Here is a 54,949-nt window from a genome sequence, read left to right on the forward strand (position 1 = left end):
TCTCTCCTCCATCATTGCATTCAACTGTACCAGCATCATAGACACTGGTATAGTTGAATGCGGCGGCACTGGCTGGGGGAGGGGGGGAGCGTGCAGGGGCCCAATACTGGCACCGGCCCTTCTGGCATTTGCCAGAAGTGCCCGATGGCCAGTCCGGCCCTGGTCTGCCCCTACTTTAAACTGTTTTGGCAGCTTTTTCCCCTTCCCCCTGAAGGTGTGGTCTATGCATTCGGTTTTGCTTCCCATTGAATTCGGGATCTGGATAAGTTCGGAGCACATTGGAAAGTTTGCTGAGCTGAACCTTAAAAAGGTTTGCTCATCTCTAGCGATGAGGTTCAATCACTTACAGAAAACGGGCAAAACCAAATTGATCAGCATTGTCAATATGACAAGTCTGTCTTCAAGGAAGTGTCCATAACTGAACATTGTTTTTTTAAGAGGCTCATAATCGTGTGTTAATACATTTCAAATATATTTCTAGAGTGCTCGGAGCTTTATTTTATTGATACAGAGCTAAAAATCCCCTGCTTAGCCATAGAGTTGTGTCTACCTGCAGCCTCCAGTAGAGGGAGATAGGAGTGCACTGTATATTATTTAGACATTTTTTTTCAGGTAAACAGTATGCAAAAACCCATTTACTTGTTATTAGTGTTCTTAGCGCTGACCCGTACAACTATACATTAGAAAATGAATATGCACAGAGATAGGAACCATCTTCTACATAGATACGTAGACTCTCACATTTGAGCTTAAGGTCCCAAAAAATGCTGAGCTTATGTAGAAACAAATCATCTTTTTAATACAGAGAATTCAGAAATCTGGATGAGAATTGGGCTCCGAAATGATTCATTTACTATATCTGGCAGTCCCAATGACAATGGATAGAGCAACGGAAAGTATTCGCAACCACTAATACTTTCTAGATAATTTCATAGTCCCAATCTCAGGATTGGTGGGGGTCCAAGCGGTCAGACCCCCATCTAGCAGCACATTATCACCTATCCACATGATCCTTCATGTACGTTGCCAGAACTGCTACTCCAGTCTAAACGCCGTTATTTTCAATTAATCGGATGGGTGGGCGAGGTGTAACCACACGTCGTACAGCCCTGGCTCATCCCCAGTTTTGCCTATTTCTGCAGAGCTGCTTTAAACTGGTGTAAAAATGCCAAAAATGTATACATTTTTTAACAAATCCTCATCGTGCTAAAATTTTGCAAACTTTTCACAGTTTAAGCTGGAATAAAAACTTTGAAGAATCGGCCTCATAGACTTATCAGCTATCACAGTCTTCTAGACTCAAGATGGTCTTAGAAATGGGGAGTTCACAGTCGTACTTGTACATTAAATATATTTCACTTTTATTTTGAGGACATTTATTATTGTGCTAGAAATCCTTTGTATGCCGCAAAATCATTGATCTGCAATTTTTGGCTCAGATTTTGGCTGGTTCAAATATGATCGGAGACCTCTCTGTCCTTGTTAAGGAAATGGGCGATCTTCATGTAGAACATTATCTGCTGTTTGATCCCTCGTGGACAGTCTTTTGGTTTATTCAGATGGATTTCAGTGCTGGAAAACATTTCCAATGTCCGAGTTTCATAGAAGTGGGTAGATTTCCGGTTGCCACATTGTAGAAAAAAAAGGTGCAACTTTTTGATTCAACTACAAGTTCTAAGAGACCCACGGCTCAAAACCACAGCTCTGGATTTACAGATGTGTCCACTATTTCCTTGAAAATTCTGATTTTTCTCATGATCCAAAGTCAGTACATTTTTGCAACATGCTACCGAACACCCCCCCAAAATTTATATCGTACCCACTGGGAAACGCACACAGACACACATTACATAAACTACTCCCAACATTTTTTTTTTCAAAGCTGGTCATCTTGTGTCACTGATCTCTGGATAAATCCTGCCAAGAGGAACCGTAAAGGACACAGCTGTAGTCTTCCAAAGCTGTGAAAGCTCCGACCACAAACTTTACAAACGTGGGTTTTCCTTGTATTTTATCCAAAATAACCCCAGAGAAAAACATTAATGGCGAGAAGAATGACAGCATTGACATTGCACACGATCCTCCACAACGGCTTTTCTTCAATGCTGGTCATCTTCATCTGCAACTTCAACTCTTCTTCTTTGGACATTTTGGCTTCAGGTTGCATGGATAGACCACAAAACCAAAAATACAACTTTTTCCAGCAGGAATATGTTACACCTGTAAGAAAGCAGCAGACAATCATTATAAATCAATCACAAGAATGTACCAGAATATAGAGAAACATATGGCACACATCACGTGTCATGCCAGAGCAGCCACAAGTCAACTGTCATCAGTCGACACAATCCATCCCCCGAGCCGCCCCAGTTTGCTACATCATACATAGATAAAAAAAAGAAAAGGAAGATGGTATATCGATAACGCTCCCAAGAGGACAAAAGGCCCAAGAACACGAACAAGGTCCCTTAAATCAAATTGACTCATGCCAAGGATTCCACAACCTGTGGAAGAGGTCCATCTTGTTTCTCGCAAATTATGTTTAAGTGCTTTGGGTGGGATGGAGCACTTTCCAAGCCTTTGCCTATCTTGCTCCATTCCTTTGCAGCCCCACCTTCTTCTACTTGATTGGCAGCTCAATGGCAGTGTATCTAAGCCAGTGAAGTCAAGTCAGTCAACAAGTAGGGTGCCCATTTTTGTCGGCCAGCCAAGCTAAAGCAGACAGCTGGGGGCTGGAATTCTCTTTTTGTGTCTTAAGCTGTGTCTTTCGTCATCTTACTATGGGGTTAGTAATTGGGTCATCTTATAGACGCCTCATCTTTACTAACCTGAGGGCTTGATGTCAGCTGACACTACAAAGCTGATATCAACCCCACAAATATTACCCCACTTGCCAAAGCAGCAAGGCAAGAGGGAATAGACCTGGGGAAGCTGGGGGCTGCTATTTTTTAGGGGGGATCAATATCCATGGCCCTTAACCAGTCTGAGCTGGTTGTTTAAAATGGGGGAACCCTATGCAGTTTTTTTAAAATTATTTATATTAATTATTTTAAGAAATGGCATGGGGACCGCACATCATTTTTAAAACGTATTTATTTTTTGCACAGGCGCCAGCTTGTGAATACTCTCATCATCGTACACCTGCCCTCACTGCTATCAGTAACGAACTTACCGCCGAACAGAGGCAGTGTTTCTCGCACTGTCACACCCTATGTTTGGGCTGCGAACCTGAATGATAACGGGGACTTTCTGGAGAAGTCCGTGTTCAGGAACCGTATGTGGACACAAGGCGTTCGGTATGGGTTCGCCCATCACTAGACTTGACAGTTGAGTAATATTTTTTTTTACTCTAAAGTTTAGCAAAATGGTGGACAGCTGGCTACTGTTAAACTGAATTAGTGTCGAGCAAAGTGAAAGAAATATGTATCTTTGAGAATATGATTTTTTTGAAAATTCGAAGAGATTTGAATTAACATAGTAACATAGTAACATAGTAACATAGCTAGTAAGGCCGAAAAAAGACATTTGTCCATCCAGTTCAGCCTATATTCCGTCATAATAAATCCCCAGATCTACGTCCTTTTACAGAACCTAATAAATAGTAACATAGTTAGTAAGGCCGAAAAAAGACAAGTAAGGCCGAAAAAAGACAAGTAAGGCCGAAATTACGCCCAAATACATTTGCTAATCTCTATTAAAAGCTGAAAATTGTTGTAACTTTTGTAAGATCTTACAGCAGGGGTGTCAAACCGCATTCCTCGAGGGCTGCAAACAGGTCATGTTTTCAGGATTTCTTTGTACTGCACAGGTGATAATTTAATCACCTACACAGATAATGACTTGGTGATTAAATTATCACCTGTGCAGTACAAGGAAATCCTTAAAACATGATCTGTTTGCAGCCCTCGAGGAATGCAGTTTGACACCCCTGTCTTACAGGCATCTTAACTAAAAGCAGGTATAAGGTAGATGGTGTAAAGTAAAATATTGGTGTTCGCATGGAATTTCATAATTTATATTTGCAACTTAGAAGTCAGGTAATATTTTTGTTCTTACTGTAACTGTTTGCTTCTTGCTCCTCTACAGACGAACTACCATCCAGAATCTTAACTTGCGGGATTGAACTTTCGTCTGTAAATATAAACAGAAGTGAACATTAAAGGAAATCTGTCAACAGGTTCTTGCTACCTCACCTGAGAGCAGCGTTATGTAGGCAAAGAAGAGCTGAATCCAACGATGTATCACTTAGATTACTGGGTGCAACCATTCTGACGCAATCAGAGCTTTTAGATTTAGCAATGCAGCAGAGCTGAGAAAGCTAACCCCGCCCCCACCACATCTAACTCTGCCCACACCACAGCTGCCCCACCCCCAACAGGCTTCAGTGTGCATAGATATAGAAAGTAAGATGCTTATCACAGGAGGGGCGGAGTCGCACTAGCACATCCTGCTGTAGCTGCTGTAGTCCAGCAATGATAACCACCTGTTGATAAAACCTTCAGTGTAAGTAAACAGCATCACACAGTTGACAATTGTGACACATCATTGAAATCTGAGTTTTAACCCCTACCTCAAGATGTCCTCAGGTTACATAGCAAAAACCTGATGACAGATTCCCTTTAGGTTACACGAACAAAGATAATGAGCAGTGACTATGCCAACTTAGCCAACTAGGCTCTTAACATATTAGGTCACCTTAGTTCGCCACCTGAATTTCTTAACCCCTTTGACTATGAGGGAACAGACTATGGATAAGACAACATTAGCATAAATTTTCAGGCTTAGTGCGGGCAGAAGGCAGATGCAAGGCAGGCAGGGCTCTTGGACAAAGCTGTTGGAATGGAAAGTGTGAGAAGCAAGAAAGAAAGGAAGAGGGGAGACACAACCTGGAAAAGGGCTCCGTGGAGGAAGGTAAAGACAGTAGATGGAAACTGGGAACACAACAGTAGGTAGCAGCTATCTTTAATTGAATATCCCACAATAGAAATGTATCAGCGAGACACAGGATGGGTGATAAATGCCTGATCACGGGGGAGACACTTATTAATAGAAAAGGTCTTTTAATCCCTCATCTCTATACTGCATGACCAATGTGAGGACAACTTTGGGTGGAGCAGCAGTTGGGCATACATGGTGGTTCTGCTCCATTCACGGCCTGTGGGACTGGTGGAGAAAGTCAAATAGAGTTATCTGCTCTTTCCATTGGCCAGTACACATTGAACGTACGTTGAATGTAGGGTGTGCGCTCGACCAGTGATTCGTTAAGACTCTTTTTCCCTTCTGTTGTATAATGAGAATGAATGGGGAATGAGGTACCATATTTTCTGCCTGATCGTCTGGTAGGCTTACAGATGTCCCACTAGAGTTGGTCTGCACCTCCTCCCTACTTGCAGGACACATTGTGTGGATGCGGTGTTGGCCCGCTCACAAGCTCCAACTTCAGGATGTTTTGTGCAACTTTGTGGGAAGTCTCTTTGGAGAAAGGAATGGACCCTATTAATTCCAAGGTCTTGATCCAGCCTCCAAAGTTCTTCCAGCTTGACCCTCCTCCTTTTATGTGAAGTTACTAAGCGACTTTTTTCATCTTTGTGGCTGAGATCCTGATGGCAGTAACACCTATACTGTATTGATGGTGGCCCTGGTCCACCTAGCCACATAACAGAGAAGAAGAATAATAAGAATCTAGTCCAAACAAGGAGGAAGGAACAAGATGATTTTGGATTTTTTGGCAATTGTAAGAAAAATGGAAAAATGATAAGTGCAATTTAATGCATTTTATGTATTAGGTCTGTAAAGTTGATAAAGGGTCCATGATATTTAATGCCATGGAGCCTAGATAACCCTCATTCTGCCCCGGTAGGCATAGAATTACATTTTATTTTGTTCTTAAATTCCTAATATTGCATTGCATTATTGGTCACAATGTCATTAGTGGTTCAGTACAAAGCTCGACTAGAAGTCTTCAAATCCTAAGATTACAGAGAGAAAAGTCTCCTTCACCTGGCTCTTTCTCAATAGTTGAAGATATCACAGGAACATCTGATGAAAGATCCATTTCATCTTTCAGGGAAAGAGTTTGATCAACTTTATGTCGAGTCCACCAAGTCATACGACCAAGCTAGGAACAATAAAAAGTGTTCAAAGAAGTAATCAGTCCACGACAAGGTCCTAAAATATGAAGGCTATGCATATAACTCCCAAAATATAATAATCATACAATTTTTGTTTTTCAAGAATGAAAGGGTTACAGAGATAGAAGAATCCATCATGTAGTTCCTTGGAAATATTTTAAAGCGGACATTCTCTTACAGTTGAGTTTCATATTTTGAGGTTAGTAATGATTCATAAAGTATCACGTACTATAAGAAGACCCCACTGTATCCTTACCTCATCGTCAGGTATAGCTTTAGTGCACAAACTGATAACAATGCAGATGAGTGATGTCAATCCAAACAGAAGCATGGCAAAATACAAGTAGTGGACGTTCTTGAGTACTGAAGGTCTTGTGTCCTCCTCCCCACAGTTTGGAGCAATATACACAAAGTCCATAATCATTCGAGTCAAGCCCACCAACAGGCCAATGAGCAAACCCCAAAAAGCAGCCTGCAAATACATACAAGTCAAGTGTAAGAATCACTTGTACGCAACGGATACAATAGAGACTTTGTCGTAGGCACTTACTGGTTCAGTGAGTCTCTTGACAAAAATTCCCAAAATAAATATTGCAGTGACCGGCGGGGAGAGGTAGCTAGTGACAGATTGCATATAGTCAAAGAGCAGACCACTGTTTGCTGCTTGAATTATAGGGATCCACAAAATGCTGATAACCACAAGTACCACAATGAAGACTCTGTGACGGAAAATATAAGATTTCCATGAGTTCTTAGATAAAGAAACATTACAAAATATCTTTGACTCACTGACTTTTTAGCGTGGAGGGCATGTTCTGTAACCTGTGCAGAGAGGCGGAGGAGGTGAGCTGTGACCATCAACTAGTCTGAATGGCGGAACCTGTATTATCTATATATTACTGTTACCATGTGAATATCTAAAAAAAATACCCAACTGCTTACTAAGATAGTGTCTTTGACATCTCAACAAAATTTTACAAATAAAAATGTCCTTTCATCACCTCCTTTCTTGATAATTCATCCTGACCCAATCCAACTACTTGTTGACAATCTGACATTCAGCCTCTTCTTTTCCTACTGGTACCACTGGCAATTTAAAAAAGATTCCACAGGCTGCCTGCTATGTACTGGCTATTGGGCACGCTGCAGCGACACGATTAACTACTCCCACTCAGGCAGGAACAATAATTATCAACGCCGCAGTCGCTACAACGACACCCAAAGACCTGCACACGGTAAGCTGCCACCAGCTTCGATTAAATGGGTCCGAAGCTAACCCAAAACAGTAGCGTAATTCCCTTCAGAAGACTTAGGGTACGTTTTAGAACAGGAAGAACGAATCTAGTATTAAATATTATACTCCGTCAAAGGTTTCAGGCAGTGTTTATAAACAGTATTAAAAGGTATCAACCACTGAGGACTCTCAATTCTAGAAAGATTCCTAGCAGTTTCAATCTCAACTATGCCAGGTCATCTGGAAGAAAAGAATGAGGTTACCTTGGGCACATACCAAGGTCCCTAAAAACTGTTGAGACTGAAAGGGTCATTACTGTATGGTGGTGGAACTGAAATTTGGATTGGGAGTTCGATATGACTTTAAAGGACAAGTGTTTTTTTTACAATATCATAGAAATAAAACTTTAATACATTTGTTCAAATATAATATTTCTCTTACATTCTGTAATCACATTCTGTAAGTGTTCAGCTCTTGCTTTGTTGCTAATTTTTATTGTTTTTACCCAAGGAGTTTGGTTCCAAGGATCCTCTGGGGCGTGTCTTTAGGCTGCTCTGTGTAATTACCCTGTGATTATACCCTCCTGGGAAAGACCATAAAAAGTAACACTAAATAAAAAGGCCCATCTCTCCGTAACCCGTATGATGGATTTAGTAAAAAACAAAAAACTGAACACTCAGATGAGCAGCGGGAGTAAAATGACAAAAACTGGACACTTTGGCCTTATATCAGGGTCTCTGTAAGTAACTCCATACAAGGGCAGAATTATATAAACCAGACCATCCGAAGGTCAGGGATGCCTACTGGACACCTCGCAATAGCTCAACAAGTTTTTTACTCCAATTGTTTTTTTATTTTTCTATTTGTTCATTGTTATACCTGTCACCATTCCATTTCATTATTTTCCCTCTATTTATCAGAATCGTGGTTGCCCGGACTGTACCTGCCGACAATCATCAGCTCTCTTTCCTTAGCATTCTTTCGTATACGTATCCAGATGTCAAGGGTGAATATAGTACTGGCACTATTGAAGATGGACGTGAGAGAACTCATGAGAGCCGCCATGATTACTGCTATCATTAAACCCTTCAGTCCTGGGGAGAGAAAAATCAATAAAAATTAGCGGTCATTAATTGAAAGGTTGCATGGTCTGTTGTAGATTAGAAACATGACAGCAAACATAATATCATTTACGGGGATGAATTTGGTCATGGCGGAGGCATTGTATCAGGCTTTACAAGTCATCACATGATTGGCTAGTGGCTACCAATCCACTAACACATGTTTTATCTCAAGTTATATCTGCAGTGTCAATATCCTACTTTCTGCCACAAGACTCATGTACTACAGAACCGTACAACCATTGGGTGGTGCAGAATCATAATATGGTGCTCATATTAGCGTTTGCCTCCAAATTCATGTGGATATTTACGGAGATGTTCAATATCAGATTTGGCATTGCTCCTAAGGGAGAATAGCCATATGCAATGGGGCAAAAAAGTATTTGACACACCGCCGATTTTGCAAGTTTTCCCACCTAAAAAGAATGGAGAGGTCCATAATTTTTATCATAGATACACTTCACTTGTGAGAGGCAGAGTCTGAAAACAAATCCAGAAAATCCCATTGTTGGATTTTTAAATAATTAAATTGCATTTTATTGCATGAAATAAGTATTTGATCACCGACCAACCAGCAAGACTTCTGGCTCTCACAGACCTGTTAGCTTTTCTTTAAGAAGCCTCCTACTCTGCACTCATTACGTTTATTAATTGCACCTGTTATAACTCATTACCAGTATAAAGGACACCTGTTCACACATGCGATCAATCACACTCTAACCTCTCCACTATGGCCAAGACCGAAGAGCTGTCTAAGGACACCAGGGACCAAACTGTAGACTTGTACAAGGCTGGGATGGGCTACAGGACAGTAGACAAGCAGCTTGGCAAGAAGGAAACAACTTTTGGCACAATTATTAGGAAATGGAAGTAACACAAGATGTCATTCTTCTTCAGTCTGGGACTCCATGCCAGATCTTGCCTTGTGGGGTAAGTATGATTCTGAGAAAGGTCAGGAATCAGCCCAGAACTACATGGGAGTACTTGGTCAATGACCTGAAGAAAGCTGGGACAACAGTCTCCAACATTACTGTTAGTAACACACTATGGTGTCATGGATTAAAATTCTGCAGGGCACGGAAGGTCCCCCTACTCACTGTACAAGCCGGTTTGAAGTTCACCAATGACCATCTGGATGATGCAGAGGAGGTACTGGAGAAGGTCTTGTGGTCAGATGAGACCAAAATAGAATTCCAGGAAGCCAAAGTTTGAGTACAATCCCAAGAACACCGTCCCAACCATGAAGCATGATGGGGTAAACATCATACTTTGGGGATGCTTTTCTGTAAAGGGGTCAGGATGACTGCACCATATAGAAGAGAGGATGAATGGGGCCATGTCTCGTGAGATTTTAGCCAAGATGGTCCATAGCTGGGTCTTCCAGCATGGCAAAGACCCGAAACACACCGCCAGGACAACTAAGGAGTGGCTCCATAAGAAGAATTTCAAGGTCCTGGAGTGGCCTCGCCAGTCTCCAGACCTGAAACCAGTAGAAAATCTTTGAAGGGAGCTGAAACTCAATGTTGCCCAGCGACAGCCCCGGTAACCTGAAAAATCTGGAGAAGATCTATATGGAGGAGTGGGCCAAAATCCCTGCTGCAGTGTGTGCAAACTTGGTCAAGAACTACAGGAAACGTCTGATCTCTGTAATTGCAAACAAAGGTTTCTGTATCAAATATTAAGTTCTGTTTTTCTATTGTATCAAATACTTATTTCATGCATAAAATGCAAATTATTTATGTAACAATCATACAATTTGATTTTCTGGAATTTTGTTTATTCTGTCTCTCACAGTTGAAGTGTACTTATAATAAAAATTACTCCATTTTTTGTAGGTGGCAAAATCGGCAGTACTGTATATCAAAAACTTATTTTCCCCACTGTTTATAACGTCTTCCACTTATATAGCAGCAGTCAGAGGCCATGCCACTCCATGGACAGCCATTAAAGCATTAGTGCACATGGCTCTGCCATAAATCTAACACTTTCTAGAAGAGTTTAGTGGATATCAGTGGCCTACCCATAATGGTGGCAGACCATGCAACTGCTATAAGGCAGAGAGCTGGAGAGGTCTGGTGCCAAATAGCCTGGGATCCGACTACTTCACTAAACATCTGCCATATTGGTACATCAGAAGTTGCGAGGATTTGTATGGAGTGGACTCACTTGCCAAGTCCAATTGATACCCAGAGGGTGCCGGCTGTTTTATACAGCAGACACCCACCGGTAACTGTTGCAATTGGATCTAGCTTTGATCACAGCAGTTTCACCCCTTAGATGTTGTGGTGAGAAGCGACCATTGCATCTAAGTGGGAAGATGGAAGGGCATTCTGTCCCCACTCCCCACCCTTGGGCAATCACGGGAACCCGTTAGATTATTTATTGGCAGCTGTTGGCCAATTTGGTCCCATATTTGGACAATCACTGTGGGGTTTCCTGATGAAGAAGTTTGGAAGTTCGAAACGCGTTGACTAATATACCGCACTCCTGGATACCGTCCTATTAGAACGTCGCCGGCACGGGAGGTGAGTATAGGCTTTAGTATTTTATCGGGGCTCAACATTTAGTTTAAGAGTAGTGGACAAACCCTTTAATACCAGCAGCACAGGATTAATCCATTTATTTCAATTCTGATGACATCTCTCACTGTGACCTTTTTTTCAGACATACGGAAAAGTTTTATGGAGTTTTTAAAAGTTTTTCAGTTTAGCCCATTTCCCCAAAACTAGATAATAAATGAGCATCTCACCAACAGGCATGAGTCTAATTACCAGCATGGGATACGCAACATTTGAGCAGCTCACATTGATGCCACAGAAGTTATGGCATTCGTTAGGGTCAACGCAGCCAATCTCATCTGCAAAGGGAACATAAAGGAAGAGTGTCACTGCAAAATGACTTCAAGCTTTCAAGTTACATATATTTTTTTAACATTTCAAATTTTTTGTTTAATTTTTCATATGACTATCTTGATTAAAAAAAAATCTTGCAGTTTTTACAGAGCCTCATAAGGGACTGATACTTCCTGTGTTGTAGAGATCACTTCTCGGCAGTCATTTTATTATTATCAGACAGGATTAAAGTGACAAGTAACACCTACATGTGGATAACACAGGATCGATTATTCACAGCAGGTGATGGTCACAGCTAACCTTCTCCCCATCCCTGCGCAGTCACCTCTGCGCAGGTCACTGAGCATGCTCACAACGCTCCCATTGAAACCAATAAGTTAGTCCTAGACTATTACTGTAGATGGTCAATGTGGCTGCTGTAAAGTACATCTGTAATTGCTCACGCAAAACGACCGCCCTCATAATCATGTACAGAAAAAAAATCTAAAAATAGAAAACAAGGAAAAAAAATAGGAAAAAAAAAATATTAACCTCTAGTTTTAATTACGGTATTTAAAATATAGGTGATACATTCCCTTTAAAAAAAAGCTGGTGAACTTATCCACTTTTTTTTATAAGACATGTTTCCGTCCCTTTAGCTTCCGAACAGTAATTATACATTATTAGTCCAACTTTGTTGTGTCTTTGCGGGAATAGAAAAAAAAGGGTACAAAGTGATCAAAACATCACACTGTGTGTACCCCAACACAAAAAGAAACTTTCACACAGGTTCATTAACCAAAACAATAAAAAAAAAAAGTTATTGGTCTTGAAAAACTTTTTAAAAAATTCAGAAATTGGTTAAGCCAATAAAATTAAAATAAAAACTCTAAAAAGTTTGGTATTGCTATTTTTCTAACCATTTCACCCAACTTTTTTTTCCCCGTTTTTCACTACATTATATGGTAAAGTGAAAGATATCAAACAAAGCTACAACTTGTCCCACAAAAAAATACAAAAATAAAACAAAACAGGCTTTGTCAATGAAAAGTGAAAAAAAAAGTTATAGCTCTTGGAAAAGAGGAGGAAAGTGCAAAAATGAGAATTGGTCGTGTCCTGAAGGGTTAACAAGATATCAAATAATGAAAAACTTATATAAGGTCTGTAAAGACAAAGGATGGTAACAGTAACCTCACCTGGATATAATGCCCTGCTGATCATTCCAGGAAGTACCACGAAAAACGTGGGCAGGATTTTCAAGTATCCCCCAACAATAGAGCCCCCTTTGGCATGCGATAAATTCTTGGCGGACAGAGACCTCTGCACAATAACCTGAAAATATATTTCCCGTAGTCATTAATAGGGATCCATCCTGTAAACTGTGATCAATAAAGTAGATCCATCACCTGGTTTTACAATATAAACTTTGCACACTAGTAAACAGATCTTTTAGACTTGACGAGACTGGTGTACTCTCCTATCAGCACTTTAAGTGCTGGAACTTCCCTTTCATTTCACTTCCCAGCATGCATGGATCCTACCAATGTCTATTAGCTTGCCAGACCTGCAATAATTGACCATATCCAAGGCGATGCACAGAAAATCAGGAGGAGAGAGACAAAAACTCTCCTCCGTTTGCTGAATTTGCCTCGGCTTCTCTGCTGCTAGATACTGATTACACTCGACAACAGGCAGTGGACAGCAAGTTCCACCAAAGTGAGGCACCTAGTGGCCGGCGTTTTGCAGTGCGATTTCAGAGACAACGACATAATTTATAATTAATCTGATATGCAAATTGTCTATCATATAATCTATTACATGGAAGAAAATTGGATGAAAATAGAGGGAGTATAAATTCACCAAGAATTTTTTTTCCTTATTCTAAAAAGTCATAAACTCTTATGGTGTAATAATCGCAAAGTTACATTTTTAATTTCAGATATTTTTTTTTTGGGGGGGGGAAGCTGTGCTTTTTGACTCACCTGGTCTGTACACCAAACCCAAGTGGCCAATATTGTCAGGCCAAATATGAGTCCGGGCCAGGGCAAGTCTCCAGTGAGCGGGTCACGAAACATGTGGAAGGCGTCACTGCGGGGCAGGTGACATGTCGTGTTGGGTACTATTACTTTTGGAATGGCTTGCATGTATTTCTCTTCCAGTCCTGGGTACCAGCCAATTTCATTAAAAGCTGTAAAATTAATGCAAATATAAGGCATGAGGCCTGTGGTCAGTATGTACTCACCATAATTTAGCCCTTTTAGGCCAAGTTCACATGTTCAGTGTTCGGTCAGTATTTTACATCAATATTTCTGAGCTAAAACCAGGAGTGGGTGATAAATACAGAAGTGGTGACGTGTTTCTATTATACTTTTCCTCCTGATTTTGACTTATAAATACCGATGTAAAAGACTGACCAAATACTGAACGTGTGAACGCGGCCTTAAAATAATGCTTAGAATACGAAGACAGAAAATGATGGAAGACTTACATATAAACATGAGGATGAAGGCTCCCACCACCATGATGACAGTTTGCAGGGTGTCAGTGTAGATGACGGCGGCGAGTCCACCTATTGAATGTAACATAGCATATTTCACCTTAAGGCTATGTTCACATGCAGCATTTCTTTCTGTACGATTTTTTTGCAAATTAAAATTACCTTAAATGCTGCTTTTTTTACAGTACCTGAAAAAGCAAAAAATTTCATGCACACGATTCTTTTTGCATTTTTTAAAACTTTTTTCAGCTTTTCTGTAGAGTTTTTTTTTCACACCCAAAAAGAAACGAGAAAGTGAAAACATGCAACAAACATTTTTCGCACCCAGCGGGGGTGCCGGTTGGAGTGCAGAGGGGCTTTCTCCCTCCGCATGCCTGCTGTAGGCTGCAATCATTAGCGAGTGCAGTATTTAGGGGGTTAAAGTGCCAGGAGCGGCGCAGGCCCCTCTCCTGCACTGTGTTCCAGAGTGTCTGCAGACGTATCTATTTGGACCAGACAACCCCTTTAATTACATTAGTTCTATTCACCAAAAAAGCGGCAAAAACGTGCGGTTGCATTTTTTTTTTTTTGCAGCGTTTTTTTACATTCTATCATTGCTTCCTATGAGTAAAAAAAAAATGCTGCAAAAACGCTGAGAGAATTGACATACTGCATATTTTTTTAAAAAGCATGTTTTCCAAAAATATACCAGATTTCGGAAATCTCGCAGCTTTTACTGTAAAAAGCAGCTTTGATTTGAATAAAAAACGCAACGCGTAAACAAAGCTATAGACTATATAAAAGCTATAGAATAATCAAATTTTTTTTTTAAATTATTCTTGTGGTTTTTCTTATGGTCTGTTAGACCCGTGCACGTGACGACTTGATTCCACATCATTGGCGCTGACTGTCCCCGTATTGTGACGTCCTCAGTGCAAACATCACGTTTTTCGATCATCAGAGCAGGAATCACGGCACCATCCCTGTCCGTGATGTGAGACATTGTTTGTCTGCGCCTCCGCTCCTATCATGACAGTTTGGACAAAGTGCATTTGTCTGATTATTACGCCATGATAAAACGCCAACACTCCACAGGTTGCCTGTGGTTTCCTTTTTTTTTTTATTAACCCTTTGAATACACTATAGTTATTTTTTATGACCTGATATAACCTGTTTTGTTTTGTTTTGTTTTTATAATGAAAAAAAGTTACCGTATATCCATTGTTAACACCACTACTATAAAACTTTTTTACTTTCTTGCAGGGTAAAGCAATAAAAAACATAAAGTTTGCCATTATTTTTTAGTTTTATGGTGTGATAATAATGATATGTTAATGTTATACTGCTGCTTCGTATGGATATGGCAATGTAAAATTTAGGTATTTTACCACTTTTTACAAAATAAAACCCTTAAAAAAACTTTTATTTTTGTGCCTCAATGTGTTAAGAGACACAACTTTTGTATTTTTTTCATCAGCTGAGCTATGTACTGTATTTATTGTATTGCTGAACAAGACGTGATTTTTTTTTTTTTGCAGTGATTTTGGAGGAGCGCATGCAACTCTCTGATTGCTTTTTATTCCTTTTTTCGTTTGAAGCAGGGTGAACAAAAACAGCAATTCTACCATCATTTTTTTTTTCCGACCGTAAACCCAGTAGTGATATAGAAAAGATCCATAATGAACGTAGTTACCGGCGACCGTGTAAATGGCTGTGACTACTAGTAATATAACTGTGGCTAGGTAAATGTTCCAACCCAGAGAGACCTGGATGAAAAGAGCTCCGGAATAAATATCTGTCTGAAACAAAAAAAAAAAAAGAGAAAAACAGAAAAAAAGAAACATTAACGTTGCCATCAATTAATAAAGGCGCAATACAAAATGTATCCTGCATTTCTTATACTACAGGACAGTGTCACAATATTTCACTTGTAGAAGTAGGAAATCATTATTGACTTTAAAAAAAGGCAGATTTATTACTTGATGGGGTTTTCCCATTAATATTACTCAGTTTAAAAGTAAATTCATGGAGTTCCTAATATAAAATAATAAAAAAATATATTCGACCCTGACGCCCCATGGCTTCCAGCAGATCACGTAAGTTGATTGGCTGCATCAGTTACGTTCTGTCCAAACTGGACGGAAGTGCTAGAGACTATTCATTCCTCCGTTAATGAGAAATCAGCATTTGAATTAATATGCAAATGAGATATAAAAATGATATGCAGATAAATATATGTAGATCTGAAGCCTCCGTCACTCCAGTTCTATTTCCCGCTCATTTCGGTCTCCTGCTTCACCTACAGCCTCTATGCTGTGTGACTTCAGGCAAAAAAGCCAACAGTTAAGTAGGAGGAGGGTGAACAATAGAGCTGGAGTGACAGAGGCTTCAGAACTACCTAGTCGTTTGGATCGGAAAGGGTTAATTAATGGTATTATTAATATTTCTGAAAATAATACCAGAATAAGAAATTAAAGAGCAAGGCTATATATATACGCAGTGTTTTTGCTGTGCTTTATTCTGGAGTTAAAGTTAATTTTAGTCACCAAAAACGCTTTAAAAATGTAGGGAAAATAGTGCGTAAAACGTGGCTGCGTTTTTTTTGCAGCAGCAGCATTTTTACGTTTTTCACAACTTTCTGTTGGTGAAAAAAAATGCTGCAAAAATGCTTTAAGAATTGACATGCTGCAGATTTTTTTTTAAATACCGCAGTTTTCCAATTCAGTCAAGGGTGCGCATGAGATTTCTGAAGTCTCATAGATTTTGCTGGCATTTTGCATTAAAAAAACTGTAAAAAAAAAAAACTGTAAAAAAATGCAATGTATGAACAGAGTCTTAGTTTCACCAATCAAAAGGGATCTTTCCAGGAAGCAGTAAACTTACCGATATTTTAGTGACGATATAGAGGATGAGTGATAGGACGGACATGTAAATCCGAATTCGGCGACCACCAAAACGTTTTTCCAAGTACTCAGGCATAGTGACTACTCCAGCGGCAAGGTATACAGGTACAAAGATCCATCCAAGGGCCACCAGCACCCAAGATGCCTTACACAAAATAGTAGCATTAAAACACTATGAATGATTTATTGCATATTGTTTGCAAATCACATGGAGTTTCCTAATATTCCTAAAGGGCCTTTGCCATTCATTTTATGATTGACCACCTAAGATAGCCCATGTGATGATTTATTAATTAGATGTTGTCTGTGTGTCGGCAGTGGATTAATCTCTGCACTGTCCAGCCATTCAACAGTGAATATATATTTATTCAGGAACAAACACAGCTTACAACTGGTAGATCTTATAGCTTAGGATCTTAGGGTACCGTCACACTATACGATTTACCTACGATCACGACCAGCGATACGACCTGGCCGTGATCGTAGGTAAATCGTAGTGTGGTCGCTGGGGAGCTGTCACACAGACCGCTCTCCAGCGACCAACGATGCCGAGGTCCCCAAGTAACCAGGGTAAACATCGGGTTACTAAGCGCAGGACCGCGCTTAGTAACCCGATGTTTACCCTGGTTACCAGCGTAAAAAAAATCAAACAGCACATACTTACATTCTGGTGTCCGTCAGGTCCCTTGCCGTCTGCTTCCCTCTGCTTCCCGCACTCACTGACTGCCGGCCGTAAAGTGAAAGCACAGCACACGTCACCGCTGTGCTCTGCTTTCACTTTACGGCCGGCAGTCAGTGAGTGCGGGAAGCAGAGGGAAGCAGACGGCAAGGGACCTGACGGACACCAGAATGTAAGTATGTGCTGTTTTTTTTTTTTTACATTTACGCTTGTAACCAGGGTAAACATCGGGTTACTAAGCGCGGCCCTGCGCTTAGTAACCCGATGTTTACCCTGGTTACAAGCGAACGCATCGCTAGATCGGTGTCACACACACCGATCTAGCGATGACAGCGGGAGATCCAGAGACAAAAGAATGTTCCATACGATCTGCTACGACGTACGATTCTCAGCAGGATCCCTGATCGCTGCTGCGTGTCAGACACAGCGATATCGTATGGATATCGCTGGAACGTCACGAATCGTACCGTCGTAGCGATCGAAATGGGACTGTGTGACGGTACCCTTAGGATCTTGTCTGTCAGTTTGCAAAGTGATAGTAAACTGTACTCCATCTACACACTCAGTGAACAGGAACTTCCTGAGTTTTTTTTTAAACAATGCTTTACTGGCAATATAACACATTTGCTGGAGACAGAAACTCATGCACTATTAAATAGTGGTAAACAGTAAATAATAAGCATTATTTCAACACCCCCACTCAACAACTAATTATCATGTTTGTCCCATAAAGGTTCTGAATTCTTCATACTTGGCTCTTGGGAGTGGCTTTGTCATAACATCAGCTATCAGTCTTGTAATAAATAATTTCAATAGTGTCACATTCTATCAAATCACACAGATTATGATGTCTAACATGAATGTGTTCTCTTCTCACTTTGATCTTCTCACTGCATGAAAGTTTAATGCATTCTTGGTTGTGGATCGCCCCCATGGGGCTGTGGGGTACTCGTACGGGGTCCTGCGGTTCACAGGGGGATGTCACGGTGGCTGACCTGGTCCGTGGCCCTGGAACGTCCGTGTAAAAGGGAAAGGTATTTAAAGGGATAGAGTTTGTGTTTGTGACGCCACCTGTGGTATTCGGTCAGGGTAACCAACGCTGCTTTAAGGTGTCCGCTTGGGTGAAGTTATGGCAGCTAGATAGTATACCTTCCCACAGGTGAAGTGTATCCTCAGGGCTTCCCGGTGTGTAGATGGTGGATGGTGAGAGGCGCAGAGAAGAACGAGAACACCAGGTTGCAGTCTCTTTACCTTTACTGAAGACTACAGCATCCACAGTCCAGGGAACCAGATCACAGGGCAGGCAGAGTCCGGCCGGTTTGGAGGCAAGTCCAGAGTCCCCTTGTCCAGGTGGAAATCAGTAGCCTTCCCTTTTGCTATAGTGTTGTAGTCTCTTACTGCCTATGGCTTCACATAAGGGTCTCACAGATGTGGTGTCTCTCTCTCTCTGTCCCCCGTAGTCGGATAGGACAAAACCCATATGACTTGTGGCTTGAGGCTGTTTGTAGGGACTCTAGCATACCCTGGCCTCTGAGGGATGCCACCGTGCCTCCTGGGTGTAGGTGCGGACAGTTAACTTGCAATTAGCTGTCCTGCCGGTCTCTGGAGTAAAGCATAAAGGTCCTTACTCCCTCGGTGTTCCAGCTACCGGGATTCTGCACCTCAGAAGGAGGCAGCCTGTGCAGCGCTGGTCCCCTTCTGGTATACTCTGCTTTGCTTCGACTTCCCTTGCACGCTCGCTGCAATACAGTTCTGCCTTTCAATGTCTCTTCCCAGGAGCTGTAGCACTTCAGGCTACACGGCTCCTCTGCTCCCTTTCCCTCTGTCTTTCTGACAGGAACTGAACCCTTTCCCTCCAGATCAGGATGCTCTCATAGGGGAGTTCACCTAAAACAGGCGTAGAGCTCCCCCTTCTGGTCTGGAGTGTGAACTTGTTGCATGTTTGTGATACCTGGATGCAGTTATCCTTCTTTGACTCCAAAAGCAGCATCTCTCTCCCCGAGTGGAAAGCAATACCACTGCGATGACCAGGACCCTGGGGCGCTGCAGTTATCTTCATAAATCTCTGTCAGTTGAGTTAATGGCTTCCCAACATCGCCTAACAATTGGTTTAAACAAATGAAGTCTTAACTTGCGTGGGCTGCAGACACATACTCTGCTTCTGTAGATGACAAGGCTACAGACACCTGCTTTCTGCTAGACCAAGAAATTTAACTTTTTCCAAGCTTGAACAAATAGCCGCTTGTCGATTTATGAGTTTATTTATAAGTCACCAGCCCAGTATGCATCCACATAGCCTGTGAGTTTCAGATCTCCTGTTGCAGATATTCTTTTGTGACTAATCTTGCTTTACATCTGTGAAGCTTGCCTTCAGAGTCATACTTGGTCTTAAAAATCCATTTATATTTGATTGCTTTCTTGCCTCCTAAGTCAGCCTTTAGTTTTTTAGGAACACATTGTTCCACAGCCTCCTGGCTTCCTCCTTTGCTGGGAGCGGTGTGCTCCAGCTTGATTGATAGTTTGGACCTGCGACAGTCTCATGCTGCCGGGCTGATCTGCGCACCCCCTGATAGTGCTCTGATAATGCTCTGTGATGCAGCTTTTCCTCTGTAGCTTCTGAAAACTGAAGTTGCACTGAAGCTGGCCGACAATTCCCTCTAGTGAGCTGCTCATCTTCAGAGCATCACTTACAAGCTCTATTGCAAGGAGTTTGTAAGCACTGCACATGTTTGACTACCACTTCTAGACTGCAGAGGTGACCAATTGCACCGAGCTGTTAACAATAAAATTTAAAATTCCTTGAAAAGTGGATTTTCAATTACAAGTAACTTGCAAAGTTCTCTTTGTTTTTACAAGCATTAATATTAACTTTGGAATAACCCTTTAAATTAGAAAAACAAATCCCAAACTTAAAGTGGATCTGTCAGCACGTTTCACAATTCATACTGCATACATTGCATACATTTCCTAGACCCAATAAAGTCTGTGTGCATTTCAGAATAACTGTATAGTCCTGATATGAAATTGAGCATCTTAAAGGGGATATCTGGGACTTTGTGAAAAACAAAAATGTGCCCAATCACTAACAATCAGGTAGTTTTTACCTGACGCCATGTCGACAGAATGTCGGCTTCTTTTCTGACCTGCTCTGTCGACGGGGTGTGACATCCGATGTAATTCTGATTGACAGTCTGCTCCCCCAGTTAGGCAGCGGGAATCTGGCTGTCAGTCGGAATTACATCAGAAGCCTCGCCCTGTCAACAGAGCATGGCGGAAAAGAAGCCTCCACTCTGTCGATGTGACGTCAGCAGAGGCAGCCAAATCACCGGCAGGAGCGGACTCTGTGCCAATGAAGAATGGCGCCAGGCACAACAGGCAGATAGGTAGCACCTACCTGTCTGTCAGTGCTTAGGCACATTTTTTGTTTTTCACAAAATCCCAGATATCCCCTTTCATAAAATTCAAGAAACCTTTTAAAACGATTGCACATCCATACTAACATGGATTTTCAAAGGAAGTATACCAGCTTCATCAGATTGAAGAACACAATACAATATGCAGTTTCTGTTGTGACATCTAATGACTGATTCTCTTTTATCTGTTTTTAGTACAGTAATGTTTTCTTACATTCCACTCAAAACCTCCGACTGCCAAACCTCCCGCAGCACCAGATCCCGCCATCCCAACGAAGAGACCACTGCCGACATTGCTGGACATTAAAGATGCTCCGATCTGTAAGAATAAGGATAAGGTTATAAGGATTTGGAAGATTTAATGGAATTGGTATCCAAATGGCAGCTGGTTATCAAGCTTCGATATATTGAGTATAGTTTAAGAATTTTGGGAGAAGCTGATAATAAGTGATACCTATGATCTTCTGAAAGTAGGAGTCATGACCCCATTCATTGCAGTAGCCAACACAGCGCTGTGGATGCCAATATGGCTGTTTATGGTACTGCAGTTTCATCTAATTCAAGTGACTCAGACTGAGCTTTAGCTCTACACTTGGAAGCAAATGGACATTACATTTGTGAGGTTGGGTACTGCAGTAATCACAGGCCTAAAACTGCATTATACTCTATAAGGGGGCTGCATTATATTCTGTGGGGTGACTGCTTTATGCTCTATGGGGTGGCTGCATCATACTCTATGGGGTGGCTGCTTTATGCCCTATGGGATGGCTGCATTGTACTCTATTAGACTATGGGCAGTGCATTGTACTATATGGGACCTGCATTATACTGTATCGAGGACTATGAGGAATACATTATACTATATGAAGAACTATGGGGTGCATTATACTATGGTAAGTGCATTGTACTACATGGAGGACTATGGGGGCGCATTATACTATATGGAGGACTCTGAGGAGTGTATTATACTATATGAAGGACTATGGGGTGGGGAGTGTATTATACTCTATGGAGAACTATAGGAAGTGTTTTATACTATATGGAGGACTATGGGGAGTGTATTATACTTTATGGAGGACTATGAGGAGTGTATTATACTATATGAAAGACTATGGGGAGTGTATTATACTCTATGGAGGACTATAGGAAGTTTTTTATACTATATGGGGGACTATGGGGAGTGAATTATACTATATGGATGATTATGGGAAATGTATTATACTATATAGAGGACTACGGGGAGTGTCTTATACTATGTGGAGGACTATAAGGAGTGTATTATACTATTTAGAGGACTATGTGGCACATTATATTATATGGAGGACTATAGGGTGTGCATTATACAATATGGGGACTGTGGCGTACATTATACTATATGGAGGACTATGTGGCACATTATATTATACAGAGGACTATGGGGAATGTATTGTGCTGTATGGAGGACTATGGGGAGTGTATTATACTATATAGAGGACTATGTGGAGTGTATTATATTTTATAGAGGACTATGGGAATGTGTATTATACTATATGGAGGACTATGGGGAGTGTATTATATTTTATAGAGGACTATGGGAATGTGTATTATACTATATGGAGGACTATGGGGAGTGTACTAAAAGGTATGGAGGACTATGGGGAAGGTAATATACTATATGGAGGACTGTGGGAAATGTATTATACTTTCTGGATAACTATGGGGAGTGTATTATACTATATGGAGGACTATGGGGAGTGTATTATACTATATGGAGGACTATGGGGATTGTATTATACTATATGGAAGACTATGCAGCACATTATGTTATATGGAGGACTATGAGGTGTGCCTTGTACAATATGGAGGACTGTGGTGCGCGTTATACTATATGGAGGACTGTGGGGTGTATTATACTATATGGAGGACTATGGGGTGCATTATACTAAACAAGCAAAATGCTGCCTATTCATCGAGTGGAAACAGGAACACATGGGCTACTTGCACAGTGAACAAGTCTGTATGATCATGTTCACACACCACCAAGAAACCTGAAGACACAAAAGAGAATAGTAAAACCAAAAACACTCAGTTTGAAAAAATGTTGCAGTAATCATCAGATAGGGATTGCATACATTAGTTAGGACTGCTCTGATAAGGGTATACCGTGAAGATTGGTAGAGCAGCTTAGTATACATTTTTTGCAAAAAACGTATCAACCAAATACCCTGTTTTTTACATCTTTTACTAGCACTTGCGGATTACTGCAACATTTTTTCAAACTGAGTGTTTTTGGTTTTACTATTCTCTTTTGTGTCTTCAGGTTTCTTGGTGGTGTGTGAACATGATCATACAGACTTGTTCACTGTGCAAGTAGCCCATGTGTTCCTGTTTCCATAATTGTTCTCTTGTGTCTACAAGACTGGGGAGTTCCACCACTCCTCTTGGGCTATCTGCACAAAAGCTGTTCTACCCTGTATGCACACATGGATTTTTCCTCTCTGAACCCTGTTCACACAGGTTATATACAGATGATCAGGTTTTTAAATACATCAGATAGGGATTGCATACATTAGTTAGGACTGCTCTGATAAGGGTATACCGTGAAGATTGGTAGAGCAGCTTAGTATACATTTTTTGCAAAAAACGTATCAACCAAATACCCTGTTTTTTACATCTTTTACTAGCACTTGCGGATTACTGCAACATTTTTTCAAACTGAGTGTATTTGGTTTTACTATTCTCTTTTGTGTCTTCAGGTTTCTTGGTGGTGTGTGAACATGATCATACAGACTTGTTCACTGTGCAAGTAGCCCATGTGTTCCTGTTTCCATAATTGTTCTCTTGTGTCTACAAGACTGGGGAGTTCCACCACTCCTCTTGGGCTATCTGCACAAAAGCTGTTCTACCCTGTATGCACACATGGATTTTTCCTCTCTGAACCCTATTCACACAGGTTATATACAGATGATCAGGTTTTTAAATACATCAGATAGGGATTGCATACATTAGTCAGGACTGCTCTGATAAGGGTATACCGTGAAGATTGGTAGAGCAGCTTAGTATACATTTTTTGCAAAAAACGTATCAACCAAATACCCTGTTTTTTACATCTTTTACTAGCACTTGCGGATTACTGCAACATTTTTTCAAACTGAGTGTTTTTGGTTTTACCATTCTCTTTTGTGTCTATTCATCGAGTGATTGCATTGTTTATGCTGAACAAAAATCATTGTTCTCAGCAGCACATCGCCCGGAGAAAACTGCAGATGTGCTGCTGATAACATGATACTGTATGTTGACAGATTGATCTATTAGTGATCATACTGTGCCCATCATTGTTTCTCAGTTGGTGTAGAAAGGCACTAAAAAATGCTTGGAGAACACACGAGCGTGCTCAGGAAATCTCGAGTAACTAGTATATTCGCTCATTACTAATGTAAATGTAACTGAAATGTTTCTGTGTGATGGTGCAACATGTGAGCATTTGGGCTCCCATTTTAAACTTTTGCCTAGGGCCCCACTTTGCCTAAAACCGGCCCTGATGTCCTAAGTCCTAACCTATGTCTTTCATGCATCACATCACCATACATTATAATACCTTACGTTATCATATTACATAGACAAACATCTTACTCTTCACATGACACTATGTACACAAGACCCAGGAGATTATTCAGATTAAACATCACATTATACACCGCACTGATGTCTTCAAGGGGGAGCATGGCAATATGTCCATCTCCTTACAATAGCAAATAGAAAAAAATGAAAATAAGAAACAGATTTATCCTTTTCTTTTTTTACAGATAAAAAAAGATTCAATTAAGTACTTAAAGGGGTTGTCTCATCCTCTTAAATGGGTACCATTACAAAGTGCTTGTAACAAACAACTTTGCAAATGACGTCTGATTAAAAATCCTTTCCATTCTGAAGAACAGAGTGGGTTTTAATTCTTTGTGTATTGCCCATTGCCTAGATTACTGACCACCTTTGCTGTAGTTGGACTCCTACACCCGGAGTGCAGCGAATGCAAGCGCTGGTCTGCAGCTGGCCGGGCACTGATCTGGCTAGCCTTAATGCCCATGTGCTTCTCTGATGTTTCAGAAGCCTATGTGTTTGTGATTGCAGCCTGGCTCAGTTGGGACCAGTTGTTCAATCATACCGCTGGTGACAGCTGTCAATCTTCAGGAACGTACAGCCCGCTGGGAAGCAGGGAGTCAAGAGGCAGGAAGGAGTGTGCTCCTGAACATAGAAGATGTAACAACTCCTTTAACAGATTAATTATATCAAGGAAACATGGACATGAATGTAGGTCATGATTATAGGTACTGCATATCAGTCCTTACAGGCCACCAGGTCATTGTCCTACCAGCCAGGAAATATCCTCCTACTGTTCCGCGACTTGCACGGACGGAAGACTGAAAAACATGGAAAAATTGGTTAGTATATTATTAGGGCTCAATTAGATGTACATTTTTCTCGTACAAGTTCTATTATGCTTTTCACAGAAAGATCTTGTACCTATAATTTGTGGAGTTGTTCAAATATCAGTGCATTTTTGCGGAGTGAGTGGTCCTCACCAAAACTCAGAGACTTATCTGATTTTGATCTGTGCCTTGTATCAAACTCACGAATGCAAGTCTGTGGGACCGTGAAAAAAATTGGAAAGCACTTGGATGCCAGCCGTGTGCTGTCCATTTTTCACTGTTTTCTAGAAGACGATGGAGAAAGCCCCTTCCTTATTTTTTGTGATATACTGTACTATACTTTGAAGGTAAAAACTGCCACACTGAGAAAGGACTCGTGAAAATCTGATCCAAAACACTCATGAAAATCTGATCCAAAACACTGATGAAATTGTAAAGGGGTACTTAATCAACGTTTCGCGGCACTCGCAATTAAGTGCCGACCTTTGCTGGTTGGACTGGACAATCAGGAACTGCAAAATGGAGAGATTGTTCCCTGAGGGAAGAGACTGAAAGGGATGTCAGGTCAGCTGACAGCTGTGATGCAGTTAACAAATATAAAAGGCCAAGATAATGAAGCAGGAACTAAGTTGGCACCAGTATGGAAGAAGAAGAAGACGCGCAAGCAGCAGGATGGACTTGTGGCCACCACGGGAATATAAATTCCTGGGAGTGATTTGATCACAGAGGAGTCCTGACTTCCTAGATCAAGCACCCGACAACCAAACTTTGCAGGTCAAACCCCAAAGCCCAGACTTCGATGGTCAAGCGCCAAAGCCCAGACTTCGCACTCAAGGCCTGATTCTGATCAGAGAAAAGAAAAGCGCCAGTCATCCTTTAATGAAGTCTCGGCTGTTACTTCCAATGAAGAGGTATGCTACAGATTGTAAGAAGGGCCCCATGCTTCAGGGACGAAGATGTGTCCAGGGTGACGAGCATAATGTGCATCACGTGACTCACATCTTTAGGACTTGTGGCCTAGTGGGAAATACCAGCGACCCCCGTAAGGGCCAGTGTGATGAGAGCGGAGACGCTTAAGGGGTATATGATGGGAATGGGCCTGGTCGTAAGAGTGACACCCATTAAGCCAAAGCAAACATAGTAAGTATCACTATTAGTGGTGACCGAGTGTACTCATTGCTCTGGTTTTCCCGAGCACGCTCAGGTGATCTCTGAGTATTTGTTAGTGCTCGGAGATTTCGTTTTTGTCGACGCAGTTGAATGATTTACAGCTACTAGCCAGCCTGAGTACATGTGGGGGTTGCCTGGTTGCTAGGAAATCCCCACATGTAATCATGCTGTCTAGTAGCTGCAAATCATGCAGCTGCGGCAAGGAAAACTAAATCTCCGAGCAGTCACAAATACTCGGAGATCACCCGAGCAAGGAGTATACTCGCTCATCACTAATCACTATCCACTGTCAATTAACTGCTCGATAATAAGGACAGTGTAAACATAAAAAAAACTTTGAATAGAGATCGCTGTGTTCTGATAGTGTCATAATATATTATATAGATCTTGTTACTGCTAACCTCAATATCGCCCTTGTTTGTACATGTATATATTTATTTAAATAGATTTTCTTCTGTGCTAGTTAAATACACAGTGTTGTTTCATTAGCACTGTCTTCTCATTGTCGGGTTGCATCCAAGCACTTATTTACATACAAGAACCCTTATTACAGATGAGCGTCAAAATCAGACAAGACCCATTGACAGATGATCTTTTTTTCTCCTAGCCCCCAAGTTCCCATAAATTAGCTGTCACATGGACTGACCCGTAAATTTTCTTCCAAGTTCTAGTCAAATACATTAAAATAATAATAAAAAAACAAACAAAAAACATAAATTCTGGATAGATAAAAGCTGCAAATGTGAGATTGTGATGTTCAAGATGATACTAAATCCTGCTGTTCCAATCGGATCACCACTTTTTTTATTTTTGGGGGGCAAATCGGTTCATCCCTTATGAAATGTTTTTTTTAAATTTATAGATCAATAGGGGGAAAACAAAATCCAAAAGTGAATTTCAATTCCAACCAATTCCTTGGTTGAAACCAATGGACCTTGTTTTTTTTTCCAACTATAATATGGGGAACTGACCTGGTATCTGCTGGGGATTTGAGTACAAATGGCCAAATGGACCTAGACCTCAGGATTTGTATGAGCATGGATGGACAATGAAGCATCATTTATGAATTTCGGCTTCTCCTCGAGCCACATTGAATAACATAGGACAATTTCCAAAAGAACCTGGATTTGATGACCTTAACAATGCCAATATGGCCAATGAACTTACATATCATATAAGTTATGTTCTATTTTCTCTGAAGAGCAATGGTTTCGAGCTCAGTGGATGCAAATGTATGTGACATCCTTGGTATCTTCAACAGATCAATATCTTGCTCTCCTGGACAATGATCTTCCGAAAGATAAAGGGAATTTTACCAAATGGTTATATATTCATGCTCGATAAATAGGATTTTAGCCAAGTAGACAACCCACATTGTGCAATGATCTCAAGTACATCCATAACTGTTGAGGTTGTAAAAAGAAACAGGTCCATTGAGTCCAAACTTTAGGCCAAGGACAGAGAGGCATATTTTATGGTCTGTATATGGACTACAATGGCCAGACTGACTGCAGGTTTCGAAAACCTGAAGTTGCAGCCTTGCATCTGTCTATAATACTGTAAGTTCAGGTCGAGAGACCCATGGTCAGTCCAGAAGTTGTGGTCCAAACACGAATCGTGAAAAGCGCCCATCTGAGCCAGGGCTTAATCTAACCATCTTCATCTGGAGAAACGGAAAAGCCCCATAAAGCAATTGCCAATTACCATTATTTTTATGACGTTGGGAGAAATTTTTTTCTCTAATTTTTCCCTAATTTGGGTCACTGAGAATAAATCTCTGGATAAATGTCCCATCTGCAGAACTCTAGTATCCATGATCTGTTACCCTTCAAAATTTTCCAAAGAAAGTCGGGGTCCAAAGGGACAGCTCTAGATATTGCAGCTGCAGATCAACAAAAGGGGCATCTCTGACGTGAGAGAACTGCAAAATTTGGTTTTGATGATGTCCAAACCATGGACTCAAGTCTAGTGTTAGTGAATGGGTCTTAGCCGGACCCATAATGTATAATAGACAACATGGACTTACCCATATTCCAACTGCAAGGACAAACACAAAATAAAGGACAACAACGATAATATCAGGAGTCTCGAAGGTGGCATATTTAGGACCTGGAGATGGGGCCTCGGTGGTATTGTCCATGGTTCCTGCTGAAGTGACAAATGCATCTCCTTCAGATGAAGAATAACTTATCTACACATTGATTACTAACTAGATGTTAATGACTAACCGAGTTTATCAACCTGCTGACGGCTGCCTAACAATTATTGATTTGGCATAAACAATTGATGACAATCAGTAGAACACTCGATATAACAGCCGGCACTGACCGTCTATGGAGCAGGCTCAGAGGCACCCGGTATATGACGTCACATAGTTGGTACCATGTGTAAGACGTATATAATCAGCGTCTAACTGTCAGGAAAAGTAACCAAATAAAAAATGCAATTAATAACTCTTGCAATTAATATTTTGTTCCCTGTCCAACAGCATATTAATCCTTTATTCTGCAGAGAAATAGGGTAAGAACAGCAGCACAGGAAAATATAATACAGTCAATGGAAAAAAAGAAGCTGATGATGATACCAAATTAATAGGAGTTTCCCCTCCACATCTCCCTTTACCCCCTAAGGTACTCTTATATAGCTCTCTTAAAGGGAATCTATCAGCAGATTTTTGCTACACCGTCTGAGAGCAACATAATGTAGAGGCAGAGATCCTGATTCCAGGGATGTATCACTTATTGGGCTGCTTGATGCAGTTGTGATAAAATCACTGTTTTCTCTGCTGCAGATCTACCAGTTCTCTGAATGCTGAGCTCTGTATAACTCCACCCACACCACTGATTGGCTGTTTTCTGTGTACACTCTGCATAATCAGAGAGCTGCCAATCAGTGTTGGAGGCGGGGTTGTATATAGCTCATGCATACTATTGACTACCTGGCTTATTCGTCCTCTAGTGATAATATCCTGCTGATAAAACTGTGATTTTATCAAAACTGCAGCAAGAAGCCCAGTAAGTGACACATCGCCGGAATCAGAGTCTCTGTCTCTACATCATGCTGCTCTCAAATTAGGTAGAAAAAAGCTGGTGACAGATTCCCTTTAAGGCACCAGCAGTGTGATTTAGTTAAATAGTATCCATGGACAAGCAGGATGTGTGAAATTTCTTGAACATGAAGGTGAGACATGGCAATGATTGGTAAAGTAGATTATTTATTAGTGTTTAAACCTAGAGAAATAACTAAGAGCGAAGCAATGCACCAGAATTTGTGCTCCAACACAAATAAATCTGTCATCAGAAGGTTAAAAAACTGTAATTATAGCCAACAATTAATATAATCACAACGAGACGAACAGAAAGTTTACACCAGAGCGGATGCAGCAAGTCATCATCCCCTCCTAGGGATGTAGCCAGGGCAGCGGCTTCTCTCTGACTTCTTCTTGATCTTCGATTTGTCCGAAGGCGAAGACAGTGACGACAGCGCTGATTGGTCGTGGCCCGTGGGGTATAGTATAGGTGTTTTTATTTTATTTTCAAACATGTTTACTTGCTGGATGCAGAATGAGTCAACTGAGCTTCCATCAGTGAGCTTGTTGCGGGGATAGGTTTCATGACTCTTTTCTTACCCCTTCTCAGTATATATCTACAACGTTCAGCTTAACTTCCATATGGGCGTAAATCAGCTGTGAGGAGCTCAGAAAAACATAGATAATGGAAATGCAAACTCAGTTAACGCATTTTGCAACCAGCAATAGACAGTGGGCAAACTGAGCAACATTTTTAATGAAACCCAATTGCAAAAATGATTTTTAGCCCAAAATGCATCCATTTAAGAAAAAAAAACTAAAAAAACCCTATATATATATATATATATATATATATAAAAACTTCCTTCTCACCCCCAGTGGGGTTGGTCTTTGTTGTCCTTTCTCATTCTCGGGTCCTCTACCAGAGGCCTGGGAGTTTGAGGGTTCTGCGCAGGATCTTAGTTGTTCCCATCATTGCGCTTTACTGGACAGAGAGCTCTGATCCTGCTCCTGGGATCTGTTGTTCTTCCCATAGTCCTAGTTAGAAGGCGGTTAAGGAGCGCTTCAACAAGGCATTATGAACATCATCTACTATGGTGGGGGCCATGTAGATAATAAGTGAGAAGAAACACAGTAGTAAAATTAAACAAAATACTTTATTGACTAACAAAGATAAAAAAAAAAATATAGTTAAAAAGACAGGGAAGAGTAAAGCCTCTAAACAAATGGGGAGCAGTAGCAGCAGCAGGTAATAAAGTGCACAGTAAAGTAGAATGTAATTTAAAGCGCCCCTATAAAAAACAAAAACAAAAAAAAAAAACAATTAGGCTCACATATAGTCTTTAAATCCAAAGAGATGGCAGGAAAAAAAGGAGGGGGAAGGGGGGGATGGTAGAAAATGGTTCAGCTGACAAATATTGCCATATAGTGCTGAATACACAAATGCAAGTGCAAGTAAAAACTGCCTATAAATCCATGGTTAGAACAGGAGCCTAAAGTGTTAAAGGCAATAGAATGTACCGCAATTTGGAGCTATATCCTATAGAAGAACAGTTGTGGCTCACATACATTGTTTAAATCCAGGAGATGGCAGAAAGAAGGACAAGGGAGGACGGATGGTGGAAAATGGTTCAGCTGACAAATATTGCCATATAGTGCTGAATACACAAATGCAAGTGCAAGTAAAAACTGCCTATAAATCCATGGTTAGAACAGGAGCCTAAAGTGTTAAAGGCAATAGAATGTACCGCAATTTGGAGCTATATCCTATAGAAGAACAGTTGTGGCTCACATACATTGTTTAAATCCAGGAGATGGCAGAAAGAAGGACAAGGGAGGACGGATGGTGGAAAATGGTTCAGCTGACAAATATTGCCATATAGTGCTGAATACACAAATGCAAGTGCAAGTAAAAGCTGCCTATAAATCCATGGATAGAACAGGAGCCTAAAGAGTTAAAGGCAATGAAATGCTCTCAATTTGGAACTATTTTTGCTATAGGGGCTAATTATTATTATTATTATACATTTTTATAGCGCCATTTATTCCAATTGCTACATGTCACATACACCAGTGAATCACAGAAAATAGGCAGGTATATTAAGTACAAAAATTAATAGGGAGGTTCAAAATCCTCAGTACAATACCTGCTGAGAGACTGGTGCTGCAAAAATGTGCCGTGAGAGCAGCTGCTGCTAGGGGTCCCCTTGCCCGACGAGCGCCGTTTCGCAAAGGTTGCTACTTCCAGGGGCGTGACAGGTTAGTAGGTGTTGGGGAGGAATAAATATCAAAGTGCCGGGTGCTGATAGGATGACTTTAGTAGGTGGGTGTTCACCCTTCTTTCATATATGCAAGACACAACAGTTGCCTTGCCAAGATTAAATCATCTTTATTGAGAAGATCATATGATAATGCTCAGGGCTGATGTAGAGGCACTTTACACCTCCATCAGACATGAAGATGGCTTAAAACCAGCTGCATGGTCCCTGAGGATGAGCAACCTTGAGCCCATCCTTACTGATTTGATTTGAATTCTTCTAGAGTTTGTTTTGAAACATATTTTTTACTTTCAACAAACATACTTATCACCAGACAAAGAGTACAGCCATGGGGGCCTCTTGTGCCCCATCTTATGCCAACCTTTTTCTGGGGTCATGGAAAAAGGGAAATTTTCCAAGTGGATGCCATTAGCGAAATATAACTGGTACAGGGATGGATGAGATATATTGAGGATGTTTGGTTTGTGTGGGAAGGCACAGTGGACACCCTTCACTCTCTGATGGTCAAACTCAATCAAAACAATCTCAACATTAATTTAACCTACAAATTTGGGAGAGAACTTGAGTTTCTCGATTTCAAAATAAGTATATCGGCTGAAGGTATGATCAATAATACCAATCTATATAGAAAACTTACGGCCACTCACTCACTTCTACACGCCACATCATCTCATCCAACTGCTAACATTAAGGGCATCCCTACTGGCCAATTTCTGAGGGCCAAGCGGATTTGTTCGGAAAATCAGGATTTCGAGATTCAAGCAGCAGACATGGCAAAAAGGTTTATCAATCGTGGCTAATCGTAACTAATTATTAAACAGGGATTCAGGAGGGCCAAAAATATACCAAGGGTACAACTAATCTATCCAGCCCCTAAGAATGGCGATGAGATTGACAACCAGGTAAGATTTATCTCTACCTTTAATAACCAGTGGGATAACAGACAAGTGTTAAAAAAGTATTGGAATATCCTTATGATGGACCCCACTCTACGTAAAATTTTACCATCACACCCCTCCCTGGTAGCAAAAAGAAGCCGCAATCTGAGAGATCTACTAGTACATAGTCACTATGGTCCTACCCCAGAATCTTTAAGTAGACCCTTATGACAAGGCTTTTTTCCTTGTGGTTTATGCAAAGCTTGTGGGAATATGAGAAAATCCTTCCCCTTTTGTAATATGGATCAAGAAAATTTGTCATCAGAAAACATCTGACATGTTCTTCCCAGGGAGTGATATATTATGCCACGTGTTCCTGCAATTTGACATTCGTTGGACTTACCACACATGAGCTTAAAATTAGGGTACGGGAACACATCTGCGACATCTAAAACAATTGATGATCCCTCCCTTTTAAAAACTCTGCCCCGCCATTTTAAAACCTGCCATGATTCCAATCCAAGAGACCTTATCTTCAAAGGGATTGACCAGATCAACCTCGGGATATGTGGAGGAGATCTTGGCAAATCCTGAGCTCAACTCGAGAGCAAATGGATATATCGGCTGGGCACCATTACCCCACACGATTTGAATGAAAGTTTTGGCTTTAATTCCTTTCTATAACTGTTGTCTCTGGGTCGGGCTTTTAAAGGTGTTTTTAATACTTATTGTGTGTTTATTTTTTAAAATTAACGTTTTTAGTTTTATTTGTGTTTATTCGTGTTGCAATTTTGTTATTTATTTAATTTGATCGTTCTTCTATGGTATATACCTCGATATGGCACCGTTCCTCCCATCTTTAGATGACGTCTTCCAGTGTGGCAGGATTTCGGTTTTAGAGGCTTCATTTTGGGGACTCCTTGGATCCAAGACCTGAGACTCTTTGAAAATCTATGGAGAATTATGACTTGAGATCAATCCATCTATGTAGTCCAAAAATTTCTACATGGATATAATTTTACTCATACATTTCTGCTTTTGACTTTTGTACTATCCTTTTTTTTCTCTTAGATAGTTATTATTGTAACTTGGGGAGATTTTGATATGTACTTGGGAATGGACTTTGAACATACTGCTCTCCTTGAATCACTTTTTCTTACCTTTTTTTTTTTCTTTCCACACTTCTCATTTTTGAAGTTCCTTTAAAAACATACATTCTAAAAAAATTTGTAACCCTATATTTAAGGAAATTACTCACTAACCCTGTTTATTTAACAAGATTTGATTTTTTTGGGGGAACTTATGCCCTATTTTGTGCCTGCACTGCATGGCACCCCCACCTTGTTTTATTCAGCCATGTCTGCTTTGCCTCATTCACTTTTCCCCCTCACTGCAATCTGCAAAAACTTTGAAGAGTTGGGGAAGAAAGTAAAGGAACTGGATGCACAGGTAGTTTTTTCTTCTATCCTTCCAGTAGACGGGCATGGCACCAGGAGATGGAACAGGATCCTTGATGCAAACAACTGGCTAAGACGATGGTGCAGACAACAAGGATTCGGATTCCTGGACCACGGTGTGAATTACTTGTACGATGGACTCCTCGCCAGAGACGGACTACACCTCAACAAACCTGGGAAACACACATTCGCCAGAAGACTCGCTACACTCATCAGGAGGGCGTTAAACTAGAAGAAGAGGGGACGGGAAGAAAAACATTAGACTTGAACAAAGAAGATCCAGGAAAACATACTCAGAAGGGAGGTAAGAACATTTCTAAAACAATCCACAGCGAGGAGATTGGAACAAAACAAAATCCTCTAAACTGCATGCTTGCAAACGCCAGAAGCCTGACAAACAAGATGGAAGAACTAGAAGCAGAAATATCTACAGGTAACTTTGACATAGTGGGAATAACCGAGACATGGTTAGATGAAAGCTATGACTGGGCAGTTAACTTACAGGGTTACAGTCTGTTTAGAAAGGATCGTAAAAATCGGAGAGGAGGAGGGGTTTGTCTCTATGTAAAGTCCACTTTAAGGGAGGATATTAGCGAAGGAAATGAGGATGTCGAGTCCATATGGGTCGAAATTCATGGAGGGAAAAATGGTAACAAAATTCTCATTGGGGTCTGTTACAAACCCCCAAATATAACAGAAACCATGGAAAGTCTACTTCTAAAGCAGATAGATGAAGCTGCAACCCATAATGAGGTCCTGGTTGTGGGGGACTTTAACTACCCGGATATTAACTGGGAAACAGAAACCTGTGTAACCCATAAAGGCAACAGGTTTCTGCTAATAACCAAGAAAAATTATCTTTCACAATTGGTGCAGAATCCAACCAGAGGAGCAGCACTTTTAGACCTAATACTATCTAATAGACCTGACAGAATAACAAATCTGCAGGTGGTCGGGCATCTAGGAAATAGCGACCACAATATTGTACAGTTTCACCTGTCTTTCACTAGGGGGACTTGTCAGGGAGTCACAAAAACACTGAACTTTAGGAAGGCAAAGTTTGACCAGCTTAGAGATGCCCTTAATCTGGTAGACTGGGACAATATCCTCAGAAATAAGAATACAGATAATAAATGGGAAATGTTTAAGAACATCCTAAATAGGCAGTGTAAGCGGTTTATACCTTGTGGGAATAAAAGGACTAGAAATAGGAAAAACCCAATGTGGCTAAACAAAGAAGTAAGGCAGGCAATTAACAGTAAAAAGAAAGCATTTGCACTACTAAAGCAGGATGGCACCATTGAAGCTCTAAAAAACTATAGGGAGAAAAATACTTTATCTAAAAAACTAATTAAAGCTGCCAAAAAGGAAACAGAGAAGCACATTGCTAAGGAGAGTAAAACTAATCCCAAACTGTGTTTCAACTATATCAATAGTAAAAGAATAAAAACTGAAAATGTAGGCCCCTTAAAAAATAGTGAGGAAAGAATGGTTGTAGATGACGAGGAAAAAGCTAACATATTAAACACCTTCTTCTCCACGGTATTCACGGTGGAAAATGAAATGCTAGGTGAAATCCCAAGAAACAATGAAAACCCTATATTAAGGGTCACCAATCTAACCCAAGAAGAGGTGCGAAACCGGCTAAATAAGATTAAAATAGATAAATCTCCGGGTCCGGATGGCATACACCCACGAGTACTAAGAGAACTAAGTAATGTAATAGATAAACCATTATTTCTTATTTTTAGGGACTCTATAGCGACAGGGTCTGTTCCGCAGGATTGGCGCATAGCAAATGTGGTGCCAATATTCAAAAAGGGCTCTAAAAGTGAACCTGGAAATTATAGGCCAGTAAGTCTAACCTCTATTGTTGGTAAAATATTTGAAGTGTTTCTGAGGGATGTTATTCTGGATTATCTCAATGAGAATAACTCTTTAACTCCATATCAGCATGGGTTTATGAGAAATCGCTCCTGTCAAACCAATCTAATCAGTTTTTATGAAGAGGTAAGCTATAGGCTGGACCACGGTGAGTCATTGGACGTGGTATATCTCGATTTTTCCAAAGCGTTTGATACCGTGCCGCACAAGAGGTTGGTACACAAAATGAGAATGCTTGGTCTGGGGGAAAATGTGTGTAAATGGGTTAGTAACTGGCTTAGTGATAGAAAGCAGAGGGTGGTTATAAATGGTATAGTCTCTAACTGGGTCGCTGTGACCAGTGGGGTACCGCAGGGGTCAGTATTGGGACCTGTTCTCTTCAACATATTCATTAATGATCTGGTAGAAGGTTTACACAGTAAAATATCGATATTTGCAGATGATACAAAACTATGTAAAGCAGTTAATACAAGAGAAGATAGTATTCTGCTACAGATGGATCTGGATAAGTTGGAAACTTGGGCTGAAAGGTGGCAGATGAGGTTTAACAATGATAAATGTAAGGTTATACACATGGGAAGAAGGAATCAATGTCACCATTACACACTGAATGGGAAACCACTGGGTAAATCTGACAGGGAGAAGGACTTGGGGATCCTAGTTAATGATAAACTTACCTGGAGCAGCCAGTGCCAGGCAGCAGCTGCCAAGGCAAACAGGATCATGGGGTGCATTAAAAGAGGTCTGGATACACATGATGAGAGCATTATACTGCCTCTGTACAAATCCCTAGTTAGACCGCACATGGAGTACTGTGTCCAGTTTTGGGCACCGGTGCTCAGGAAGGATATAATGGAACTAGAGAGAGTACAAAGGAGGGCAACAAAATTAATAAAGGGGATGGGAGAACTACAATACCCAGATAGATTAGCGAAATTAGGATTATTTAGTCTAGAAAAAAGACGACTGAGGGGCGATCTAATAACCATGTATAAGTATATAAGGGGACAATACAAATATCTCGCTGAGGATCTGTTTATACCAAGGAAGATGACGGGCACAAGGGGGCATTCTTTGCGTCTGGAGGAGAGAAGGTTTTTCCACCAACATAGAAGAGGATTCTTTACTGTTAGGGCAGTGAGAATCTGGAATTGCTTGCCTGAGGAGGTGGTGATGGCGAACTCAGTCGAGGGGTTCAAGAGAGGCCTGGATGTCTTCCTGGAGCAGAACAATATTGTATCATACAATTAGGTTCTGTAGAAGGACGTAGATCTGGGGATTTATTATGATGGAATATAGGCTGAACTGGATGGACAAATGTCTTTTTTCGGCCTTACTAACTATGTTACTATGTTACTATGTTACTATTTTGCCCTTTTTTTTCCTTTTTCTCTTTTTCATAAATATTGTTATTATATTCAGTTTACTGTTTTGACTAATTGTGATCACCCATTTAGTGCTTTATACCTTTTACTTCATTTCCCCTCGTTCCCTTTCTCTTCAGCATCCAACTCATTCATCCACCTCATATTGCACAGTGTTTTTCACTCCTTCCTTTCACACCCTCAAGTCCAGCACCTCCCTCCTTCTGCCTCTTCCTTAAGGTACCATCACATCACGACGCTGCAGCGATATAGACAACGATCCCGATCGCTGCAGCATCGCTGTGTGGTCGCTGGAGAGCTGTCACACAGACAGCTCTCCAGCGACCAACGATGCCGAGGTCCCCTGGTAACCAGGGTAAACATCGGGTTACTAAGCGCAGGGCCGCGCTTAGTAACCCGATATTTACCCTGGTTACCTACAAAAAACAAACAATACATACTTACATTCCGGTGTCTGTCGCGTCCCTCGCTGTCAGCTTCCCGCACTGACTGTGAGCGCCATGCATGGTACATCCATGCATCAGCTTGTCTTGCCATGGCGCTTCATGTTCTTGTTCTTCCTTCCAGATCTGTTGTTGCTGCCTTAGGCTTTCTCTCAGCATCTCACCTTTTGGTGCCATTTTCCTGATGTATTCCTGGATACTCCTTGTTTCATCCGTGATGGTGGCTTGGATACTTTTCAAGCCTCGACCGCCCTCCTTTCTGTTGGTATACAATCTTTGGGTGTTAGACTTAGGTTGGAGACCTCCATGCAGGGTATCTGATAACTGGCAGGGCATATGTGTTGATGGTGCGGATTTTATTCTTCCCATTGAGCTGGCTCTTCAGGACCTGTCTTACCCTTTGATGGTATTTGGATGTTGCTGCTTTCCTTGCCTCCTCCTCATCATGGTTCCCGTATCCTTGTGGTGCCGAGGTACTTGTAGCATGTCTGTACATCTGCTATGTGCCCTGCTGGTAATTCCACTCCATCAGACTTGACTACCTTGCCTCTCTTTATTACCAACCAGTTGCACTTCTCCAGTCCGAAGGACATCCCAATGTCTTGGCTGTAGAACCTTGTCAGGTGGATCAATGAGTTGCTATCTCATTCGTTTTTCACACACAGCTTGATGTCATCCATGTGGAGGAGATGGCTGGTGATGGTGCTTCCACTCTTGAACTTCTATCCATAGCCATATTCTGTTCTGATGACCGTTATCTCTTAAGCCTAAGTTTTCGTTCCCATAGTAAGACACATCATACTTGAATCGAACTCTGTTATCCGAGTGCAGTCCGATTACAGCGGATGCCGTCAATGGAGGAGATGGAGAAATCACTTTCTCCATCTCCTCCGCCCCTGTGCTGCTATCCTCTCATGTGAAAGGATGAAAGCACAGTGCATTGACACTAGGATTAAACTCTCTTGTGTGATTCTGGCCTAATCATGACCTAGACCGAATGACTTTTCCTGCTGGCTGTAAAACTAAGGGTATGTGCACGTCTTTTTCAGGAGCATTTCACTCCAAAAACCTCCTGAAGGCTTCCAAGGACACCAAGCGGTTAAAAAGAAGTCACCCGATAATTCTTCAAGCATTTTCTGCTCTTGAAGACACTCTATACTTTGTAATAGAAGGCGATAGGACAACTGAAAATAATTTTTTTAACGGTTTGCCAGTGTTTTTGCTTAAAAAATGCTATCGGTTTCTTTATTGTTGCATAGTGTAAGAAACAAAAACAAAAATGGAAAGCACAGGTTAAAAAAAAAGCCACAAAAATGTTTTTAAAAAAACCATCATTTGTAAAGAATATCGAAAAAGTGCTCAGGAAACAAAGAAACACTAAAGAAGACAATTCCGGAAAAAAAATGCAGGCGCTTCTCGAAGCATTTTTCTACTGAAAAACTCTGTGGTTTCACCTGCCTGGAAAAACGTCACGTGCATACACCCTGAGGTCAGTTTCGCAAGTCCTTTTTTTTCTCAAACATAAAAAAAATCTCAGAAATATTTTTTAGGTTTTCTTATCCATTGAAAAGTAAAGTACACACAGCGTATTTATGAGGATAACATCCATATACTATCCGTTTTTTTATGCTATACTAATGCTATTTTTGAATGCAGCTTTATTGTGCTGCCTTACACTCAAGTCACCAACAGATGGCAGAAAAACTCAACGATTTGCTTCTCTGCAAACCTTTTATTTTTCCTTTTAATTTATTAAGAATCTCCTTTTTTTCGCGCATGTTACTGTCTATACATACATTATTGTGAAAAAGAAAAAAATCCTGATTGCACAGTTCATGGACTCTATTCTTTACTTTCCTAATTGATGCCAAGGTCCCTCCAGTTTGCATCAGGTCTATTTATTTTTTTCTTGTTGTAGAGGTGAATGGTCAAACCAGCATAAATGCAAAATTCGGTAATCATGAGACAAGACAATTTTAGTTACAGGTATGTACATAATGTCTTAGAATAGGTAATTATTCGAGTGGACAAGCGCCACTGATTGGAGCAGAACTGCATTTTAACCAGTATTTCACCACCCACCCATACTTTTTAGAGAGAGCATCTTACAGAATCCCAAAATCCTTGGTGCAGACGTAATTTACTTTTTTGTAATACTCGGTTTTACGCTAGAAAAAAATGTGGATTTGTATTTTTTTTTTCTTAAGTCCCAATGTCTGGAAAATATTGAAGTTTGTAAGCTCCTATTTGGCTGAGATGTTTCTATCCGCCGGTGCTTGAGTCTTTAAAGGTGGATGATCTGCCAGGAAGAATTGTAGTCAGTGGAAAAACAAGTTTCTAGATGCCAGAAATAATATTGAAGAACCCTAAGGATCTACAATACCTTTCTATCTTAAAGATCCCATCACCTTGGACTGAGGCTCACCTAGGTGGCATTTATCACTACCCATATGATCGTTATGACTTGAGAGGTTGGCATTTCGAGAACCATTTTGGAGAACATCTTACAAAACAGTTTTCCGTAGTTGGAATATTGAGAGTTTATTTTGAGGCTCATTGACAAGAATATTCTTCCACTTCAAAAACAGTATGAAACTCAAAATTGATAGTGTTGAACCCCTCAAAAATGATCTGGGAGTAATGGGGGGAAAGGATAAGGGAAAGGCCAATCTACTAAACTCTTTTTTTCTTTATAGTATTTTCACAAGAAAATTCGTTGACAAATGAAATGATAGGGGATACCTAAATTCTCAAATAAATGTCACCTGCTTAGATCAATAGGAAGTACGGCGTCACCTCAAAATCACAAATCACTGAGCCCAGAGGGCATACACACAGGAGTACTGAAGGAATTAAAGATTTATTACAATCTCCAAGATCCTATCCCATTATGTAGTAGGTGTAATAGTAATATACTGCATGAGCTTGGATACTACTTGGTGGGGCTGGACCACCTGCTGAGCCAGATGTCCTGTTACAGCTAAATATGTTGAAAGGGGATTGTAAGCTGCCATTAAATCCCTCGATATTCTTCACACCTCCAATTAGAAATGTAGCATAGTTTTTCCAATTCACTAGGTCCCTTTCCTTATGCGAGACCTTAGGTATCCATATTTACGACCACTAACAACTAGCTACCTAAGTGTCCCTATATCAGTGGTCATAACCATGGATACCTAAGGTCCTACATTGATTGCACAGGAGGAAAGAGACATAGTGAATCAGAAAAACTCTACTACATTTCTAATTGGAGGTATTTGCTAATATTATTATTATTACACCTCCTACATATTGGGATTGGATAATGCCCCTTTAAATTCAGTAGATAGACAGACCATTGTTTCTAATTTTCCAACAGACTCTGTACTACAGGACTGGCACATAGCAAACATGGTGCAATGATTCAAAATTGGATCCAAAACTTAGAGGGTTTTCTAACAAATGTATGATGGAGCATCTCACTAAACGTAACCTCATAACCCAGCATCAATATGAGTTTACGAGGGATCGGTCCTGTCAACCTTATGTTATCAGCTTTAATGAGGAGACAAGTTCCAGACTGGACTAGGGTAAGGCCTAAGAGATAAGATTATGAAGAGTTAAGAAAATGATTTATTTATTGAGTTTTTCGACTTTATTTAGGATACTCTTGGCCTCATCAGCCATCTTTCAATGATGTAGATGTAAAGCCAAGCAGTGATAAATACAGTAGAGGTTGAGCCATTTCACCACGTTTTATCTTAGGCTTTGACAAGTATCACATATCATTTTCTGTAGTTGGTGGACAACGCTTTCCATAATTTATAAAAGTGTTACGGTCTGTCTAGTAGAGATATAACTGTGTCAGGGTCAAGATGAAAGATTATAAACAGAGAAGAGATATAACTTGGTCAAGGTCAAGATGAAAACTTACAGATGTAGACATAAGCCAGAGCGCCGTGACTTCAACTGGAGCTTAATCCTACGCTTTTCAACCCAAGAAAGATAACATCTTATTTTCAAAGATGTTGGTTCTTTTAAGACTCTACAGTCGAATATGAAAAATATACCCCCAATTGGGGTATTACTAGAGGAACCCAGATATTTCACCAGCTCATTATATCACGCCTTTATTAATGTCTTTCAGAAGATCAATCTTAAACAGTAATCGTTATTTTAATTTTTATTTCATGAATCAATAGTACACAAACTTTGTAACATATCTTATCTGAGATATCTGCTTCTTTCTCATCCTGGACTGATTTTTCACTTTCAATTTATGGGTAAAATTTGTAAAATCTGTTTTCAGTGAAGACAGATTTTCCCATTGTTGAGATAGGACATTCTGCTGAAAGTTCTCCTGAAACCTCAGTTACAGCTCTCCATAGAACTTAATGAGCACAAACTGTCATTTCCTATCTCAGTTATGGAAAAATCAGTATTCACTGAAGACACATTATATCCGTGACCGTGAATTGAGAATTTTGAGAATGAATGATCAATCCTGGAGGAGAAAGAAGACAATTTCTCTGATAAGATTTATTAGAAAGTTTCTCATCCTTCATGGAGAATGCAAGTATCTCCTGACAGGTCCACTTTAAATGAGAAGGACTTTTCCAGAATGGCGTCACGTAAAGAATTTTGGCTTTTACATATTTTTGGGTTTGTCAAAAACAAGAAAAACTCTGTGGTCAGCGCTAAAAAGATTGCAGGATAACATCCACAGGTCACTGCTTTGTTCATAATGGAGAAGACAAAATGTAGTGAAAACAAACAATCCTTCCGATAAACTCTGTTAAAGCCTCTTAGGTGTTTACACGTTCACAAAAATTGGCCCAAGATTCATTATTATTCTTGGGCTAAACTTTATTCCCACATGCTTCACTTTGTAAAGGATGAGATCGTACATGTAGATATGAGGCAGATCAGGTAGCGGGTCGTTGTGTAAAATAAACATAATACTCGGCTATATAAAATACGAGCCTCCGAAGCGCCAAACATAACTTCAAGCCATTTCCTTCAAATACTCTTTTGAAAAAACCAAAGAAAAATAAATGTTGGACTTCTTTTATTGAAAGAGTGTAATCTTCAAAATGTGCTTATTCAAGACTCCTCCGGTGTGATTATAAGGGTGATGAACTGTTGGAAGCACCAATAGGTCATCACCATCTTGGTGGTTCATGGCTGAGCCGGGAATCACAACATCCAAGCACAGGCCACAGGAAGTGGTGGTATGAAAAAGCCAAATGTTTACATAACTCGGGCATGCTGCGCTGTTTTCCTAATTACAATTTATTTGTCTGGGAGTTACAGAAACAGTATAGCGAAATCAAGCTCAAGTGTTCCCGTAGCTTTCACTAGCTTGAAAAATGTTACTCCTATTGATGGCGTGAATGACCAAGATGAAAAATGCAATAACTTCCAGACTATTACACTCCTGTCCTGGGTATCCTTGGCTCCATTTCCTTATCCTGAGTCTGCTGCCCTCTGCTGTGCTCCACATCGGGTTTTGCAAGTTTCCCAGAGTGGATCTATGAATTATCACACTAGACTATTTATGGTGCATTTAGACAAACACCAGTGTCTTGGGATTGAGACTCTACAACTCTTAGTTTGGTGTGCTCCTTTTGTACATACTGCCCTTTACTTGCTTCCATCTCCACTGGATTGTGCAAAGACCTTACTCCCCACGTGCCTTCCTGCTTGCCGCATAAGTGCGCAGAGTCCGTGTGCCCACTCGGATTTGAGGCTTAAAAGACCAACCTCACCTTGTGAGCCTAACACCTACATTAGTAAGATGCAAGTTTCGCAAATTGAAGTTACTCAATCTTGCCCGCGAGATGTCCATAAGAAAAGTGGCCAACGGAGAGGTTTCAGTATGTGCCTGCTTGACACCTTTATTCCCAGAACTTCAGCATGAAAGCTGTCAAGTAGACGTTTGTTACATTTGTTAATACGCTTTTGATTGCGACAAATTTGTAATGTGAAAATCGGTAACCCAAGTGTCCACCAATGTCTATCGCCTGAAAGAACTGATGGTGAGTCATATTCAAAATAAATACTTCAAATTACTTGTAGGGAAAAGATAAAACTGTGTATAATTAACTGATGTATTCAGCTAAGGGAGACACTTTTTGGCTAATGGATATCTATAGTGGCAATCTATATACCTGAGTATTTTATAAATCAAATAGCAGAGATATGACCTGCCTATAGTCATTGGGGCTGCTGGCTTATATCTATGGAATATGCAAATCTCACCATCTAATCTGGAAAACAAAGACCTTTTATCTTATGTATGTGTGTTGGGCTAGTCTTTTTCTGGATGGAGCATAACTTTCAAAACAGAACAGTAGTGTCAGGAGACGACGGCCGTTTCGCGCTGCCGCGCTTCTACGGGTCTTTTTCGAGATCAGACCCGTAGAAGCACGGCAGCGTGAAACAGCCATCATCTCCTGACACTACTGTTCTTCCTGTGGGACCCTGCTGTTATTTTAATGCCACAATAAAGACTAAGAATTCATTTGGATGGTGAGTGCTCTTTTTTTGCTTTTTGTTTTTGCATATCGTGTTGGCGTTTTTCAATGAGCACCCGAATCCTATGAACTGGCTTGTTTAACGCATAGCAAGCTTTGTATACCCGATACCAGTGTTTCAGCAGCTGTTCAGTGCGGATTTTTTTTTCCTTTTGGTTTAGTGACTGGTAAATATTGTTGCTTCCAACTTGCATTAAAAAAAAAAAGTTGAGTAATTGTATTATATAGGGGTCAATTTTCATATCATTTTTAATCAAAGTTTTGTACATTTTTCCTTAATTATTCTAACATGTTTCCTTGAGTCGCCCCCACCTTACACCCCCAGCAGTATTCTGTGGTTTCATCACAATTTATTACTTGATTCCACTTATGGCTCCACTTCTCATCCACATAAACATCTTAGACAAAAAACTTTTTGTACAGCTGAGGAACTCTTAACACAAACTTCTTCTTTAGTATAATCTGGCGTCTTTTTATACGTTTTATTTTACTTTGTGGTTTCTTATTTTACAGATGAGTAAATATTTTGTGGCACCTTTCTGAGCCTGGATCGTACTGTTTGCATTCCTGGAGATGATGTGGAGTGAAGATCTTTTTTTTGCCCAGAAAATTACTGTCTACATTACTGGCAGCGATCAGCATCCTCGACTTTTATACAGTGCCAGATAAACTCCTCCGCATCCAGCTCTCACTTTACTACTTATAATAACAGGGATTTTGCTGAGTGATTTAAGCTTTTTATAACTTGTTGATTTCCTAACTTACGATACTTAGTTCGTGAAAATCAAGTCAGGTTTTTTTGAAGCATTTTTATATATGTTTTGTCTATAGATCACACAGAAGATTGTAGCTTTGTGCTTAATGCTATAGACCTGATACTTTTCTGATGTGAACTTTAATGAAAAGTGGCAGCGACAATATTTGTCTTAATTATTTTCTTTATTTTCCATTTTGGAGCAATAAGACGAAAAAGAATAACTGGCTCGTGTAATGAATTACGGTACTAAGACGGGAAATTACGTAATTAAAGTGCTATTTAAAGGAACTGTGAAAAATAAAATAAAAAATACATAAATGGGAAAAAAAATGAAATTAGTTTTATTTAACCATCATTCTTTTTTTTCCCCAGACTAAAAGGTGCCGTCTCAACTACTTTAATGTAAAGTGTCTATAAAACTAATCAACTTTGTAATTTTCCTCTTATTTAAAATCCTTTCTGTTCTCAAAAAGCGGAGTTAAAGTGAGGGTCAGTGGTATCGAGGAGCGGTGAGGAATTGGAAGGTGAGTATGTGCTATTTATTTATTTTACCATTACAGAGTCCATATACAAAGTTAAAGGGTTTTTCTCAGTGGTGTATCTAGAGTCCCATTGGCTCCGGAGTAAATTTGGAACTGGGCTATGGGCCCTTGTAGCTTTCTTGAGCCTATAAAGACATGTTCATGCCCTCCCCAAGTAATAATGTCTCATATCCTGTAATAATGTCCTCCTTCCTGGTCCCTTCCTGCAACAATATACCCTCTCTGTAACAATCTGCCCCATCTTGGGCCCATTCCTGGTAAAATGAGCCTCATTCTCAGCCCCTTCCAGTAATAATGTCCCTCATCCTGAGCTTCTTCCAGTAATAATGTCTCCCATCCTATAATAATGTCCCGGATCCTGGCTCCTTTAACATTGTACCCTTTCTGTAATGGTAAGCCCCATCCTGGGCACCTTTCTGGTATAATGTTCCTCATCTTGGGTCCCTTCCAGTAATAATTTCTCCCATCCTTGCCCTTTCCAGTAATAATGCCCCACCATCAAGGGTTTCTTCTAGTAATAATGTCCCCCTTCCTAGTCGTCCCCATCCTGGGCCCATTCCTGTAATAATGTCTCCCATCCTGGCCCCTTCCTGTAATAATGTCTCCCTTCCTGGCCCCTTCTTGTAATAATGTCTCCCATCCTGGCCCCTTCCTGTAATAATGTCTCCCATCCTGGTCCCTTCATGTAATAATGTCTCCCATCCTGGCCCCTTCCTGTAATAATGTCTCCCATCCTGGCCCCTTCCTGTAATAATGTCTCCCATCCTGGTCCCTTCCTGTAATAATGTCTCCCATCTTGGCCCCTTCCTGTAATAATGTCTCCCATCCTGGCCCCTTCCTGTAATAATGTCTCCCATCCTGGCCCCTTCCTGTAATAATGTCTCCCATCCTGGCCCCTTCCTGTAATAATGTCTCCCATTCTGGCCCCTTCCTGTAATAATGTCTCCCATCCTGGCCCCTTCCTGTAATAATGTCTCCCATCCTGACTCCTTCCTGTAATAATGTCTCCCATCCTGGCCCCTTCCTGTAATAATGTCTCCCATCCTGGCCCCTTCCTGTAATAATGTCTCCCATCCTGGCCCCTTCCTGCAATAATGTCTACCATCCTGGCCCCTTCCTGTAATAATGTCTCCCATCCTGGCCCCTTCTTGTAATAATGTCTCCCATCTTGGCCCCTTCCTGTAATAATGTCTCCCATCCTGGCCCCTTCCTTTAATAATGTCTCCCATCCTGGCCCCTTCCTGCAATAATGTCTCCCATCCTGTCCCCTTCCTGTAATAATGTCTCCCATCCTGGCCCCTTCCTGTAATAATGTCTCCCATCCTTGGCCCCTTCTTGTAATAATGTCTTCCATCCTGGCCCCTTCCTGTAATAATGTCTCCCATCCTGGCCCCTTGATGTAATAATGTCTCCCATCCTGGCCCCTTCCTGTAATGATGTCTCCCATCCTGGCCCCTTGATGTAATAATGTCTCCCATCCTGGCCCCTTCCTGTAATAATGTCTCCCATCCAGCAGTCTATCAGTGGTGGCCGGTTTCCTAGGCAGGGAGCATGCACTTGGAAGCTATTTACTATTCAGCCCGCATCAACTGTGCTGATCCGACCAACTTCATTGGCCCATGTTTTTTGCCTTTACAGATTTTAATGTGAGATAAAAATGACCAGGCAATATGAATTTCCAGGTCAGTACAATTGTGGCGATACCAATATGAAATAATTTATTATTTTATTTTATTTATTTTATCGTATTTATTTTATTAATTTTTTATATTATTTTATTAACTTTAGAAAATTCAGGAGTTTGTAAAAAAAACAAACTAAAAAAACTATAGAGTTTTGTCGCCATTTTATGACATTTGTAACCTTTTTTATTATCCTGTTGACACATCTGTATTAAGGCTTGCTTTCTGCATGGCAAACCGACATTTTTATTGGTGCCATTCTTTACAATATTCAATGGATGGGTAATTTTATTTTTATGCTTCCATAAGTCAGACCCTTACAGACATGGCAGTACAAAATTTGCAATTTTTTATTTTGTTAATCTTTTTAATTTTTGATGAGGGTAATGCAGGAGCTGGAAATTTTTTCTTCTTCCCAGGGCCATTTGGATATTTAAACCATTGTTCAGGGGCCGTACAAATTGTGCGAGGAACTCCGCCCTCACAATAAATCTTGACACTGGCTCTGGTGTCGGGACATAATCTTTCATTACACGCGTCTCAGCATTCAGTAATACACAGAGCAAGAAGATATTAAAATGCTGGTGCCTATCAAAAGCCAGCTGCCGGCCCAAGACCTGTGGTCCCCAGGAATTTACCTAGAGGCCAGTGCGAAGGTAATAGCGGGCCGTAAATGGCCCTTGGGCCTGAGGTTTCTCACCCCTGGGTTAAAGAGATTTAAACGTTTATGTTGTTTTTCCTTTCATAGTTTTGTATTACAGTGGGGAAAAAAATATTTAGTCAGCCACTAATTGTGCAAGTTCTCCCACTTAAAAAGATGAGAGAGGCCAGTAACTGACATCATAGGTAGACCACAACTATGAGAGTCAAAACTGAGAAAACAAATCCAGAAAATCACCTTGTCTGATTTGGCAAGATTTATTTTGTATATTATGGTGGAAAATAAGTATTTGGTCACCTAAAAACATGCAAGATTTCTGGCTCTCACAGACCTGTAACTTCTTCTTTAAGAGGCTCCTCTGTCCTCCACTCATTACCTGTAGTAATGGCTCCTGTTTGAACTTGTTATCAGTATAAAAGACACCTGTCCACAACATCAAACAGTCACACTCCAAACTTCACTATGGTGAAGACCAAAGAGCTGTCGAAGGACACCAGAAACAAAATTGTAGCCCTGCACCAGGCTGGGAAGACTGAATAGGCAAGCAGCTTGGTGTGATGAGCAATAATGAGAAAATGGAAGACATACAAGACCACTGATAATCTCCCTCAATCTGGGGCTCCACGCAAGATCTCACCAGGTGGGGTTAAAATGATCACAAGAACGGTGAGCAAAAATCCCAGAACCACACAGAGGGACCTAGTGAATGACCTGCATAGACCTGGGACCACCGTAACAAAGGCCACCATCAATAACACACTACACTGCCAGGGACTCAGATCCTGCAGTGCCAGACGTGTCCCCTTGCTTAAGACAGTACATGTCCGGGCCCGTCTGAAGTTTGCTAGAGTGCATTTGGATTATCCAGAAGAATATTGGCAGAATGTCATATGGTCTGATGAAACCAAAGTAGAACTGTTTTGGTAGAAACAAAACTCGTCGTGTTTGGAGGAGACGGAATGCTGAGTTTCATCCAATGAACCCCATACCTACTGTGAAGCATGGGGGTGCCAACATCATGCTTTGGGGCTATTTCTCTGCAAAGGGACCAGGACGACTGATCCATGTACATGAAAGAATAAATGGAGCCATGTATCGTGAGATTTTGAGTGCAAACCTCCTTCCATCAGCAAGGACATTGAATATGAAACGTGGATGGGTCTTTCAGCATGATAATGATCCCAAGCACACCGCCAGGGCAGTGAAGGAGTGGCTTCGTAAGAAGCATATGAAGTTCCTGTAGTGGCCTAGCCAGTCTCCAGATCTTAACCCCATGGAAAACCTTTGGAGGGAGTTGAAAATCCGTGTTGCCCAGTGACAGGCCCAAAACATCACTGCACTAGAGAAGATCTGCATGGAGGAATGGGCCAACATATCACTAACAGTGTGTGCCAACCTTGTGAAGACTTAGGCTAAGTGCACATGTTGCAGAATTGCAGCGGAAATTTCCACAGCAATTCCGCAACTCCTGCCGCTGGTATATCGCATGCGGAATTTGCATGCGCATTCCCGCTAAACACTAGCATCTTGCAAGCGTAATTAGCTTGCAGAATGCTAGCGTTTTCCAAGCGATCTGCCTATCTGCCTATGCAGCATCAATAGTAAAAAGATATAATATTAAAAATAATTTAAAAAATAAAAAATCGTGATATTCTTACCTTCCGGCATCCCCTGCAGGCTTCCAGCTCCTCGCGATGCTCTTGTTTCCAGTAATGCCTCGTGGCAATGACCCCAGATGACGTAGCGGTCTCTAATATATTTTATATTAATTCTTTTTTTTAACAATTATATGGTTCCCATGCGGAAAGTAAGCGGATTGATGCATTCCTATGTGTGCGGAATCCCCGCGATTCTGCACAAAGAATAAACATGCTGTGTTTTTTCCGGAATGCGATTCCGCCGTGGAAAAAAATGCAACATGTGCACAAAAATTGCGGATTGCATTCTAATAATAGGATGCTTAATGTATGTGTTTTTTTCGCGGTTTTATCGCTTTTTTATAGAGAAAAAACGCGAAAACAATGCGAAAAATCCTGAACGTGTGCACACAGCCTTACAGAAAACGTTTGAGCTCTGTCATTACCAACAAAAGATATGTAATAAAATTTTGAGATGAACTTTTGTTAATGACCAAATACTTATTTTTCACCATAATTTGAAAAATAAATCTTGCCAAATCAGACAAGGTGATTTTCTGAATTTGTTTTCTCATTTTGACTCTCAGTTGTGGTCTACCTATGATGTCAATTACAGGCCTCTATCATCTTTTTATGTGGGAGAACTTGCACAATTGGTGGCTGACTAAATACTTTTTTTCCCCACTGTATGAAAAGAGGTTTAAGTGTTTCTCGTAATTTCTGTTTCATCATGTGTAGTATACACTTTAAAGTTTTATGGTCTTCAGTATATAGTAAAATTAGCAATTCACTATGAAGGGCAACCATAGGCTGGGGCAAGTGCCAGCTATATAATACAGCCGCCTACCACCATATATTGAGCAGGCTCAACTCCTGAGCCTGATTCAAGTATCCGCACTCAACATAGAATATACAAGTACTGTACATCCAAAGTTGGGAAAAAAATAAAGAATCTGAACTAATAAGTCAAGTTTGACCCCTAGGTAATGGTAACTCAACGGTGAGCATTGTTACCTTCGTGCATTAGGGTCCTGTCTTCAAATCCGATTTGCGAGTTTCGTACAATGTCCTTTAAAAAATATACTGGTAGGTTAATTGGTTTCCTATAAGTGTTTCTGAGATGGGGAAATTCCATGTGAGCCCAATGGGGCAGAGGACGATGTAAATAGTTAGAATCCCTTTGCAGTGTTGTATAATATGTTGGAGCTAGAGATGAACGAAACGGGCCGAAATTTTTCAAAAGTCGCCGACTTTTGGCAAGGTCGGGTTTCATGAAACCCGACCCGACCCCTGTGTGGGGTCGGCCATGATGTCGGCGATCTTTTGAATCTAGAATCGGAATTCCGATACCGATTCCCGATATGTTTATATCGGGAATTGGTATTGGAATTCAGATTTAAGTGTAAAATAAAGAATAAAAATAAAAAATATCGCAATACTTACCCTCTGACGCGCCCTGGTACTAACCGGGAACCTTCCTTCCTTAGAATCAGCCTTCCAGGACCTATACCTAATAGGAATATACTCACCCTCGGACGCGCACTGCTTCTTTCCGGCAGCCTTCCTTCCTAAGAATCAGCCCTTCCAGGACCTTCGGTGACGTCGTGGTGACGTCGCGGCTTGTGATTGGTCGCGCGAGCGGTCACATGGGCGGCCGCGCGGCCAATCACAAGCCGTGACGTCAGCGCGACGTCACCGCAAGGTCCTGGAAGGCTGATTCTAAGGAAGGAAGGTTCACGGTTAGTACCAGGGCGCGTCAGAGGGTAAGTATTGCGATATTTTTTGTTTTTATTCTTTATTTTACACTAAAATATGGATCGCAGGGCCTGAAGGAGAGTTTCCGCTCCTTCAGACCCTGGGAACCATGGAAACCCAATGCATTGCATTGGATTTCGAGTTTCGGCCGACCCCGACCCCGACTTTTTTATAGGATTGGCCGATTTCACTCGACCCGACTTTTGAAAAAGTCGGGTTTCGTGAAACCCGACCCGATCCTATAAAAGTAAAGGTCGCTCAACCCTAGTTGGAGCTATGAGAGTTACTATAAACTACCAATCAGAGGGCTTTGCTAATGTCAGCATACCATCTGGTGTCAGGTAGATTAAAGGGATTCTCCAGGCATTTGATATTGATGACCTTAGGATGGTTTATCAATATTGGATTGGTGGGGGTCTGACAACCGATAAACCTCAATTAGCTATAATTTGTTCCGGTGTGGGTCCTGTGGAAACAGTGAAACCTCACTTTGCAGCTCAGTTGATTGTTTAGTGGGGGTTCCAATTCTTCTGCACTGGTTCAAACTGCTGGAGGTAATAACAGCTGGACTTAGGGAGTGCCAGATGTTGAACCAATCTGATATTGATGACCTGTCCTGAAGAAACCTCTTCAAATATTGACCCTGTTCACACACGCTGGATTTGACATTCTGCAAATTCCACACCCAAATCTGTGTTGAACCAAACTGCTTTGTTACTATTCAACTGCACAGGCTGGACATGATACGTCTACCCCTGGTTTTGGGATCACACGAAAAAAGTGGGACAGGAGTTTGTAGAAAGAGTAAAGGTACCGTTACAGTAAACGATTTACCAATGATCACGACCAGCGATACGACCTAGCCGTGATCGTTGGTAAGTCGTTGTGTGGTCGCTGGGGAGCTGTCACACAGACAGCTGTCTCCAGCGACCAACGATCAGGGGAACAACTTCGGCATCGTTGAAACTGTCTTCAATGATGCCGAAGTCCCCGGGTAACCAGGGTAAACATCGGGTTACTAAGTGCAGGGCCGCGCTTAGTAACCCGATATTTACCCTGGTTACCATTGTGAAAGTAAAAAAAAACAAAACTACATACTCACATTCCGATGTCTGTCACGTCCCCCGGCCTCAGCTTCCCTGCACTGTGTAAGCGCCGGCCGTAAAGCAGAGCGGTGACGTCACCGCTGTGCTCTGCTTTACGGCCGGCCGGTGCTGACACAGTGCAGGGAAGCTGACGCCGGGGGACGCAAAAGACACCGGAATGTGAGTATGTACTTTTTTTTTTTTACTTTTACAATGGTAACCAGGGTAAATATCGGGTTATTAAGCGTGGCCCTGCGCTTAGTAACCCGATATTTACCCTGGTTACAGGTGAACACATCGCTAGATCGGCGTCACACACGCCGATCTAGCGATGACAGCGGGGTGATCAGCGACCAAAAAAAGGTCCTGATCATTCCCCAGCGACCAACGATCTCCCAGCAGGGGCCTGATCGTTGGTCGCTGTCACACATAAAGATATCGTTAGCGGGATCGTTGCTACATCACAAAAAGTGTGACGTTGAAACGATATCCTTAACGATATTGTTATGTGTGAAGGTACCTTAAGACACTACCGGTAAGGAGCCCGATGGTCAATAACCGTCTCTGCCTGAGAAAGCCTTGTAGTTGTTGAGTCACACACTCGTCACCATCACCGCCTCTACCACACCAAGCTGGAGGTCCGAAAATGTTATTTTTATATTAGGTATTATTGTAATGTCATATGTGTTTGATTTCGGGAAATTACTATGACACAGCTCACGAATCCCAGCAATAGAAAAATCATTGTTTTACTTAGCTTTTTTCCAGTCTCAAGTCAAAACCACAGGTAGTTAATGGTCTGGAATACTATAGCCATTAACTGAATGGCATAGGAATACATATCACATTAACAAAGGCGGAGGATGGGGGAAGGGAGCAAGAACGCTGGACTGTTGTCCTCGAAGAAAGTTCTGAGCCTGACGAAGTGCAGAGGAAGAAATCGGCTGAGGTATTGATGACAGCTGCAGTGACGAGGGCTGGCATGGTGTATCTCATATTGGAAAGCCAGTTTTGAGCGGGGACGGTAACATAAACACATTCTGAATTCCCCAGGAAGCCTTCAGACTACATCAGCTTGAAGTTACGCAGAAAAGTTTCATTAAATAAACTATGAACATGCAAAAAAGTCTAGAAGCCATCTCAACACTTTACAGAGATTGAAAGCTCCAATTTACCATAAAGAGATGAATAATAGTGATGAGCGAACGTGTTGGGACAAGGTGTTATCGGAGCAAGCTCGGGGGCTAATACTATGTTTGAGTTTGCATGTCTCAAGGCTGTTCAACAACCGCAACACATGCAGGGATTGCCTGTTTGTTAGACAATCCCTACATGTGTTGCGACTGTCGAACAGCCATGAGACATGCAGCCGCAGGGACTTGAACATATTTTTCGAGCACGCCGAAGACACTCGGTTAGGAGCCAAGCATGGTCCGATAACACCTTATCCAGGCACCTTCACTCATCACTATTATTGATCTGTTGACACCTTATCGCTCATCACTAATCAATAACTGAACCAAGCAAAAAAAAAAGAGCCATATCGTAAAGGCTTTGTACACCTTGGCACATTTGTTTTTTGTTCATTTACCTCCAAATACAAAATTAACCAACTTTTCAAATAGTCTTTACTAGAATCTTCCTCTGCAGAGTATAAAAGCTTTTTCCCGCATCAGTTTTTGTGGTACCTGCGCTATCCTTTAACTTACGGATAGATCATCACGGACCCATTAGAATCCATCTGCCTTTACGGGTCTTTCTTTTTGTAAATAGGATAGATGCAAAAAAAAAAAAAGATGAAACTCGCCATTGTGAGTGAATGACCTTGTGAATAAAAAAAAGGTTGGAACACGCATGTCACCTGTGTTCTGTTCAAATAACGAAACGACAAAACTCACCATGTTAGGAAAAATCATAGACCATCTTTTAACATATGAGAAAACAAAAAACTGATTTATGAAAGTCCCCTACCCTGCTGATGGACGGAAATCCATAAGTGCTCTGCTCCCGGTTCTGATGTCTCTCTCTGCTTTCCTCCTCTCAGTGTTAGAGATAGCAGGGGGAGTGCAAGACAGTTGTACAATGCAGAAAGACTTTGGAGAGGGTGGGAGTATCTGTGTTCTTAAGGAGGGTAGAGAAAATATGTTGGAGGTAAGGAAGAAAACAAATGAAAAAAGATTATATGAGAGTTAATTAAGACTGCAAATCCCTTAAACCACAAACTCCCATTAAAAATGTATGATTGTAGAGCATTATATTTTTTTCAAACCATTACGTGAGGGTCACAGCTTCTTCACATTTTCCTGAATTAGTGCAGAGTCAATTATAAAAATGAATGTTGTGGGAAATAAGGATGGGCTGTTCCAATACAACATGCCACATACTTTGGCCTCCACCAGAGTGTCAGGTACAAGTTGTTCATGTATGTACTGTATATAGAGGGGTCTTTTCGCTGACACCTATAGCGTTTGGCCAACTTAACGGTTTGACTCAATCAAGGATTTGCCTAATGGCTGGAGGCATTTTGCGATAAAACCTTTCAGTAAGGGAAAGCCATGTTGGAGATCATATGTACTTGATAGGTATTTGTTTGCTCC

The 54,949-nt window shown here is 41.0% G+C and overlaps 1 protein-coding gene across 2 annotated transcripts; it reads right to left on the reverse strand.

The window, feature by feature from the left end:
* Positions 1–1,334: 1,334 nt before the first annotated feature.
* SLC5A9 (solute carrier family 5 member 9) lies at positions 1,335–31,627 on the reverse strand. 2 transcript variants are annotated; one of them, XM_069737957.1, is made up of 16 exons: positions 31,540–31,627; positions 28,391–28,512; positions 25,114–25,185; positions 21,003–21,107; positions 16,677–16,841; positions 15,487–15,592; positions 13,806–13,886; positions 13,300–13,505; positions 12,514–12,649; positions 11,236–11,343; positions 8,309–8,459; positions 6,682–6,850; positions 6,388–6,603; positions 6,001–6,118; positions 4,057–4,131; positions 1,335–2,220 (listed from the first exon to the last, which is right to left on the reverse strand). In XM_069737957.1, the coding sequence occupies exons 2-16, from the start codon at positions 28,502–28,504 to the stop codon at positions 2,012–2,014; spliced, it is 2,031 nt and encodes a 676-aa protein (XP_069594058.1). In that variant the 5' UTR covers positions 28,505–28,512; positions 31,540–31,627; the 3' UTR covers positions 1,335–2,011. The 2 variants fall into 2 exon arrangements, with proteins under 2 accessions (XP_069594058.1, XP_069594059.1); XM_069737958.1 differs by lacking the exon at positions 25,114–25,185.
* Positions 31,628–54,949: the final 23,322 nt, after the last annotated feature.

The sequence above is a fragment of the Ranitomeya imitator genome, chromosome 8 (assembly GCF_032444005.1).
Source record: "Ranitomeya imitator isolate aRanImi1 chromosome 8, aRanImi1.pri, whole genome shotgun sequence".
In the NCBI taxonomy this organism is placed as follows: domain Eukaryota; kingdom Metazoa; phylum Chordata; class Amphibia; order Anura; family Dendrobatidae; genus Ranitomeya; species Ranitomeya imitator.

Bases quoted from the DNA above. Each gene is read 5' to 3' on its own strand.
- SLC5A9 (XM_069737957.1), bottom strand. From the start codon at position 28,504: ATGGACAATACCACCGAGGCCCCATCTCCAGGTCCTAAATATGCCACC. The intron at 12,650-13,299 runs GTGAGTCAAAAA...ATATATTTTCAG, and splicing joins GGGTTTGGTGTACAGACCAG to GTTATTGTGCAGAGGTCTCT. The intron at 6,604-6,681 runs GTAAGTGCCTAC...ATGTATTTGCAG, and splicing joins TCAAGAGACTCACTGAACCA to GCTGCTTTTTGGGGTTTGCT.